Source organism: Centroberyx affinis, unplaced genomic scaffold (assembly GCF_046629955.1).
Source record: "Centroberyx affinis isolate AG114_WGS23_722 - 3 ecotype Tasmania unplaced genomic scaffold, CSIRO-AGI_Caff_v1 ptg000472l_1, whole genome shotgun sequence".
NCBI classification, from domain to species: Eukaryota; Metazoa; Chordata; class Actinopteri; order Beryciformes; family Berycidae; genus Centroberyx; species Centroberyx affinis.
In genome coordinates, this window is record NW_027279130.1 from 301,868 (window position 1) to 362,815 (window position 60,948).

At 41.6% G+C, this 60,948-nt stretch overlaps 1 protein-coding gene across 1 annotated transcript; it reads right to left on the reverse strand.

Moving 5' to 3' along the window:
* Positions 1-22,676: 22,676 nt before the first annotated feature.
* On the reverse strand, positions 22,677-60,662 carry LOC139642384 (phospholipid phosphatase-related protein type 4-like). The gene is made up of 9 exons (XM_071517199.1): positions 60,591-60,662; positions 46,960-47,145; positions 33,934-34,063; positions 32,525-32,720; positions 27,251-27,308; positions 26,113-26,286; positions 23,031-24,377; positions 22,904-22,973; positions 22,677-22,843 (listed from the first exon to the last, which is right to left on the reverse strand). Exons 1-9 carry the CDS (start codon positions 60,660-60,662, stop codon positions 22,677-22,679), a joined length of 2,400 nt encoding a protein of 799 aa, XP_071373300.1.
* Positions 60,663-60,948: the final 286 nt, after the last annotated feature.

The following is a 60,948-nucleotide window of genomic DNA, read 5'->3' on the forward strand; positions in this document are numbered from 1 at the left end:
AAGTGTGCAAAGCTGAATATTCAGTATGTTCTTCAATTCCCTCTAAGGCATGTTCCTCTGAAAAATGAGGATGTCACCAAAGCTGGAGCCACGTGTTTCCCATTGTGTGTGTGTGTGTGTGTAATCTCCTACTCACACCAGCCCATGCTCCATACTTACTGGCTGACCCAGTTTGGGATGACCTGAATGAATGCATGAATGAATAAATGAATGAATGAATGGATGTATTGGACAGGTGGATAGGTGGATGAGTGGACAGCTTTCATTAATAAAAATTCCTGGAAGCTTTTTCTGGATTTCTGCAGCTTAGCAGGCCGTGCCAGAGTCATTCATGTATCATACAGCTCAAGATGGATGGAGACACTGTGTTTATGCATTTACACTGGTTTGGCACAATCTACTTTTAATAAAAAAGGTCCTTGTGTATTGGTTGCACTGCTTGCCACTAGGTGGAGATGTAAGTTATATTTGTCATCCAATTGTAGTTTCAGGAAAACAAAACAAAACTGAGATTACAAATATTTTCTCTTCTCTTCAGTTTTTCATCTTTCATTTACAGGGTAATAGCGTAATAGTCAATGGAATTGTAATTTTAGTTATACAAACATTTGTCAGAGGCAGAGCTGCTCTGGAGGCAGAAATAATCTCATTGGTTGACTTTGGCGAAGTAAGTTAGACTGCAGCGCAGCAGTGAGGAGGAAGCTAATAGGAAGCCTATCACTCTTGCTGCTAACTGAAAAGTTGGTCAGCCATATTAAGTTATTTAGGTTAGCTAGTTAGTCAACCTAGCCATACTAGCCTGTAGCTATCTAGCTAGCCTGCTGACCTTCCAAGATCATGAATGCCATGGTCATGAACGTCATTGCTATTTATATTTTTTATTTATATTTTGAACAGAGATTTTTTTTGGCCAGATAGCTAATGTGACTCTGAAAAACTGTGATGGCTCTGCTCATTGAGGTTTAACCCAACCAATGAGATTATTTCTGCCTCCAGAGAAACTCTGACTCTGAGTTTGTCTGTCCAATCTGCTTCAATGCCCTGTGTAGCTCAATAGGCCCTTTTCACAAACATGGCTGCCGTACTTCCGCAGTATAGCTCGGTTCTCACCATTGCCAGCTATGTTAAAAAGCCAACTTTCTGTCGCCCATAACTCTGTCAGTGATCACTAATTTTGTGTTTCAACATAACTAACACAATACAGCTGTAGTCACTGACATATCTTTTTGTCTGTTGTCAAACGACTGAAAATCTATTAAAAAAAGTGATTTAATTGAGGGTCACAAAATGCTAATTGATATGGTTAGCAAGTTAGCATTTTGTGAACCTCGATCACAGTTGCGCAGTCATTTGACAACAGAAACAATATGTCAATGGCAACACCTGTATTGTGTAATACACTATGTTGAAACACAAAATAAGCGATAACAGACAGTTATGGGCGACAGAAAGTTGTTTTTTTTAACATTGCTGGCAATGGTGAAAACCGATCTATACCCTGCGTAAGTATGGCAGCCATGTTTGTGAAAAGGGCTTATGGGTAGAGCTAAGCACCAACACCACCAGGGTTAGAGATTCGATTTCCACTGGCACTGCACACACTCATGTGTTTTAGATAAAGTGTGGAGAGAGTTTTGAGTTCATTCAGGTCGGCCACCTATCTGTCATCAAAGGAAAAGATAGAAAGAAGAGAAAATAATTACAGTTTGTGCAGGTTAGATTAAATATAGGCCAAGGGATTATAAAGTGATCTCATAAAAACAAAATTTAGCAAGGAGGAAAATAGTGTAATAAAGACAAAATGCATAAATGACAAGTGGGAGAAATAAAATGAATTCAAACACACCTAATGCCTCCCCAGGTTATTCTTTGTCTCCTTCCTGCTGTAAGGGAAACTAGACTTATTATCTGTTTGCAAGCTCTCTCCTAGGACCCATTACACTAACTCTGAAGAAAAGCAGAACGCTCTGGCTGCCAAAGAAACAGCATAGTTTCCCCAAACCAATGCTCTGATTAGCAACGTTAGACTTTTAGAGGCACAAAGCAAAGCAGACACTGTGAGGCACTAAAGACCTTCCTCTGGTAATGAAAAGAGTTGTCATTTAACAGCAAGAGCAGCTTCTTCCTTCTGAATGTTCTCTCTGCTGTCTGGATGGAGCCACTTTTTTACCACAGTCGTTTATGTAATTGTGATTTGATTTTTAAAAGGCACTGAATGCCAAAGTAGCCCTCCTTTTCCCTGTTTTTAAACTTTTATCCAGCCAGGTATTCCCACTTGAGATTAAGAGAGCTGGCTAAGGAAGCGGCATCATATAGCCACAGAACTTGAATGGATAGAACGCTCATTCCCATTCAAATCAACATTCCAGGGCGGCCATTTTGATGTGAACTGTTGGCCTAGCTTCCGTATAAACCGATTTACGGCAAGCTGCTGAGTTTTACAGCAAGAACCAAAGGAGCTTCTCTGTCTCTGCCATGGATTGCTAACATGCTAATGTTGACTATAAGACCTAGCGAGAGAAGTACAGTCTTTGATAAAGCTATGTTAGCCTTGTTGCTAACGTTAGCTTTGAGTTGAGTTTTGACAGTTTGCTAAGCACTTAGGCAACAGACACATACAGTTCTCAAGCAAGTGTGACAGACTTTTACGGCCTTACAGACAGACTTGTCTGCAATTAACCCTTCAAATTCCATAATCGCCATTTTATGCTGTAGGCTACTAGCCAGATTTCCATGACAAACAGTGGAAGGCTGTTCTATCCATTCAAGTTCTGCAATTATGACAATCAAACAAAGAAGAGCGAGGAAGAGAGTAATGTCACGTAATTGCAATTTCAAATCAAACTGAACCCTCAACGCATTGCATATAATCTCTGGAAAGAGATTATAAAACAGCAGAATACGTCAACTCAGTCAAACACTTTCAAAGAAAATATACTTAACGCACTGAATGTGACCATGAGCTGCTACATATGAACCTATCAGAGATGTTTTGTAACAAGCAAGCCCTAACAGACAAAGAAATTAAAATTATATTAGGTGAAGAGAACCATAGAATCGATATTGCTGCATTTTATGTAGGCTATATACAGTAATCAAGATGAATATTGACCAGACAAATGGCTGCAAAAACTTCCTGTAATCTCTAAACGGTTTTGTTGTATTGTTTTTATGTGATTTTTTTAAATTCATTTTGCTCTGTTAATGTGTATCTGTAAATTTTGTATGCATGTATAAACTTGCTTTTACTTCGATACATTTTATATTAATTCTTATCAATAGCTGCGAGCACTTTGTCACGCTGATTAAGCCAATTTGATTCTGAGACAGAGACATAGAGAGAGGGAGAGAGAATAACCTGGCTTTGAATTCATATCCCTCAAGCAAACCTAATGTACCATAATGCTAACTTCCATCAGCTACAGTGGTTTATCAGCATCGCTGCACACCTGAAGGATCTAGGTGGGTGGACTGAGTGAAAGAGAGATAGGGAGAGAGGATAAGATTGCTATAAACTGCGTTTGTATCCAAGTTTGTTTTGGGGTTTTTTTTTTTTTTTTGCGGATCATGACGTATCAAATTAGAAAAGCTGAAAGAAAATCATAATAATTCCGTAAAATATCATAGCAAAAATATGTTTTTATGCTTTTACGCAAAATTCATTCATTCATTCATTCAAAAGTAATGTAATAAGTTGCAATGAAAATGCATTTGTTGAATAAATAATTGACTCATTGAACAACAGCTGAAAAGTTTTCCTTTAAAATATCTGTCCACCACGACCTCCTAGAAATAACATATGTGTTTCTAACATGTGTAAGTCTCTATTATGGCTGTGTGACCATGAGTATTAGAATGTGGCCAAGTGCATTTCTTTGTTTTTGTCTTCAGATGAAAGCATGAAATATGGCCAATATCAGCTTACACTAAAGAACAACTCAGCTGATGGAAATTCCCATTTCATTTTTTTGTGACTTTTCAAATGTTTGCTCAAATTTGCGTGACAGTTGCACGGAAACAGCTATAGATATTGTGATTGTCCGCAGCTATTGTATATGGCATACATTGTATTTGACATTATTTGCAACATTAATATGGTTTGTTGGTTTAGAAATGTTGCATTTTTTAATATCATTTGGCAATATTGCCTCTGTTTAACAGGCATGCCAGTAAAATTAAATGGGAAACCGAAAACTGACACAGAGAAGGAGAGGGGGTTGGAGAGAAATGAAGAGAGAGAGGGAGACAGTGTGAGAGAGAGAGAGAGAGAGAGACAGAGAGAGAGAAATGAGACGTCTCCTCTCTGACATGACAGTCGGTAATTAGCAAGATCTCTGGTGTTTTCAGTGGGCAGGCTTCCCTTTCTCGCTCAGAGTTTATTTGCCTTTGAACGTTGCAGTCATAGAAAGTAGGACAAGGCCAGCAGCTGTATTGTAAAGCCCATAGGAGAGGAGAGGAGAGGAGAGGAGAAGAGAGGAGGGAGGGGGGGGTAGAAAAGAAGATTCCATCTCCATTCATTCAACCACATTACAATTTACATGTTTCCTGAATGCAGAATGCCATTTTATAGAGGCACGGGTGCAATGGAGGGTAAAGCCACCAAAGATTTTGCAGACTAACTCACATAAATCTCTATGGATGCGGTTCGTGATTCAATATAATCACGATATGTGATTAAATAAAAGTTCAAAGTCTGACTGTGCAGAATTCTGTTTATTTCTGAGCCTCAAATCTTTCTGGCGATGGCAGTGGCTTGGTAGAATGTAAACAGCAATTTAAAAATGTCATTACAAAGTGACAATAATATAATTTGGATGGAGAGCTTGTGAAATTGTGATGGTCAAGCGTCTCATTTGTGATTACTACAGCAGAATAACATGGAGCTAATATCATGATTCATATTTCTACCCCACGATACATATTGTCACATTTTTGTATCGCGATATATTGGATTTCGATATATCGTCCCATTCCTAATTCATACATCATTGTATGTAAGTAGCATCAAACTGATATAAGTGACATGAGGATAGGGTGTTTTAAGGGGAATACGCAGAAATTAACGCATTTCTGAAAATATAACTGATTTTTGTTCCTATTGGTGGTTGTTTTCCTTATGATAATCACCAACTGGAGGTCACAGTTTACTATATTTCCCACTGCATCACCGGTTAGAGGGGTTGTAGAAGTCTGAGTTCCATAAAAGAACTCAATTTCACCCCCATGTAATTCCTTAATGGTGGGCATTGTGTCATTCCCACGACTGTTACCCCTGTTTGCTCGGCGGGAATGCGAGCATCATCATCATCACGTCTCTCTGTGCTCCGAGCTCCAGCCTCCGAGCCTTTTTTTTGGGTTTTTTGTTTTTTTTTTCATGTGGAGACAATCTACACAGAGACAGGCCCCCCTGTTGCTATGACAACGTTGAGAGAAAAAAAAGGACGGAGACAGACCCAGACAGAGAGAGAGAGAGAGAGAGAGAGGGAGGGAGAGAGAAGTAGGGCTGGTAATTAAAAAAAAAAAAGGGAATGAACGAGAGTGCATATTCGTTTGCAAGGCTCTCTTCACTTCTGACTGATTCGGAGATACTTAAGATGAAAGAATTCCGAGCTCTGCAAACCCAAAAAAAAAACAGGATCTCTAATTTGTTTGAGTGCTTTGGAGACAGCCCTTTTTTTCAAGGCAAGAGCTTAACAAGCCACAAGTCATCAAATAAGTCTGTGCAAATAACTTTTTTGGTGTTTTTTTTTTGGACGACTGAGGACGAGCAGGTCAGGCGTCTCCTGAATGTGAAGATGCTGCGTTCGGTCCCTCGCTCCCAAAGGCCACGTTCTGGGTTTGCTATGAGCCCAGATCGTAGTGGCAGCTATATAAATAGCAGGCAGTTTACCTGCCTCAGTCCTCTGTACCTCTCTCTCTCTCTCCCTCTCTCTCTCTCACACACACATATACAGCCTGCTCTCTCCATTCTCTGCTCTGTGTCAGTTTTAATCAGGCAGGTTTGTTGGACCCCCAGGCCCTCTGCGTGACAACAGTAAGTTGCATCTCAATCCCCTTCGCTTGAGTTCTTCCCCTCGTCTTCCTCCCACCCAGACTTTTCGTTCTAGTTCTCAGCCAATCACGTACAGCGATTGCAAAATCAACCCAATCAGATGTCGTGATTGTATTCACGATTGTATTGTCCAATCAAAGCTCAATTTGTCTGATAAAAGCGACGACTCTAAAGTGTGTGTTACACTATTTGAACACTAAAATTATATCCACTTAAACATGAGTTTCCCAGTGTAAAGACTGGCCTGATGTAACCACAACAAGGGGAGAGTGGGTAGGATGAATCAGTTTTTACTCAAAATGTTATCTTGACAAGGAAAAATGAAACAGAACTAAAACAAATGCTTCCAACCGTATTTCAGGATGTTGACTAGTCACATGACACATATTGTTTATTATTGTTAGGATACAGGGGGTGGTTCAACTTACCCCACTCTCCCCTACATGGTAGCCACCATGCTTTTTAATCAGTTGCTTATTTATTGGACATTAGATATGATAATAAAGTAACCTGGCAAACCAACCAAATGCTTGTCTCACAAAGCTTTGAAATAACATTTACTGCAAAAATTCCATTCATGAAATCCGCTATAAACAATAACATTGCATTGGGAGACAAGTAATAAAAAGAACTGTACAGGGGGAAACTACTGAATTAGCAGATAGTAAGAAGGACTGTTCGCAGCGGAGCGTTTTCAGGCCATTTGCCCACTCTGGCTGTAAAAGAGGGATTCTATCAAATAGCAGCAAGCTTACAATAGTTACACTATAGTTATCAACAGTGAATATGAAATGTATTGTTGCATATTAAGTGGTGAAATTCTCTCATAGGATTCCCAGAGTGATTGCACCCATATTCCATCACTCTAGCCCTGGAGAACATGAGGAGACTTTGTGTGTGTGTGTAGAAAATCTTTTCACAGCCTCAATGTGATGACACAATATTGTACCAATGAAAAGTATACTGTACATATTGTGCCTTAATAAGCCTGTTTACCTACACATTTACACTATCTGCAATTTTCCTCCAGCGATCCTCTCCAGCCTTGGCAGCAGCAGCCGTGCTACTTTTCGCTGTTTCAGTGTTTTTGTGTTGCTCATATTTATTCACTATAATAGTTTATTCTTACGAGAAGAACATAAATCCATTTCTTTCCCATACATGCCCCACTTACAATCTTCTCAATGTGTTAAAAATTGGCAGCAAACCTAAATTATTTATGCTTTACTTGATTGCTTCACTATTTTTTCTACTATTTTTATTGTTATTTTTTAATTGTGTGCTTATATTGGCTATGTGTTATAAACCATTGAGACAGGCCCCGGCTATCTAATTAATTGATTTAAAAACAGTGCTTTAACTGGTTGGACAGATTAGATAAAACTTTAATAATCCCCATGGGGAAATCAGGTCAACTGCTTGTCAGAAGTGGGATTTGAACCCACGCCTCCATTAGGAGACCAGAAACCCATTTTGCTGAAAGCTTCATTCTTGAGTCTGGCAATCCTGACAACTGAGGCATAGATCTAGACAACATAGATATAGATGTAGATCAGTGATTCTCAACCTTTTTCATATCATGGACGCCTAATTTAGTCCACATTAGGGCCACCGACCTCCATTTGATGAGATTTGTCTCTCAGACTCTTTTTTTTGTTGTTTGTTTTTATTGTTAGATATGATTTTGTCCAGAATTCCATGACTATCTGTATTGTAGGTAGAGAGATGAACAATGAAACTATGATCAAAACAGTCATTCTTCTACATTCTCGAATTGTGTTAACTTCTTGTAAATGACAATTCATCAATTTGCTGGGGGCCCCCGGAACCCCCTCAAGGACCCCTGGTGGTCCCCGGACCCCACGCTGAGAACCACTGCTGCACAGTACAATGTTGCAGTGGATATTCAGTTGACATGTCAACAGGGTCCAAATGAGTTAAAGAAGTGAAGAGGAGTATGCTGAAACCGATGCAAGTTTAATTTTAAGTGTAGTTTATTACATAATTGTAATCACAAGCATATTCATAGTTAATTTATCATTATGCTGCAGCTGCCTCTAAAGCTGATTTATAAAGTTTCTGCCTCACAGGCAGATTTATGCCATAGCCCTACTTATACCATACACAGTAGGAGGCTTGCTTCAGGCTAAGCAGAAGTAGTGCAAGCAAAGCTGATCAGAGTCCTTCTTCCTGTTTGGATGGGTGTGAAGTTATTGCGCGGCATCTGATTGGTCGAGTTATGTATATCATACACACGGCTGTGTGTATGCTAGTCTGCCTACAAGTCATCTTTCTGGGAAAACTTTGTTAGTCTGCTTTGCAAACCGCCCCCTATTAAAGCAAGATTCCGCTCTCAGCTACACTTACACTCTTATATCTACCATCAATTTGTGTTGTTCAAAACATTCCAAGAGTTATATTTGTGATAAAGAGTTGTAATGTTTTTTGCCGTACCCACTTTCCCTCAACATGTCTTGTGGCTGCATTACATTCTGGACTTTTGAGGCTACTGTCGGTGGAAAAATTGGTGTCTCTGGATTTCTCCCTGTATGACTGTTGAACATCTAGAAAGAAGATTCTGAGGGGCTGACACCAAAACCTGATGTTGATGTTTTAGATGGTAAACGCCATTGTAGCTGTGCTGGAAATATCTTGTCGTCTACATTTTATCTACCAGTGGTCCTTGAAGAGGATCCAGGGCATACTGAGCAAAATTAGGACTCGTTATTTCCATTATTATTTCTTCTATCGCTAGGAAAGAATGTATCAGGGTGACTGTTTTGATCCTGTTTCCAGTTCTATTCCTAACCAAGTCATATCTAACAACCAACATTTCCTCAGATGGATTTCCTTGGGATGCAGTCTTATCAAATGGGGGTCTGCAGACTGATGCAGGTCTATATGGGGGTCCTTGATATGGAAAGGTTTGGGGACCCCTATTATACAACAACCAGTTGGTTAACAGAGCAGTTGAAGTTCCTTTGAGCAAAGCATCAAACTGAACTAAACTGCTTCTGTGGAGCTGTCCATGGTACAAAACTGGCTGCAAGGTTGTTGTGGGTTCTGATTAAATAAGGAGACAAAAGGTACTGGGTGCAAGAATCCTATACCGCATACTGACTCTCTTTTACCTTCAGTACACATGAAATGATGGCAATGATAAGGCTGGCTACTTTCAACTAGCGCTTTAAAAAATTCAATTAGATTTGAAGGTGAAGTCGAAGGGAACCTTTGATCATTTCATTACATAAGGTTGTTGAAGTGAAGAGACGAACAAAAGATCCAAAGACGGCATATACATTTATATTCAGCTAAGGTCTAGCCATATTCATACTCAAAATGGAATAATGTGAATAGGTTGACCTTTATCTGTCTCCACGTTTCTCTCTCTAGGCCTAGAAGTCTAGGATTTGCATGTCCTTAACCTTGGGAAATCCATTTGAGATTCGGGATACAAGAACGACTTCATAACCGAGGGGAACACAATGCAAGAAATGTAGGACAAAGATGTAAGATGTAGAAAGACGTAGAGGAGTGACATGTTTCACAGAATGTTAATGAGACAAAACAAACACAAGAGATGAGATTACTTGTGGAGAATGGGGTCAATAGTGCTGTAAAAACATTTGGCTCTTAAGGTGACATGTACCAGAAAGATATAGGTTCTGACTTCACAAAACGATGTAGGTAGCAGCTACGGACGTCGTCTGAAATGTCATTTTGGCACTGTATTTACGCCGTCCTAGTAACATCTATTCAACGTCAGAATGTTTGCTGGGTTATAGTGAGATATGGAGCAAGCTGAAGCAAAGCATTTTAGTCCAATGCAGTATCAAGATACCATTTGTTGGGATTCCTCCATGTAAACGTAACAGAGGGTGCGCTCATTTCTCGAAACGTACGACCACATCTGGCAAGGAACTGTGTGAATGCTTCCCTAGTATCCGTTCTGGCTACGTTCATACCGCAGGCATTCAAGCTCACTACTGAATTGCTGCTCATATCTGATTTTGTTTGGATGACTGTTCCTATGTATTCCAGTATGTAACCCAGCTGGCGCAGTCAAGCTGCCGTAGTGCCAAAGTTAAGACAACTGCCTCAGGTGAATGACTCTCCCTCTGGTTCAGGAAATGGCTGACATGCCACAGTAAGCAGATGGGAGTGTGGGCTTGGCGGACCGCCAGCTCGCCACACCCCTGTCTCCAGTCTCCAGCTTTCGGAGGCGGGGTCCCTTCATAAGATTTACTTATTGTCATGACAAGTCACATGTGGGTCCCATGCTTCGGGATCCAATTTTGTACCTTATATCCACGTGGTCAAGATCAGATTGAAAAAAAACAAAGATTGCAACTCCATGCAGCTGTTTGCTGTCAGGCAAATTAGAATTGGGACACGTTCAGCTGCAGTGTGAACATAGCCTGAAAGAAAGTGACAGAGCCGAGTGCAGCTAATTGTCTTCCACGGCTTCTTGTGAGTCACCACCCTTGACCGAGTCTTCATTGGCGAGTCCATTGAGCACAGACACTTGGCATAAGTCAGAGGGAGCAAATTGAGACATAACCTTTGGCTGCTGACAGCTGGGATTGAGGGTGCTGTAAAGTGAAATGTAGCCTATTATCAAATGTATCCTCTTGCCTGAGTTAATGGGTGTATGACAACACTGAGCTGGCCGAGCAGTCTCAGTCATGCTGTCTGATCCGGCCATTTAATACAACTAGAAGGTCACTGAACAGCTTGTCGATGCCACTGTGACACGCTACTGTAACATAGCAAGCTTTTCTGTCAAATAAAAACTTTGCTCACTCAAAAAGTCAGATTCAATGACTATGTATTTTTTAAATGTGCTATGTGTAGCATTTTAGCCTCAATAAATCTTTACCACATTCACTTTGAGACATTAGAGTAATTACCATAAAGGAAATATCACCAAGGAGACTTTGCATTGTGAGCCACCAGGTCGGATTTGGAGGGAAATCTGCTGGATTGCTTTACGGCACAAAACAGGAAGAGGTCGCTGTTCTTCCAGAGCAAACAGAGCCAAAACTTTCCGAGTTTCTGGTGGAAGGAGTGAAAGGCCGATGGAAAGATCACTTCCAACATATTTATCCTCTTCAGGGAGGGGGGGCAGGAAGCAACAGGGTTTATGGGAAATGTAGTCTTAATTTAGAGAAACACTATTGCTAACAATGCCACTGGTGTGAGATAGAAGCTACAAATCATCTCCACCATGGTCTCATTTGTTAACAGTAATTATACCAAGGTATCACAATTAATTTGATAATGATATTTTGATGTTTAAAAATTCTGCACATAGCATTATTAATTAGACAAAGTGTTTTGAAAGGGTACATAAAGGACCAGGGATAATTTCAATTCAAGTAAAAACTTTTTGGGGATTTTCTTGTGACAGCAGCTATTACACATGCTAAGAGGAAAAAATACTGCTTCATCTGCTCTGTGGAAAAACCTCCTCTCAGTGACAGGGCTTGAGATATTAGCCAGTCTAAATGAGCAATGGCACTCCATTTAATAATTCATGTTTCTTTAATCACTGAGTATTACTGAGTACTCTCTGCCCATCTCAAGAGAACTAACTGCAGTCTGTCATGTCATCAGGATGTACAACCATGAGCTGTTCTATTGAATGAAGGCAAAACTGACTGAAAGCTGTGGTTTAAGATTTATCATATATTTATTTATTGATTGAGGTTTTACATGTAAATGAACCTTATTTGATTGCAGTGCGGTTGTCCATCTTGCATCTTCTGTTACTGGTTTGATGGCTGAGTGGTTGCTGGCTCTGTTGATATATTTCTGTCCCATGATGATTAGTCTTTGGTGAATGGTTTGGAGTCCAGAGATGTGGTGGCAGTAGTGTGAGCTGATGTGTAGTCTGTAATCCAGTCTTATTGGGGCTTTCAAGTGGTTTAGTCACTTGTTGCCCTCAGCTTCCAGATGTTTTATGTGTCCAATAACAGAGGTTGTTTTGGGATACTTGAATTAGGCGATTGTGGGTGGTGGGATAGATGTCTGAGATGTAGAGGATGAAGAGAAGTGGGCCGAATACTGCTCCCTGGGGGACACCTGGTTTTGGGGTGAAAGATACTGAGATGAATGTGGATACCTTACCTTTGATTTGGCGGTTGGTGAAGAAACTGGCAATGATGTTGTGGATGGAGTGAGGGAGCTGAAGGTTTGAGTCAGATAGTCTTTAGAAGAGAACTGCCAAGGTGGGTTGTCTTTTAGGAAAGTTACATTCAGATTCAGATAGACAGAGGATGATGTCAGTTGTGGAATGGTGCTTTCTGAATCTGGCTTGGAGAATTGCAAGAAGGCCCAGGTTTTCAGCGTGGCTGTAGAGACATGAGGTGAGGCTGCGTTCAAAAAGTTTCCCAATGTGGCTAAGGAGACTGATAGGTCTGTAGCTGATGATGTTTTGTGGGTCCTTGGGCCTTGTGGGTCTGGCTTATGGATCATTGTCTCACCAGTTAACACTGCGGCCTCATGGCCAGAAGGTTGCAAGTCCTGGTTCTTTCTGTGTGGAGTTTGCATGTTGTTCTCCAGGGTTTCCTCTTACAAATCAGGTGGATTGGAGACTCTAACTTGCCCATAGGTAAGAATGTCTGTCTATCTATGTTAGACTGGTAACCTATCTAGGGCGTCTCCCTGCATTCCATCCAATACATGCTGGGATAGGCTCCAGACACCCCATGACCCTGAATAGGAATAAGAAAATTAATGAATGGATCAATTTCTTGAATTCTCATTTCAGTTTGATAGAAAAGTGTACCAAATGAATGAACTCTGAACTTATTTTGTAGCACAGAAAATGCTCCATTCGAAATCAAACATGACGGTTACACTACCTAGGATGAGGTTTTGTGGATATGAGCACTGGGGTCTTAGTTCCAATCCTTTGGTCCTGCAATCAAATAAAGCTCATTTAGGTGCAACACCTCCACAAATACTACAATTCAATTTTGCCATTTAAGGTGTTATTGAGGATGTTGCACGCCTTTGGTAACACAAATTATTACAAGCATTCTCACCCACTGAATTTTTTATGTTGTGCTACTTTTATGAATGCGCTACAAAACATGAAGCACATTCATAAAAGCACAGACCACAGTAATGAAGCTAGGGAGAGAGAAAACATGTAAGACCCCTGTCCAATGTCACATCACCCTGTAGACTTTCCCATGCAAATTCAGATTTGTTTTCACTGTTTGTTACTCCTGTGCTGTGTCTGAGTTCCCTGTTACAACAAGTGTCTTGGGGAATCCTGGTAATTGCTTCAGTGGCCTTTTTTTTTTTTAAGACAGTGAGGCGGAGCTGTGCTCTGGCCCTCAGGTGGGCCTCAAGTCAGTGTTATAACAGCTTACTTTGTTGAACGGAAGCTTAGCATTTAGCTCAGGAGGCACTTTGGCCTCTAAGCTGCTTTCTCCATCCAGAGCTCAGCTGAAAGGAAGTCAGGCATGAACCAAAACATCCTTTTACCATTGCTGAAAATTGTGATTCATTCCAAATGAGAGATACAGTATCTACTGTTTGAAAAATCTACTATCACAAATTGCTTACATGGATGGAAAACTCACTATGGAATTGTATTGCAAGTTATTAGCCAACTAAAGACATTTACATACAAAGTTATAATACAGTTGTCATCATTTAAAAAAAATATGAAGTAACATGCTCACGTAAAAATATTTGGCTGTTCATAATTAAAAGCAAAATCGTCAATGTTAATTTAACTCTGATTTTATACATCAATACTATGCCAGTGTTTATATCAGTCCACACCTATCACAGTTAATTTAACACTTTTGATCATTTGACCAGCCGTCAACTCTCAAATCAACACACTACAATCCACACTTATCAACACTGGAAAATTTGCTGTGTGCAGTTACATTATAAAGAATTCACATAAGAACGGATTTAGTCATGGAACCAAAACCAAAATGACCTCTAACCATACGTACAAGATATTATAGGGCAGCCACTGGAAGGCATACAGTGCATCTGTCTTTTTTCCTTCAATTGCAACACAAACAAATCTCTACAGACCTAATGTAGGGCACGGCGCAATGCACTTTTAAATAATTTGTCAAGCTCTTCACCCTTATGAATGAGATAGTTTTAGCATTTAGAATGTGTATTTTTGAATTATGGATTATAGCATTTTCAATAATTCACTGTTCATTTGACATCAAGAAATGGTTTTGAGAGCAGGCTGCCCCATCAAAGATAGCTATTTTGCGTTTCAGTGTTGATGTCTTGACTTAAGCTTCCCAGAGTTATTAGGATAAAGTATGGACTTACTTGATGTAAACCTGGTCATCATATTGTGCCATCTCTTAACAGTAGGGGAGAACAGGGGAAAATGAGCCATTTTTACATTTTGTAACTACATCAACTAAAACTACATCAAAATAAATGTATATTAATACTTAAGGTTGTTCAGCATCTATTGAAATTAAAACATTTTCTATGGCTAATACAGTTATGGACGTATGGCCAATTAAAAAAAGTTGGTCTTGTGGCACAACTTGCCCCAGGGTAGGGGTACGTTGAGCATAAGAACGGGGCAAATTGTGCCCTATGGAGGTAAAATGTGCTACTCCCCCATCACAGATTCAGGGAAGTTAATAATTCTTCCTAAATCTGTGGTCACATGACTCATTATATATATGGCTGCCCAAGTATAAGGGGTAGCCCCTCTTACCCATAGGCTCAACTTACCCCTTTCTCCCCTATAAATGCCTGCTGGCATCAAAACACTTGAAAACACTTAAAGCCATGCCATGTGCACTTTGAATAAATGCATCAAACCTGCAAAGCCACTATCAGTTTGTTAGTTCAGTCATGCATGTAAAAAAGCACGGTAAGGCGTTATGGCTGGAAAGCTAAATATACTTTAAAAAATCCAAAAACGTTATTTTCGTCAGATTTCGCTATACTAGCTCATCACTGAGGATATGAGTATGAGAATATAAAAAGTAAACAAGCCACAATGACACTTACTGTTGTAGCGAGCAAAGCCAAGTTCTGCTTTATCTTTGCTTTCCAGGCCCATGGGTTGCCTTTCACAGCTAATGTTTCACCACAACCCGACACCCAGGTATCCCGTTTCCACTCTCTGCGAGTGAGCCGAGGGTGATGCACCGAGGCTGGCTGAGGACGCTGGATGGTTCCATTTTTAGATAAAGCCACGAGGGACCTGATCCTGGCTGCCTAGGGACAGGGGTCGTTCATAAATATGGGCTGAGACGACCTCAGCAGGGCATTTTCTTATTCATAAATGTGAATTACCCGGTCAGTTTTATCGTCATCGCTGCCTACTTCTTGATCATTTGCATATTCTGTACCCACGTTACACTGACTGGCCCAAGGGGAAAGCTACAGTTACAGGTCAAATCAAGGTGACATGTTTGTTACTGCATCATTTGTAGGGGATGGCTTACTGTTGCCTTGTTGTCTCCGGAAAGCACATACAAATGTTACATAATTTGATATACACACTGAATTTGCACTGAATTTTGGCTTTCTGTCATATCTGATGTGCAGTCCATTGAACTTGCACACATGCTTGGCTCGTCAGGGTGGCTGTTAATTATGTAACACTTAATCAACATGTTGATTTCCAATGGCCATCACCTTATTCTCTCGGTAATGCGGCTCCATCACGGTAATCACAGCAAGTTAATGAATAGGTTTGAGTTACTGAGCTGATAATGCTGATAAAGTTGAGTGTGTGAAATAAGGGCCATTATCTCCACTGCCACTGGGTGTCAGGAGTACTTTCATGACATCTTCTGATCTGTATTCACTGACAGATGATGGATGAAAGCGTATGTGAAAGTGTGGATGTGGTGGGTGTGTGTGTGTGTGTGTCCATTTGAGCATATGTGCATGCCTGACAGAGCATTTCTGTGTGTTTTCCTGTGTGCCTACGATGGAATGTGTGTTTACATGTGTGTGTGTGTGTGTGCGGTGAAATTTCATGTGTTCAGCACTCCCACAGATGGTCATAGCTCTGCTGGTCGTGCCTCACAGGTTCCCCTAGACTCTCGTGTTAAGATGAGCTTCCTCTTCGAAAGCTAACTCTTTCATTTAGGTCATTTCAATGCCCTAGTTTAGACCCCATGATGATAATTACACATGGCAATGCTAACAAGCTCTGTTACACTTACACAAAGTAACAGAGAGGGGTGGTGACTAAAAGAGGAGAAAGTCGAGATTTTCTGAAAGGAGAGAAAAAAGCGGCTAAATAAGTGTGAAATTAATGCTGCGTTATTGAGCTTTCATCTAAAAGGACACATCTGGGGCAAAAGAGAAGTAGACAGCTTTGGAGTTTTGCCCAGTAAGGCGGAGTGTATCTGCTATGTGAACCGATTAATCTTCACACAGCACCCAGCACAAAGCTGTTCTTTGGCGAGGTAGAAGGAAATAATAAGTGAATAAATAAATACTAATAATTATAGCTTTATAAACGTTATTTATATAGAACTTTTGAAAGGTAAAGTCACTAGGAAATTAAAAAGTCAATACAATGAAAACAATGCATAAAATTAAAACCAGCCATGGAGGGCAACAGATATGAGCAACAATCATCAGAAAAATAAATGATAAAATAAAAAACAAAAAAAAACAAACAAAATGAAAACTAAAATAACTACAGCACAACACTTCAGACACGAGGACATAAAATCAAGCCGATAAAGGTGTGTTTTAAGATGTGATGAAAAATGTAGAAGCAAAAAGTAAAGAAATGCAGGGTGGCAGATTTTTAAGAGTTGCAAAAGGTTGCTAGCTTGATCTCTGAACAGTTTCAGGAGTGTCAGTGAAACGGCTATGAAACCTGCCTCATCCTGCCTTAAGGAGCTGCTCACCCATCTAAAAGAATGTCATTAGTCTGGCTTTTAATGGAGAGTTTTAGTGTCCCATGATGGTCTAAATGCTGTTCCAGAGGCTTTTCTCCCTGACAAGAACACAATTCTAGAGGAAACCCGGACAGTATAATACTATCTACTATCCTTATACTATTCTAAACCTCCTACCTGCTATCCTTTATCTTTTAGTCTCTTTCAGACTCCTATAGTCTCCTTTATATCAAGCCTAACCTTCCTGACAACGAAAGCTGTCCATCTTTTGTCATGATGGCATCAGCTGAAAAATGCTAATTTCCCCCCTCCTGTCCCTGAAAAAAATCTTGTAACGGCAGAATCGATGAAGCGAGCGAGTAAACTTGATAAACTAGTAAACTTGCTACCTGCCTCTTCACTTGTCATTGTGGGACACGTAATCTTCAGCGGGAGACAAATCTGGCAAAGCGAGACTGGTAACCGGTGACATTTCTCTGTAGGTACAGTTAGCTTATGCACAGTTTGTCCTTAGTGGCCTACGTAGCCCAGCAGTTTTGCTGTGCTTTAGTTACAAATGTGTTGTGGTTTCTGTCATCCTCTAGTGATCGGAAAATTGCTTATTGCAGCTTTAATAGCTTTTTCTTTTCTCCTTCATATACTGTGATGATGTTGAGTCAGTGCTCATAATGTGCCGTCTCTTCCAGGCTCCTGTGGTCCCTTAACATAAGGCCAAGTTAGTGTCATTCCTGCTTTCATCAGGCTGAACCAGTAATCTGCGTGCTTCATCTCAGTGACAACGAGAATACTCATTGAAAGATGAAGCGTGCATGATACTGGTTTGGCTTGATGTTAAGGGACCATGTCTAACCATGTCTATTAGTATGTAGTATTATTATATAAGCAAGTATTATTAATGTGTTATTGTATCGGTTTGGGAATACTGTATTTCGCTGTTGTCCGGGGAAAACCTCGTAACTCAGATTTTGGTGATTTTTGTGTTTTAACTTCACTTCACCTCCTCTATTGTCTGAGAAAATCCTTTGACACTTGGGCTTTTGAAACGCTTTCAAAATCCTTAGGATAAACTGGAAAATGCATGGTGCTCAAGCTGAAAACAGGCCGTTTTTCATAGATCCTGTAAAGTTGACATTTTGGAGATACAAGGTTTTCACCCCACAGTGACGATTTGTTCCAGGCTTCCACATATTTATATAGGAAAATCTGTAGTTTTTGTAATTCCAAAACCCCATAGTGTACGCACTGTTACAATAATAGCTTTGATGTTATAATTTTCAAATTTGCCCATTCATTTTGTCTATTGAATTGTTGTACGTGTAGCAATGCAATCAGCTCTAATTAGAATATGTATATTCTGACTTGTATACCTGTGGGAAACAGACTGTGAATCTGAATTGACAACAGCAACATGGATGAGAAGACATACCTTGGTTGGTTTCAATAGCAAACATTTATTCCAATCATTTAGACAATGCACAGTTTGTCATCTACCCTGATCAACGTGCTCTGAACTGAATAGTCAGTCTTGATTGCTAAGTTAAAACGACTGTAAAGCAATCAATACTTTGCTATATTTTACTGTTACACAAAACTGTAACTATTGATCCATGGGTGTATTTTTTTTCATCTATTTGAACTCAGCTGATTCACTTGATGGTAAATCCATTTTTTTTTAACAGTGTTTTTTGGGCTGCATAGGATTCATACAGCTCGTCACAGTATCAGAAAACATATTTATTATTCATCCAGGGACAACACAAGAGGCTACAACATGCAGAGAGCATCCATTCACAGTTCTACCCATTTTGATCTACATTTCTACCCAAGTGTCACGTTACACTCTTTGATTTCACAGGCCTTTGGGACAGACTCTAAATGAGACACAAATCATTCAAAACAACGTAATGTAAATATTCGTGTCATATTTTTGTTCCTTTATCTCCAATCTATATAGACAATATGTTATTTGGGGGATTTGTGTGTTATCTTTTGTGTGTATCTTTCTAAAGGGATTATGGACAATGTTAAGGCTTTGAAATACAGTAAGTAACTTTGTGTTTTGGCCTCTTACGTCAAGCAAGCACAAGTTGGTAAAGATGGCCGTGATCAGGTGATGTCATACAGGCTGGCTTCACAAATACTATGTACCCATAGAATAGGAACGAGGAATAGACACTGTCTGAATTTATATGATATTGTTGAAGAAATGAATGGTGTTTCATGTGTGGACAGCACATCAGGCTCAGTGAGTTAGAAATGTAACACAACTGCAAGTTTCAGCAAAATGATTTCGTCACCATGGTTCATGGATGTAAGTAATTAATTTACTGTCATTACTGTAGCTTTGAGTAGCTTTTTTGTGTGTACCTGTGCTTTTTAAAATGTTTTTTGAAGGCAGTAAATTCATGCTTACTTTAGTATGTTTTGACTGAGGTATTGTTGCTACATGTTCAACTGCATCCAGATAGATTTTTGTCCAACATTTTGTAGGCATTTTGTCATCAGAAACTGCCTTAAATGTGATTAACATCTGCATCAAACCTGCACAGGCATGTGGAGGAGACATTAAGTTAGCTAACTTCAACACTAAAATCTCAAACGTATCCATGAAAGTACGTAAGTTCACGTTAGCCAAAAAGGTATATGCTACAGTATTTTTGGTTTATGTTAGCCTGGTTGTTGGCTAGGTAGTTCGCTAGCCATGCTAGCTAGCTGGATAGCAAATGACAAAAGAAGCATCAATGTAGTAATGTTATTAAATAACAGGGGAAGTTCAATATAGTCTATATTACATGTGCAATATCACTATTGAATTTTCTAGTAACTGTGTAGTAACTGAGTAACTTTTACTCTTAGTACATGTTAAATGGGCTACTTTTTACTTTATGTGTTGAAGTGATTTTTAAAATGTTAGCAAAGTAGCATCAGTTTGAGAAGGATGTGTTGATACTCTTTCTACCACTGGCCATGGTAACACATCAGCTTTCTGAGGCTTATATCAATAGATTAAATTGTAAATTCTAATATATAATACATTCTATGGCCATGTAGCTACCAGCTAATTGACCTTTGGAGAATGTTAATTTGAATAGGAATGCCCTCTCTATTAAATGTACCACAGTGAGGAAGATACCCACCGGCCAAGTTGGCGAAACGTTCAGCCAAGAATCTAACAAATGACAGAATCCTAGTTACATCGTGTTAAAGTCAAGCCTACATTTGATGTTATTTTGGATAGATTTTCACCAAAACCACTGACTTTGTTGTCTCATGTTCTCATGAGATCAGTCAAAAGCTACATAAATTATTATGATGGTGGATTGGGTGCATGTACTATAAACAATTCATGGGCTTAACTTAAAACCAAATCCAGCTAGTGTCCCAAAGCTTGAAGTTTCAAAAGTAATGAAACTGGACTTAAAATATTCAGTGCAGCTGGACTTCTTGTGATTTTAAAAACAAATATTTCTCTTTTCCTTTCCATCTTTTGGAGAGCTTGAATCAACTGTATGACATCAACTCACAACCCCAGCTATCTTTACTCATTTTTGTCATGGTTGTAATACATTTTATATAGTGACCTATGATATGGGCAGGGCGCCATCGTCATTTCATTAATGAAAGAAATCCAGCCTGGGATAATGACCTGAAAGGGGCAACAGTACTTAGATTAAAGGATTGTCAATTAATTCTCTTACTATGAAACACAGCAAAAGGAACGTAAAACACTTCGGTAAATGCCAGGTAAAAGCATGTTTACAATAAAATTGTGTGATATGCACTACATAAAAGTGGCCATGCAAATGTTACGGGGGTATAGAATAAATCATGTACAATATAATGCAAGCTTGCTATACAAATACTGAAAATTACATCTGAGGATTTATATTCCTATTTTCTATGAAAACTCCTTGCTTTGGCAAATATTTCATATACTCAAAAGTGACACTGGCAAAACAGTCTTATAGTTTCATAGGACTATTGGTGCTGATATTGTGTGTTAGTATCAAATGTATTTTGTATCCAATAGGTGTTTAATTTAACCACTGATTGAATCTAAGATACTAATCAATGATATGTACCATAATGTAAATCAATGTAAACAAAGATTTTTGTAATTGTTCAACTCTATCAAAATTCCCTCTGTCTCAGCTTTCCCCCAACTGAGCCACCAGGATGCACCCTATGTGTGGCATTTTAAAATCAATAAATCATTACCACATTAATTTGATACATTAGCATAATTACCATAAACAAACTTTCTATTGGCCTCTACACTACATTTTATATTGTGTGCCACTGAGTAGGATTGCTTTACAGCACAAAGGGAGAATGCTTTATGGCACAAAACAGGAAGAGGGCACTGTTCTTCCAGCTCAAACAGAGCTAAAGCTTTCTGAGTTTATGGCAATGGAAGATGGTGGAAGGAGTGAAAGGCTGATGGAAAAATCACTTCCAACATGTTTATCCTCTTCAGGGAGGGGGAGGGGGAACAGAAAGCAACAGGGCTTATGGGAAATGTCTTAATTTTGAGAAACACTAGCACTAACAATACCACTGGCACCATGGTCTTATTTGTTTATGGTAATTATACCAAGGTATCGCAATTACTTTGACAGTGATATATTCCTGTTTAAAAATGCTGCAGGTAGCACCTTTAAATGTACAACAAAACAACTGAGAATCAACTGTAGCTCTTTGCTACCATGTAACACATACTACGTGAGCACAGTGTTTTACAGGGCATTCTGGTTCAAAAGGAAGCCTAAAACAATTTGAAATGCTTCAAAGAAAAAGATACTAAAAAGATACAAGGACATCTTATTAGCAGTTTGGCACCTGTCAAATTCAGGTGGCAGGTTTTGAGGTTTTTTAAAGAAGCAAAATTATTACACTGAATTACTGTTTTTTGTGCTGTAAATATGGGGAGGGGGATTGACGTGGACAATCACATGTAAGTGTACAGAATATAAAGATAAGGTCAGAGTTTACGGTATACAAGGTACAGTAAACGCATATTTCAGTGCAAGTCACAGCATATTTGACTTCATCGCTACAGAAGGAATGCTAAGCACACTTATGGTTCAAAACAGTTTTCTGTTGAGTATGTGGTATCTGTACAGAAAAGAGACAAAATACAAAACATATCTCTGTCACATATTAATGTCATAGTCATTTACTCTTTGTAAAATAATTCATTCTTTATCTATTCAAATTGTACAGTATGTTGTATATTAAATAGTATTTTCTGGTGTAGCACCCTTTTCAAACATACACAGTATTTACAGTGCAGGGAAGTAAACATTGGTTTCACAGCTATGATACAATAAATTTGCAATAGTTTGCTACAGTTTGAATCTTTCAGTGCTACTCACGTTTAAATTTTTTTGTGATGAATTATATCCAAAACGTACAGAACTGTCTAAAAAAAGTTATCTCTGTCCCCAAACCACTGGCACAGCATCAACGCTACAATAGGTATCCTCAGGAGTGACCACAAAAGTACACAGTGATTATTTCTACAACACTTAAAAGGTTGTGCTTTAGTGTCAACACGTACAAAAATCTCATGCTGAATAAAACCTTTTCTTTTGGGTTTATAATGATATGTACAGTGACCGCTAACACTGGCTCTTATCACAGATATAGGGTTGCTGTTTGGACAAAAAGTTTCTCTGAAAATCCGACCTGTCCTGCTTCATTTGTTCTGTTTTCTCAAAAATCTCCAGTCTTTTCTTATGTTATTCCTTGAAAGCAGGAGTTAGCGACGTCCCCTTGTAGAAAATATTCCGGGTATTATCTGGGCTGTTGGCTCTCTCTGGGATCAGGATTATGTTATTCCCTTTTCTCCGCAGCGTGGAGTCACGGCTGGAGGCTATTGAGGGGGTCTCTGAAGTAGCCTCCCCACCTCCACCGCCTCCTCCTCCTCCTCCACCTCCACCGCCTCCTCCAGATCCAGAGCCGCTGCCATCCCCTGGAGTGACCCGTATGGTGGAGAGGCCCTGCGGATGCAGCCTCTGCTCTGATTGGCCGGTGTTCTGGGTGTGGACGGTAACCACGGGTGGGGTGCTGACAGTGGCAGTGGTGGTGACGACGTGATTTGCGCGCTTCCTGTCAATGGAGCCTTCGCGTATAGAATCTGAGCTTTCCGAGTCTCTGTTTAGATCATTGAGCTCAAATGACTGCCTCAAACCTCCACCTCCTCCTCCTCCTCCTCCTCCTCCACCACCTCCACCAGCTCCAGTGCCGTGATCCAAGGACCGCCACCTCCATGCCCCATCTGTGGATGGGGCTTGGATCACAGGCCTGTTCTCAGGGTGGGCCTCGACTCGGACGATTGCCCCGGTACTCCCTGAAATGCTGCCTGTGGTGCTGCCGAGCGAGCTGGGCCCTGTGGTGCAGTTGGGATCCTGGTCGGTCAGTGTCCTGTAGCGAGCAGAGCCCTGGCAGCTCCCGGCCGTGCTGCAGCCCATGCTGCCCTCGTCTAAGCTCTTGGAGTGAGTCTGCAGTAGGCCCTGCTGCTTGGACATAGCAATCACCTGCATGATTCGCGGCTGGCTGTTTGGCCCGCTGTCGTTAGTCCTACAGGCTGCGGTCTTCTCTGCCGCCCTTTGCCAATTAGCCTGCGCTGCGCTATTAACTGTCGTCATCCCCTCACCTCCTACCATCGTCCTCGGGGAGGTGTTGTTGTAGTTCTCGTGAGCTTCCTCCGGAATGTGGACCAGCTGCGAAGACCCCGGTCTAGACTGCATGGATATCCTGGTCCCTCCGGTGATCCCGCTGCAGTTACTGGGCAGGGTGGTGCTAGCGCCCGTGGCCAGTTTGGCCATGTATGCATGAGCGCTGCCGTCAAAGCCTCCGTTCAGACCCATAGCCGACGGCTCAGAACTGGACCGGAGCTCCATGCTGCCGTGGTGGTGCGGGTGCTGGGAGGACTGGCCGGAGGAGGAGTCCATGGAGGAGGAGAAGGAGTCGGGGACCTGCAGGGAGCATTTGCGGCTGTCGTTCTTGCTTTTCCATTGAGAGAGCAACTGCTTGGAGCGGCTGGAGTCCATGGAGGCATGGTGGAGGGTGGCAGCATGGCGTCTGGCGGCCTCCTCGTACGCGGCCATGGCCTGGGGGGTGTGGACCCGGGGGAGGGTGTGGCTGAAGGTCACCATGGACTCCTTGCCCAGGGGGCTGCGGGGGGAGATCACCTCCACGTCGGCACTGGAGCGCTTCAGGCTGTCGCCAGGTCTCTGCTGCTGGAGGGCACGGTGGAGGAGGCCCTCGGAGTGGGAGGTGGGGATGCCTGGCTCCCCGGCCATGGCCTTCATCTGCAGGTGGTGGAGGACGGCCTCCTGGCTGATGTGGGGTAAGGAGCAGGGGGGCCGGTGGAGCTGGGGAGGGGGACTGCTGCTGGCCTCCTCGCTAGGCTGGAAGTTCCCGACCGCATACAGCCCCTAGAGACAACAGAGGAAACACACAAACAATATAGGACATAAGGCTACAGCGCAAGTAGAAGAAGTGCTTGACGCTATTTAAAAACAAAACCTAGAGGGCGTTCCTGTTTGTAATGACTCAAAGATCCCTCTGATTTGTTAAATTAAAAGGTTACTCAAGGACAATGAACACAAATTACACTGTTAAATAGTAATCCTTTTTGGGACTTTCAAATTCAGAAACACATTTTCATCATTCTAAACAGGGCCAGAGGTGGGCTTATCTCCATTTTTCATTCAGCAGTGATGCCACCACTACTAGAGAAACTGTGAAATTGAAATTATCCCCCGAAACACAAGCAAGTAAAAGGCCAGTAATTAGAATTTGTGTTTTCATCCTGATAAAGTAACCAAACAAGAACAGCTTTAGAACAAGGCAACAGTAAGCATGTAAGCATGTTGTCCCCCACGAATCACGCAGAACCCCTCCAGAACAATCAGTAACACATATGTACTTTGTTTTGACCTGACACTGCAGCACCCCCTTGGGCCAATTAGTGTCATTCTTTAAAAAGACGGAAAACACTTTCAAAATGGGAGGCCTTTCGACAAAATGTGATCAGTGATCACATACGAAGATCAGATATCATGGACAAATGGACTAATGAATCGCCTTCATTGGGTTGATCAGTTGAAAACCCCAAGTTTCGGCAAAATCTGAATAGTGGTGTCTGTGATATTGCGCATGATGGACGAACGAACACGCAAACAAAGTAATGACCGAACAGATGAAGATCATAAACCCCTCCCCTATTTCATCTTGGAGGTCAATTGCAACAAAAAAAGTGCACTAGTGCTTTCTAGATGCTCAGGTGGAGAACTGGGGATAGACATGATTGTAGTGAGTGAAACTATGTGACTTTAAAAACTCTGGAGCTGCTGGAACTGTCCATGCACCAGCAAGGTTGAAGCTTGTTTGACTTCTACCGTACTGCCTGGTGTATGAGTACACACTCGATTTCCCACACACAGTATTCCTCAGGGCCCTTGTGGGTTTGTGCAGCCTAAATAGTGCCTACCATAATTTTGCTAAGCACTGTGCATGGCAGAAAGTCTTCCCAGCTCTTATAGAGGTGCTCCTCCCAAGCACCTAATAAAGAGCCATGTATTCAGAGCAGCTTGCCTTATGTTCGCTTATTCACATAGAATTCCAGGCGTAAATGCACCCAAAACGCATTGGGGACGGATTAAAATCTGATTGTTTGAGACGCATTATGGCTGCAAGTTGGCCAAGTGTAAATGGAAATGTTTCTGCAAGTCACATCTATAAACTCCTGCCAAAAAGTTACGGCTCATTTGAGTTAGCTGATAGTGGTTAAAAACTAGGCCTACATTCAGTAAGTAATTGAATTTCTATCTGGCTGCTGAAGACGCATTTTTGATAACAAATGTAAATGTAATGGGGATAAATCGCATCCGGATACAATCTGGATACAAGTTGCATGAAATGCCAGGTGCAAAATCCCACCCAAAACAAGCATTACTCTTAGCAGATCTGTTTTTATTCCAAGTTAAAGCTGCACTATGTAGGACTATGTCAGCAAAAATCACAAAGAATTGAATTTTCATCATGGGGACAGCTACCACTGGCACCAAAACAGCAACAGAGATAAAAGCAAAGCCAAATGATCCCCAACTAGCCCTTCTGTACTAGGAAGCCATTGTAAGGCAGGCAGTAGATGGGACCGGCCCCTACCAGGTAGATGGCGATGGCCCCTCCCAGCAGGAAGCCCAGGTAGACGTCGATGGCGTGGTTCTTATACTGAATGATTCTGGTCAGACCGCAGATGATGGCACAGATGATGAAGGAGAAGACCAGCAGGGGCTTGAGCAGCTTGGACGAGTCCGTCAGTGTGCTGTTGAAGTACATCTGTGGACACACACACACACACACACACATTTACAGAATTATTTTGTGTTGTGCCCATGATTACTTAGCATTATGCATAATCTGATGGCGATGTGCCACAGTACCACCCCTCCCAATCAGAAGTATTTGGCATTTAGATGGACACAAAACACAATTCAACTTGAGAGAGTTCTTATCTCTTCTGAAGAGGTTGCTCTCTCTACATCATCTGATTATTGGTTGTGTTCCAGAGAGGGTGAGTCAGCATCTTCCATCACAGCGACATTTTATTAGCATAGATTGATATGCCAACCAATCTTTGCTGTGGACTGCAATGCTGGACTGCATTGTGGGCAATGCGGTTGGTGCCAATCCATTCAACAGGCACCTCAGGATCACTCTTTAGTCCCTGTCAGCATTTTGCCTGGGCCTGGCAGATTCTATGATTGATTATTGCATGTTTATATTGCACGTTTGAATATTGTGAATATTCAAATACAATAACTGTTTTGTGACATATTCGTGAATTGGGAGCAATCTCAAAAAGGCTTCATTTATTGACCAGTGCTGTTAGGCAGCTTTTCACTCCCTGGACAGTTAGTGAAGAGCATGGCTTTCTGATTTGGTGCTTTTGGTGAGATGGCGTATACTCTTCCCTGCGCAACCCTGTAGTGAATCTGAGCCTTAGTCTGTTGTGTCAGGGAAAGAATACTGGTCAAGCTGTCAAATGGCAGGTAAACATTGTACAATAGCAGGCAAGGATGAATACCACTTACTTGAGGCAAAACTGGTTCAAATACAGTCATCTCCTCTCTCTCTTGCAACTTTCATGTCACATTCCCCTATTATACACGCTCTAATAAACCAAAAATACCATAAAGACGATATGTACCATATGTTGACTCGGCTATTTGTATCACATGAAGCACTTTCTGAGGAGGTGAACAGGGGCTGAGTGTTTGTGCAGGCTCAAACCGTTACTCACCGAAACGTAGACCGCGGCGAAGGACGCTAGGGTGGCGTGCTGCGACGGGAACGATTTTCTGGAAGAGACAGAAGAACAGGAATAGATTGAGCCGGAGTCGCAGCCAACGTTCACGTTGTATGAGTCATGTATGAGAGAGGGAGGGGGGGCGAGAGATTATACCACATCCAACAAAACACATCCGTAATGAGGTATCTCGAACGTCGCCTCGCACACACACGGGGCAAACGTGCGCGCAAATGTTTCTTTTTGAGTTGTATTTGGGGAACGTAACAAATCGGAGGCCTCGTTTGGTGTTCACGTGCCTCTTGTTCACGTGTCCGCACCCAAATAAACCTCAAAAACATCATTTCGTAGCCAGCTCCCTTAAAAAAAGGGCAGTCAGACAGCGGTGTAGAGGCTCTTTAGATGGTACATATGTCTTTACCTGCTGCTATTGGCTATACACACATACGTACACAGCTGTGGAGTCAATACCTGAGTACAATGTCTTTACCTGCTGCTATTGGCTGTATACACATATGTCCACAGCTGTGGAGTCAATCCCTGAGAACAATGTGTTCCAATGTGATCTAATATACTGCAGAGTTTAGCAGCAGCAGCAGCCTTACTGAGCGCTACATAATGGAAGTGAACCTGTGGCCCAGTTTCTCACTGAGCTCCATCCAAATGACCTACTTATGACAACTACTGATACACTCACTCCTCTATCTATGATCTTTAGTCTTGAGTATGCATGTGTGAATGTGTGTGCGTGTGCATGAATGCATTTGTGTGTATCTGTGTGTGTGCGTGGGCGTTGATCCCTCCCGCTGTGTACCGACTGCGAGCTCTCCTCTCCGAAGCAGCGGTTACAACATCTGGAGAGTCATAAAACTTTCATTCACACATGAAACTCCGGTAGCAATGCTTCTGAATGAAGTGGCCCATTTCTAGAACTGAAATAACCAACTGGTATTATAAAGACAAACGGCTGACAAATGCTGGGCTGAAAGAATGTGGCTTTCAGTTTCAAAAAGGCTGTAAGTACATTGTACAAAGATGTACAATGACAATCTTTCCCTGAATATCTCTAATATTGCAAATAAATGAATAAAGGATCTAGTCTGTTAAAGTAATATTTTATCAATCAAGAGCTGAAGTTAGCTATTCTTTAAAAAGGTACTATAATTTTTTAAACAATTGTTGTAGTACAAATCATGGATGAAGAATATCAGAAATGGTGAAGAACTGGTGTATATTTTGAATTGAACTGAACCATTTATATGTCCCTGACCCCAAAATTATCACAAAAAGGCCTAATCAGCTTCACAAGCTTTGACAAAGGAATACTACAGCAGACTTACAATGGGTCACATTCTCGTTAAAGCTGCACCAGGCAAAATTTTTCTATAAAAATCCACCCGTCTCATCAGTCTAAATCACAAAGAGGGGTTGCAACAGGGAAGAGCGTCTCATCCCTACAAACGCAGACCGTGTGGTTTTTGCCCTATTTTCCCAAATTAATTTCTGGTGTCGGGTGGGAAATCTTCTAAGCGTACATGAAGTGACGAATCCAAAAGTGTCTCCTAAGCAGCAGAGAGTGAGTGCTCCGTCCACTAAGTCCTTCAATCTTTCAAAAATTCAAACAGGTTTCTCTGACTGCATTTTGGCAAAGTTACCGAGTGCAGCTTTAAGAGACACATAAACAGAGTTCACCGTCCCATTTGTATCTGTGAAACTGAACTGGATTACCACCAACCTTGGAAACGCTAGCAGTCCATTAAGACCAGGACTACCTTCCATCTCAACATCTTTTCCCCAAGAGCCAAGAACTATTCAACCAGCCTAGCACTCTAATCTTGACCACAAACACAATCTCTGGTCTCCCACCACTCCTTATTGTTCTGACTCTCATCATACTACTGTTACTGCTCAGTCCATCCTAAGTATTTCATGCATTTGACCCTCCTCACTGTAACTATTTCATGGTATACTGTTCTAGTGCGCTGCTTGACACTCACCATACTTCCTCTATAGCTACAACCATACATACGTCATGCTGCCTGGATGCACACAGTGATAGAATGATCACTGGATTTTGTATTTCTAAGAATCAAGACCATATTTCCCATGAACCCTGTTGCATCCTGTCACAAAGAGGATGCTACTTGTGCCCTTTTCTCCTCCCTGGTTCCTTTTTTAGAGGAACAAGAAGAAGGATAAGGCAGTTGATAACAGCCAATACGCATTCTGACCAGGTAAGCTAATGTCAAGTTGAACTGTTGCAGTTAGAACAGTGGAGCTGGAATAAAAGCAAGGTAAAACAGTTCCTGTTTTGTGCCATAAAGCAATCCAGCAGATTTCCCGCCAAATCCGACCTGGTGGCTCACAATGTGAAATGCAGAGAGGCTGCTAGAGGCTGAAAGTCTTCTCAGCAATCGTCTTGCTTGTTTATGGTAATTCTACTAATGTCTCAAAATGAATGTGGTAATGATTTATTGATGTTAAAATGCTACACATGGCACCTTTAATGTCACCAAAACTGTATGTTTAGTGCACTGGATGCACTGATTCTGATGCTAGAGTTAGCGTCGATGCTTCCTATACTGAAACCAGAGTGCTGTGCCTTTGCTGAGGAGAGTCAGGTAGTTCACTCTGCTGCTTATGCTGTTAAAACAGGTTAATAATACCCCTGGTCCGCAACCATCGCAGCAAAATAGCGTTTCATGCCGCACTGCAAACGAGAGCGCAGACTAAAGCTGCCATACAAGAGAGCGGAAGACAGTGTTTATGCCGGGAGCGTTCGGTTATATTTAGCCCCGCTACTCCGCGGCCAAAAACGACGTGTGTCCCAAATGCACGGGTCAAACCTTGCCTCATCGCCCGATCCCGCTGATGTCTCCCGCCACACACACACACACACACACACACAATCACACACAAAGTCGAAACATGACTCCATTAAAACTAACAAAAGCTCCCATCTCTATTAAGGGCGCTAATTTAATCAGAGAAAGCCAGGCTTGGTGCAGGGAGAGGGAGTCACTGCCTTAAGCTAGCGCGGGTCAGGAGGGTTTTTTTTTTTAACTGGCCCGGGCTGCATATAGCGGTCTGTTATGTCTGTCAGAGTCCAGCCTTGGCTTTCTCAGAAGATACTGATAAACAGCTAAATCACCACAGGGAGGAGAATTATGTCACTTTCCTCTCAGAGAAAAGGAATGAGGATTTTTTTTTTTTTTGAGGGGGGGGGGGGGGGGGGGGAATGGTGTTTTGAAATTCCGCAGACATAATTCAACACACTCGATATTGTTTGGGCTCACTAGATGGAACTACGGCGATTTTCACATCTATCTGCAGATCGATCTGCAGTCTGCTAAGCGCGTCTGGGGGAAAATGGGTTTCTTGGAAAATGGAGAAATATGTGCGCACTGAATTCGAGCTCCCGGCGAATTTATGACAGAACAATGTCTTGGGCCTGACGAAGACCCTGTCAGTCAAAACGTTTTTTAATAGAGTGTATTTCTCCATTTTCCATGAATTTTGCCTTTATCCAGCACCTGAGCTGTTGGATATGCATACTTTGTCTTTCATGTTCGGAAAGGGGTTTCTTCTCATCCTCTTAATCTGGTATTTATCATTAATCGAGTCATCTTTAAGGCTACTCGATTGGAGGTCACTGTTTACATTTATATTTCAGGCGGCTGCGATATTTCCCGCGTTCTTAACAAGCTATTTCGGAGATGAATGCATATAATCATCTATTTTCCCTCCAAAATCCACACATAGGCTCTGCAAAAAACTGTTTGCTGATATTCAACGTCTTCGTAACTGACCTCATTAACATGAACATCAAAAGGCTATGGCTTGCTCTCTCTCTCTCTCTCTCTCTCTCTCTCTCTCTCCCTCTCCCTCTCCTTCATTGTGACCAAAATAGATCTGTCTTGGCTCGTATTCATGTGTGAAAATAGATACCAGCAACAGAAACTGGCAATCAGCAAAATCCTCCCACAGACACCCAGGGAGAATGTTAATTAGGTAACACTTTACTTGAAGTGGTGCTCATAAGGCATTATAAGGCGTCATAAGCACATTATAAGCGCATTGTAAATGCATGATTATTATAATTAGAGCATGAGTAGTAAACTACAAAAAAAATAGGGCACTTTATGTGGCAACTGTATAGTTAAATACATGATATTAAGTAACTAGTAATCCTCTAGATGCTCATGCTAACCCAGTTCTTCTTCTATTTATGCGGTGTGTATACCTATATCATAATCCCCCACTTTCCTCTTACATTACTTTAAATTGAGTGCAATTTTCTGATGTTTAGCTGATGATTATATTACAATGGTCTTATAATCTGATTGTGATACACCATAATGCATTTTAGGGCTGAAAGATATTGACAAAAAAATCTAATTGCAAATATTTGACAAAATATTGCAATTGCGATTTAAGTTTTTCTTGTTATACATTTTTTAGAATTTTTTAATTGTTTCCAGAAAAGTGATTTGGTAACACTTTACCATAAGGGAATCGCTAAGGGTTAGGGGTTAAGGGTTAGTTAATGCTTAATAAGGGTTAGTTAATGTTTACTAAGCATTAACTAACCCTTAATTAACAGTTTACTAATGTGTCATTTACTCATGGTGTTCATGTTAACTAAGGTATTAATTTATACATTATTTAATAGTTTATAAAGATGACTATTAAATAATGTATAAATGAATACCTTAGTTAACATGAACACCATTAGTAAATGATTACCAGACACATTAGTTAACTGTTAATTAAGGGTTAGTTAATGCTTATTAAGCATTAACTAACTTACTTAATTAACTAACTAAACTTAGTGACCCATACTGTAAAGTGTTACCAGTGAGGTTGTTAAAAAAAAAAAGATTTACTGAGTTTGAGTATGATGAAAGGTTTTCACCAGTATTGTACTTGCTTCATGGACCAAAGATTACCTGCAGCTCTAAAACACCTTGTTTAGAAATCCAGTTTGGACGCCTCTCTCTCTTAAGCAATTCTTTTTCTTTCATTTCATTTCTTTTCTTTACTTTTCTTTTGTTTTTTTCTGTTCAGCTCTCAATGCCTCTCAAGCAAAGTGTTGCAACATATTCCCCAGAGCCGCGGCCCCCAGCCGGAACGGCAAGAAACATGGAGTCATTTAGTAGCGTGCGTAGACCTTGAGCAGGAGTCACTCTGTTATTTTTTAAACGCCGGCTTTCTCATTTTGGAACAAAGAGTCTTCAACCTGTCAAATATGCCATTCAACTTCCCCACCTGCCCTGGTTGATGGCGGCGGGGTCGGCGCCCGAGCAGATGTCCTCCATGACGTAGGGGTTCTGCTCGCAGCTGACGTTGAGCGTGGTGTAGTTGGGTTTGCACACGGTGAGGAAGTAGGGCGTCGGGTAGCCCGTCATCAGCTGCAGGACGTCCGTGATGAGGGCCGTGGCGCACAGGCCGAACGCGTGGACTCCTGAGGACAGAGGAGGACACGTTGGACATGCTGAGACAGACAGAGGCTTCGGCACTAGACTGATGTATTGGTGGGCAGATATACGAAGCCGATATTGGTCTTTTATTAAAAATCTGATCTGGTCCAGTCAGTGTAGTCTACCTCTGATATGATGATATGATGCAGTTTGATTTCTGACTGATTTATTGAATAATTGATCAGCACTACACTAGTTGTCTATGGCAGTGATTCTCAATCTTTTTCATATCAAGGACCCCTAATTTAGTCCACATTAGGGCCACAGACCCCCATTTGATTCGACTTTTTCTCTCTGCCCAAAATCTGAGAATATTTTTATTGTTGAATATGATTTTGTCCAGAATTCCATGACTATCTGTATTGTAGTTAGAGAGATAACAGAGAAACTAGGATCAAAATAGTCATTTTTCTACATTCTATAATTGTGTTAACTTCTTGTAAATGATTCATCAATTTCCTGGGGACCCCCTGGAACCCCCTGAAGGACCCCTGGTGGTCCCCGGACCCCACGTTGAGAACCACTGGTCTTTGGGAAGTCTGAGTTGATTCTAATGCACAGTTTTGATTGGATTCCACACAAGTGCGCATGAATATGTTTTTTTTGTTTTGGCGTGAAAATGGTACAATTTTAAGATACTGAATATTATAATAATATATAAAATAGTAACCGTATCTGTCTTCAAACCCCCATATAGGTTGAACTCTAATAGAAACATACACACACTCATACAAAGCCATGCACATACATATGAGCAGAGCCATTCACGCATTTACAGTGCACTCACATACAAATTTGTTGTATGTGCAAACTTCCTTGGCCAATAAAACTGTTTCGGATTCTCTTTCTTGCACACACGCACATACACACACACACACACACTGTTTTCATTTCAAGGTCTTATACCTTGCAATTTTGGAAAATGGAAAATTAGAGAACAATTCACAGAGGTTTAATATTAAAAACTCATTTGTTTGGCTGCAGTAGCCTCCGTCAACACTGACAAAATGTTTTCCTTCATATGGTTCTTTTTGATTCATGCACCTTGCAGGAGCCACACGGTTGTGACAGATTTTTTTTTGTCCGATGTTGGAAAATGGCACATCACTTTCAATAATTCAGTCATTCATACATGTGTAAATAATTCATTGAAAGTCATATGTTCCGGTCAGCGTATGGAAAGGAAAAGCGGCGTACCGATGAAGCGGACGGCTCGGCGTATGAAGGAGTTGAAGTTGCAGCCGGCGGCGTTGATGTTGGCCTCGGCCCCGGCGCCGCTCTTCCTCCGGGACAGACAGCAGAACAGGATGGCCTCTCCGATCATGATCTGTTAGCACAACACACAACACCAGACCTGTTAGAGAGGGGCGAGACAGATAGCACTGTGTGTGTGTGTGTGTGTGTGTGTGTGTGTTTTCATTGGTGGCTCGGGTGCCAGCGATGTCTATGTACATGCACTCAGGATATGTTTGAACATGTGTACATATGCATCTGTGTAATTGTGTTTGTGTGTGTGTGTGTGTGTGTTCTTGTACTGTATGTACATAGTGCATGCTCACTTTGGGTGTAAATGTGAACACAGGAAAGATAGAAACTTGGGTTAGACTATGTTTTTTTTTTTTTTTTTACAGCAGATACCGATAAATGTAACACTTTACAATAAGGGTAAATTAATTAAGGGTTAGTTAATGCTTATTAAGCATTAACTAACCTTTATTAAGCATTATCTAACCCTTATTAAGCATTACCTAACCTTTATTAAGCATTAACTAACCCTTATTAAGCATTAACTAACCCTTATTAAGCATTACCTAACCTTTATTAAGCATTAATTAACCCTTATTAAGCATTAAATAACCCTTATTAAGCATTACCTAACCTTTATTAAGCATTAACTAACCCTTATTAAGCATTAACTAACCTTTATTAAGCATTAACTAACCCTTATTAAGCATTAACTAACCCTTAACTTACTGTACCCTTAATGTTAAGTGTTACCCAGATAAAGATATTGTTTGGACCGATAGCCAGTATTCAATCATATCAGATCAAAATGTCACATTAGAATTAATTCAAATTAACCGCTTCCAATTGACAACCAGTGTAGTATTGATCAATTCTGAAATAAATATGTCAACTGCATCATATCCATCATATCAGAGATGAACGACACCGATTTGTAATAAATGGCCAATATCAGTCTAACCCCGATAAAAACAGGCTCCTCCACAAATATACTTGTGTTCTTGTCTCAGCTCTGTGAGTCTTAGCCCGGGGCGAACCTCAGTGCTTTGCTTCAGAGCCAGCTGAGAGGTGAGACAGAGGCCAGAGGACGCATTAGCAATGCTGTGAGAATCCTGCCTGTCTGACAGCTGCAGCCTTTTTTAACTTCTATTCAACCAACAATGGGTTTTGCTGAGCATGTATGCGTCTGTCAACACTGCCCTGCTTATCATTTGTACACTTCCATACATCCACTGGGACCTGCCCAGTACATCCACAGTGTTCTACCACTGAGCCACAGGAAATGGCCTTATGTTGACATCTGACAGCCAGCAGTTCCTCATTGTAAAGAGAAAGAAATGTATTATATCAGGATAAACCCCTTGAGATGTATCATCTCGTTTTCAAGGGGGTCCCAAACAAATACTCACAAAACAAATGGAAAACAGATGACAAAACAAACAACAAACTAAATAACAAAAGAAAGAAAAAAAGAAAGAAAGAAAGAGAAGAGAGTTACAACCTTAGACTAGACAAAATCAATACAAAAGAAAAGGATCAATCTATAAATAAAGGAAATAAAGGAACAGTGATGGCATTACTGAAAACATAGGCAATCTGTTTTAAGATGAGAAAACAAAACATTTTTAAATAAGCAAAATGATGACAGAGAACGGATATTTACAGGTAACTTATTCCAGTCAGAAGGAGCCCGAAACAAAAAAAGCTTTTTTACCAACTTCCTTAGATACAAAGGAGACTATAAAGAGGATCTGAAAAATAACAAAAAATAGTTTTAGACAATAAGGACAGTTAAAGTTCATGCATTTAAAAACAAATTGGTACCCGCGAAATTGACGTCTTATATCAAGAGGGAGCCACCTGAGTGTGTCTAACATTGTGCAATGGTGTGTAAAACAAAATGCAGTCTAGACTGATGCTCCTATACAGCTATTTCTTCATGTGTTCCTGCCTGGTATGAACACTAGAGAAGGGAAATTATGGCAAAGAGTGCAGACAAGTCCATCATGCTGAGCTACAGTTACAGGGACCTGAATCAGATTGGAACTGAATCTAAATTTGAAAAAAGTCAGTGTCTGGTTGGACTGCGCTCCATACAGTTCTAAGCGAGCCGACACGCTTGGAAACACAACTCACATTCAGGATGAAGCCAATTGTTATTTTCCCCAGCTTGGCAATGACTTCAACGCTGGCTGGCTACTCTCCAAAAATGGGCTTAATCAACCACAGCTGCTGGATCTCTCCAGTTGTGATACATGCTTCCAGTAATCACACCTGTAGCACACTTTCATAGCATCATAGTTAGTCGTGTATAGTCGACCTTCAAGAGTGCTGCCAGTTGCCATAAGAGGTGATCGAGATTTGAGGGAGGCTTCGCGGGATAGGATGAAGGCAATGTAGCAATGTTGCATTTTAACATCAATAAATCGTTACCACTTTAATTTTGAGAAATTACCATAATTACCATAAGCAAAGACCATCAAGAAAATTGGCAGCCTCTACCGGTCCTACACTGGATTTTACACTGTGTGCCACTGGGTTGGATTTGGTGGGAAATCTGCTGCTTTACGGCACAAAACAAGAATGCCAGGAAGCAATGGGGTTTATGGGGAAGTGTGGTATTAATGTTTAGAAACGCTAGCATTAACAATACCAATGGCGTGAGATTAAGGCTACCAATCGTCTCGACCATGGTCTCATTTCTGCCAAAGAGGTTATGTTTTTGGTGCCGTTTGTTTGTTTGTCTGTTTGTTTGTCTGTTAGCAGGATTACGGAAAAACTACTGGCCTGATTTTCATGAAACTTCATGGAAGGGTGTAGCATGGGCCAAGGAAGAACCCATTAAATTTTGGAGTGGATCCGGATCCGACTCATGAACAAGCAATGATAGCACAAACCTTGGCGGAGGTCTGCGCTCCGAGTGCCCTTCTAGTTTACAGTAATTCTACCAAGGTATCACAATGAATTTGACAATGATATATTGATGTTTATAAATGGGGCACATAGCACCTTTAACACAGCCATAAAATAAAAAAATAAAAAAGACATGACCTAGATTTTTAAAAATCCAATATGCTCATTTAAAAATTCTCAACAATGGATGCAGAAACAATACGTGTTGTTGGAAGTGTTGTATGTATCTAGCTTGTAATTAAGGACAGACGCTTTCGCTTTCTCTCTCGCTTTCTGTTAATCTTTCTCTTTGTTGATCTCTCGCTCTCTGTCTCTCTCAGTCTCTCTCTTTGTCTCTCTGTCTCTCTCTTTCTCTGTCTCTCCTCCCACTAAGCGACTTTCCACAGCGCCGGACATATTGACAACACCGCAGGCCGCCGGGCTGCCTGCAGATACTCCCCCTGTACTCCTGACCTTCACACATAGAATATCCTTCCTTTGGCTGAGGGTACCTGAAACAACAGAAACATACATTCCCACCAAGAATACAAATCAATAGATAAAATCTGGTCCCAAAGACAGGACAAGAACAGGCAATGCTGGCTGTCCCTGAACTGGGTTGGGTTGGATTCAATTGAAAATAAGGCAACAGTAAACATGATCCAATCCCCTCTGAGCCAATCAGTAACAGATATGTCACCTTGTTTTGACGGGTAATTGTAGCATCCCCCTTGTCAGTTATTTTGAAAATATCGGAACCACCAAGTTTAATCAATGTCTGATTAGCGGAGTCTGAGATATCGCATGTGATGGATGGCCAGAGGAACAAACAAATGGACGGAGAGCAATCCATAGACATTTTGTTTACTGATGTCAGGTTATTTCTGGGTAATGAAGTCCTTCAAACTTTAAAAAATTCAAACAGTTATTTCTTGTGGCCACTTGGGGCCGCCAAAGTGCGATGTTGCAGACCATGTGTTCACATTGCGAACAGCATGATCAAGAACTCACCGGAAGTCCATTCAGTTCCTATAGAGCTGAAAGACCAGGGATGTGTGGATGGTCACCAAGCTTGTTGACCCATCGCTGAACTTTTCGCGGTCAATCGACAACCAATCAGATTTCCACACTTCCTGTTAGAACAGCGAAACGTTCCGAAGGGCAATACCAAAGAGGCAAAAACGCATGATTTACCTGCCCAAAACTTTATAGCTGCGGACCAATATATAGATGCGGTCGACCCCGCCCGCAATCGCTCAGAATAGCCCAACCCATCAACCGAGGCCCTCGCTGTGTGAATCGGTCACGCTTCAACACATATGTCAACAGTAATTTCCCAGCCGCGGGACCTTCCAACCCGATAGGATTGGCTGTTTGATGTCAGCAGTGCACCACAGCTTGGCCTATCTGTGGCAGGAATACTCTGAGCGTCGGTTTAAGCGGCTCTCGCCACATGGTCGCTGTGTGTTTACGGGCCAAGGCAGCTTTTCCTCCACATAACACACACACACACACACACACATGCACACTTCTCCAGAAGTGACAAGTGGTGTTGCGGTGGGATACCTGGCTACGTGCGCGGTGCTCCCTCCCGGGATCGTAAATCTCTACCGAAAGAGGAGGAAGGGAAGGGAGGGAGGGAGTACGGCTGGATAGAGGAGAGAGAGGGAAGGACAGAGCGGCATGGAAAAAGACGGATGGAGAGGAATGAAAAGAACGGCGCAACAGTGATGGACAGAGAGAGGGGGATTAGGAGTACTTAGAGGAGGGCCTCAAGGGATCTGCATAATACCGTTACTGACATACTGTAGTTATGATTTTCTCACTGAGCCGTGGTTTATCTGGGAAATTAATACAATATTTTTCTCCTCGAAATGGAGAAACCAACATCCAGCAAAAGGGCATATGCGGCTTCAAATAGAGTTAGACGATTCCAATACCAATATTGGACAGCCAGTACTTTTTGTGCTATCTTTATATTTGACTATTTCCATGCTAAAAAAAACACAAATCCAAAAAATTACAAGGATAATTTAATGTCTTGGCAGGGTGGAAAAGCCTCTGAGACAGCATTTAGACCATCATGGGACACTGTATGAATCTTACACTCTATTGAATTATAAATACAGTCTAATCAAGTCGGCCATTTTCAGGCAGCTATTCAACAAGTGTCTGTTTAGGAAAGGAATAAGCAACCAGACAGCGTAGTGAATGGAATTACCATACCTCGTTAGTATGTTCACCATTCACTCACCTGTTCCCAGCAGTGCCGCCTTCATTTTGCCATCATCTGTTTTATTTATCAATTAATCCCAATAAAGGTTCATTAGTTTAGACATATATAGGTTTTTGAAGGCTGATACTGATATTTTTGGATTAAAGCTGATGTTTTGTGCTGATATTCAATCTGTTAAAAGCTGGAATCCAGGAGTTTTTCTAGTAATAAATAGTTATTTTATCCATCTGGACTGTGGAGTCAGGTTACACAACACCAATTGGCAGTATTACCATGGTTGGAGACGCTCTCCATAGACCGCTATTGAAATTTTTGACCGGGTAGGATGAAAGTCTGCTAACGTTAGCCAACACAGGTTACCTGCACTTGGTAGCCGAGTGCCGCTAGCTAGTAAGCATACTAGCCTACCCAAAGAGCTTACACTAAAAATAGTTTTTGGTGGACCTGACTGATAGGCTACCGGCGGGCGCACACTGCAGGCTGCTGTTACTGTCAAGTCGCAATATTTACCATCATAAACCATGTTATTGCCTAATTTCATTACAAAAGTTACAATCATTGAAAGTCAAATTACCTGGTCTGGGGAAGCCATTTTTACGAGGATGGGAACTGTTCACTGGTGAGCTGACCGCACACGAGCGACACTGGCTGCTACACCTTCTTTGATAACATAATACTACTGTGTTGATAATACTAATGTGTTGTTTGGTAGTCTCTGACTACAAACATCATTTCAAATACTTTTTGCTGCCGGAAGGGGAGACAAAGGGGAGAAATCTGTGAAATCAATTCATTAAACTTAATTGAAATAACAGATTTCAGCTTTAACCATTTTCATGTCAAAAAATTCCCCTTGAATTAAAATTTGTTGTTGCCGTGGAAAAGCCCCTAGCATTTAGACGATGGGACACTAAAATGCTCCACTGAAACACAGGATAGCAATAACAAAAAAAAAAAATCACGCATATTTGTGCGGAATCCAATGTCACATTAGAATCAAATCAAGTTAAGAGCTTCCAGTAGATAACCACTGTAGCATTGATCAATTATACAATGTAATCAAATAAAATGCATCATATCCATCACATTGGAGATGGAAGACACTGACTGGCTGACATCCAGTTTTTAAAAAAAGGCCAATATCGGCCTGATATATTGGCAAATATCAGTCTAACCCTAATTATACATTCTCTAATTCTTGATGATAGTAAATGATTCAACCCCTCCGCCCCCTACCCCCTCGCTTCTGCATGTTTGAGATTTTCTCAAACATGCCGTGACAACGCAGTCATCTCAGTCATTTACCAAACACTGTGAACACGCCTGCAGAACCCAGGGAGGGAAACCATGCATAAAGCGATCGTGGCCTTTTCTCGCTTCAGCAGCCTGAGAAGACACTGCGGCAGCACCGCCAGCCGCACCCTCTGATCTTCTCACCATCCCCAAAACTGCTGACAACACCCCGAACACAGTCCCCGGGACCACGCCCTGCAGCATTTTCGCTCCGGCTCTTCACCTAGGGGGACGTGCTGCTTCACCAGAGGAACATGAGTCGGAACATAAGTCAGAACAACGCGACGAAACTCTTGGCGGAAGAACTCATTTTCCCATAAGCCCTGAGGGCGGGCGGGTGGGCGGCGGCCCTAACGTAGAGTGACAGTCAAAGCGCCCGAGCGATCGGCAGCCGCAAGAGGCATCCTGACGCGAGGACAGGAAAGCCTCAGGTCTTCTTCTTCTTCTTCTGCTCTGCGAGTCGCTAGGAGATGGATCTCCGAGGAAGAATGCATCATCCGGCTGATACGAGGAGTATGAATCCGATTGATGTCGGAGGGTAAAAAAAAGAACGTGTCTGGCAGATATCGGAGGCGGGTGTTTGAGATGTATGCGGCTTTGATCGATGCTGGAGAGAGTTGCGTGTTCCCACATCACGCTGGCGAGACGGTGCTGATATGTGTCTCTATCTCTGCTTCTAATATGTTTAAACACTTCAGTTTTGGCATATAGTGAATGGAGAGGTTATACAACCAAAAGGGTCCTAAAGGAAAATTCCACCCTCAGATACTTTTACATTGTTCTATATCATCAATCTGTGATGTTCAATACATTCCAGGAGTTATTTTGTGATAAAGTGTATTTCCTACATTTCCCAGAATGCCTTTCAATAACCCCCAGAGAATGTGCCTGAACTTGTTGCATTCAGTATGTGTAGGGGGACATAGCATAGTAACAGCAAGAGAGTGAGTTTTTCCAGTCAAGAAAAAGTGAGTCACACCATCACTCAACAAACAACATGCCTTGTGTCTGCATTGCATTCTGGTCTATTAAGGCTACTGTCGGTTCAAAATGGCGACTCTAGAAAGAAGCCCTTGCTCTTTGATTCTGAGGGACTGACACCAAAACCTGACATTTACCATTGATAGCTTTTTTCAAATTGCCAATGCCTTTTTTATATTAAAATCAATCAATCATTCACAAATGAACCATTCCTGGAGTTGAGAAAAGTTCAACCGTTCAGACTGCCAGCCCAAATCGCATTTTTGGCATATCCGAAAACAACAGCCAATTCGACCTGCTCACTTGCAAATAACAGTGTGGACAGTCAGTCCTAAAGATCGGATTTGAGAAACAAATCAGATTTGCCTGCAGTCTGAACAAAGCCTTAGAGGAGCACGTTGCTTTTTTGTGAGCTAACCAATCACAGCTATGAAGAGGCAGGGCTTCATGGTACATTGGCAGCTGACAGTTTACAACAATAACAACAAACAGAATTAAAATGAAGAAAGTAGCAGCACTACATTTGGTAGTAGTTGTTACTCTGATCATAATGAGTCAGTATGAAGGCACATTGGCAGCGTAGTGTTAGAATAAGGACGCCCATCATTACGCAGTATAAAATCATCATGAAAGAAATTGCTGCCTTTTTACATGTTGGCCATCAGAGATATAAAGAAGAGAAACTGTTTGGATTCCTCATCTCCATTAGTCAAGAGGTTAAGAGTGTTGTTGACACAGCTTCAGAGCTGACAGATTAGTCATATGGGGATGAAAAGAACATAAGCACTTCTGATATTATGGGATTGGGCATGTCAGCAAGTCGCAGGATTTTAGTAAGAAAGGCAGGGGAAAAAAATACAGCTGAGCTAATGACTGCATTGTGACTCGTCATTATGCTGTTTCTTGTCTGCTATCTCTCTCTTCATCCAAAAACTACTGAGTCCATGGTCTAGTGAGTGTATAACTCCAGTTTGGTAAAAGCAGTCCAGTACCACATTGAACAAGGCATTCGTAGAACTCCAACGTCCTACGTACCTGCCAACACCTCACCACTGCTAACGTTGTCTTAATGACCACAGACTTCACCGAGCATCTGGGTATTTGTTTCATGACTATCTTGAAAAGTTACAAATATCTGGTTCAAACATAATCTGGTAAAATAATAAGGTAAGGCACATTATAAGTGTTCTAAATTGACTATTTTCAAAGACTTTCCTGTGATTGTATGAGCATTCCGGCACATATGGCCCTAAACCCCACCCATGTGGATATTCCAATAGGTTAAAACAAACACTAACAACTATTTGTAGACCATGACACGGAACAAGTCATACACATTGCATCAAACAATCCGATATATGCTGGATGGAAAAGCCCCCTGATGTTTGTGCTGGAAATATCACCAAGAAAAAAACATTTTTTGCAACTGAGCATTTAAAATGTGCGTGCGCGTGTGTGCGCACTCTTTCAGAAGCCTCCAAGGAAGCGGATGACATGTCCGCCCAGCTATAATAAATGCACACAGACAAGCTAGCCTGTCTGGCCCGAGGTGGGCAGGATCATGGCTGATATTATAGATCAACAGTCAGCAAGCTCGGCAGGCCTGGAGGGGCCTGTCCTGCTGACCCACAGCTGAACTTGGGTCTCCTATCTCTAGGATATGCGGGTGTGTGTGTATCTGAGCATGTTCGAAGGAGTCCATGCCAAAGGCAAAAGTTGTTTTTTTTTACTTTGTGTGTGGGTGTGTGACCACCAGTGTGTTTATACCAGTCACCAAAGCCTGAGCCAATGGGAATACCCTTGTTCCAGGTGAGTCTTCAAGTCTACGAACGTGTCAATGATAGTTTGTCCTCTCCTTAAGATAAGATGAGATGAACTTTATTGATCCCCAAGGGGAAAATGGGTCACTGCAGCTGCAGAGAATAGGATACAGATAAAAATACAATAAAGAAATCATACTGAACATTTGAGATGCAGCGTCTTCATCATGCTAAGACAGAGCTCCTATTGGCTTGAAAGAATGCTCGCTATGTTGAGTATTGAACGCTTTACAGATTTGCAGATGTTTGCAGTAACAGATTAACAATTTGACAGTCTAGGGTCAAGAACATACAGTGTACGCAAAGTGTACAAATATGCATTGTTGGCTATTCACACCAATTTGCAAATTTGCATCAGATTTACAGATGTAAGGAACATAAGATGTGTCCAGAAATATGTACCTTCTCATGTCCAGGGGCCAGTTGCATAAAGATAGACCCAGTCTTAGACTTAAATATGACCTTAAGTCAAACTTGCTATAGACACTTATATTTACCTGCTCCTACTACTTCTTGATTGTTGTAGATCTCTAATGGTTTGTTTCTGTCTCTAAAGACTCACTCTTCTTCAGGTTCTTTCCAAAAACCAAAGATTTGCCATCCTTTATGAAATAGCTACAATATTTAAACTTTCCGCTCTAACACTTAGGCCGACTCGTTGCCATAACAACAAAATTCTTAACTCAAGATTAGCCAGGGGGAAGGTGGCTAACTTTCCTATCTCAAAATAAGTCAGTCATAATATTTACAGTCTTAATTAGCCTAGTCCAACCTGAGATTGTAAGACCAGTCTAAGGCTTAGACTAGTCTTAAACTAGCTTTATGAGCAGAAATATGAACAGGCAAAGTGCATAAAGAGAGTTCAGAGAGTAGAAGTAGGGCAGTGCCTGGTAGTCTGGAGCACAGCATAGAGACAATTAGAGAACTTCAGCGCCCTCCTGGTTCAGTGATGCTGGGGATGTTGTTGCGGGAAGCATTGTGTAGCCAGATGGCAGTCGGCATGAATGAGCACTTGAAGCCTCCTTGGTGCACCTTGGGGCAGATGGGCTAGAGCCTAAAGATGCTCCACAGCTGCGTCGGCTCATTGTAAAGACAGTGGGAGGCATTGTCCAAGATGGAGATCAGTTGAAATCTCATCCTCATCTCTGCCACTGTCTCTAGCCTCTATCACTGCTAGCCTTCTTTACCAGTTTGTTGAGAACCTGTAGAATTGAACCATCTACATTTCATCTCTCCCAGTTCCTCTCCACCACTGATCCTCCCCCAAACCGTTTTTGTGGGAGTTGTGGTGTAACCCCAGAAATTGAGGTAATCTATCATGCTGTGTAACCCATAATCCAACTCAAGCACTATTCTGTACAAGAAAGTACAAGATTTTTAGAGCCTATTTATTACTAACCAAGCACCTTCTTACATTTAAACAGATTTATTGCTGATGTCTTGGTTTCTGACAAATGGTCGACAAGCCACCTTCTAGCATTTGTCAGCAATATTAATGTAGGTCAACGGGGAATGAAACCAAGTCCTTCCAAGTAGTTCAGGTACTACATATTCTTACTATGACTTAAGAGGATGAAGTAAATGTTATGCTTGCATATGATGTTGAGAAAACTAGCTCATGTAATAATTTATTTAAAAAGATGGATTTTTGACTTTGAGCCAGCTGTATTCAGAGCAAGCATAAATGGACCACTGATAGCTTAATCCACAGACATCATTGTATTGACGATAGAAAGCCTCATAGCGCTGAAATAAAATATGATATTGAACTTCTCCTATTTACCGACTTAAGTATCTTACATTTAATATCAAATACTCCACTATTTTAACCTAAATATGATTTTGAAAAAAGGACATTTCTTTTTACCAAAGTACTTTTTCAGCAAGGTTATGGTCAACTATAGAGGCTTTACAGAATTGGCTGTGTGCAAAAAATGACTAAATATATAACAACCAGGCTAGAAAGAGTAAGGTACTTGAACATTGTTGTGGGTGAAGGTCAATTCAGTGGTGTTAGAAGTAAAAGTGAATGGCCAGATAAGGTGGATTTGTTTCCAAATTTAGGTTGCTGTGACACAGGAAACACTCACAAGAAAAACTAATCTCTACGAGTCAGCTCAGTTAAGCTGAACAAACTGAGAAAGAAGCTGAGTCTTATAGGATTAATATCTGCAGGTGCTCTTTGGAAAAGTCAAGTAAGATCAACCTCAACTGAAGAAAATAGAGTGGTTCTACCTTGGAAAGGGTTATTATCCTCTGTGAAAATGGAGTCACTCAAAACAAAGTCCAAGGCACAAAATCTAAAAGCCCTAGGACATGGCAACATTAAAACTAATGTGTTGTATAATGGCAGAGTCCCTTGTCTCTTTCCACAGATGAGAACATTAACCTTTCACAAGGTAGAGCCACTCCTGTTGCTTCAATTTAAGATGGTTTTTGGTTTTGTTAGCTAACAATCAGCCAACATGCTAATTTAGCAAAGTAACCAATGTTAATGTTAAAGGACAGTTCCAGCGTGATTGGAGTTGCTAATTTCCTGCAACCCCTTATGTTTTTACATCACTGTAGATTGCTTTCCTGTGCTTTTATCACATCATGAGATATTTGCTAATTTTCCTTCGTCTACATTTTGAAACAAACACTGCCTAAATATTACTCCCAGTTAAGTTACTCCCAGTAAAGAAGAGGGCAGCAATTTTTAAGCCGTAATTGTGTAAAAGCTAGCTTTAATTTCTGTGTAATTTTGTGACTATAGCTGGCTACGTGTTAGCTTGACTGGGTTATGATTGACTTAAGAGGGGTGCTAATGAAACCGCTGAGAACGTTAGCTGTTAAATATTTAATTTGGAGCAAAGTGGAAATCGAACACATAATGACCTGGAAGTGATATATTTGTTTACAAGCAGAAAGCGGAAGTATGACGACCCCCCCTGTCTCTGCTTGACTGTTCCAGAACGCGTGCATTATTATGAAAATGTAAAAGTTTATAGTCTGATATTAGCGTTGTACAACCATATGCAAAATGTGATTTTCAGTGATGGATTACCTTGATCAACCAAATTAGAAGTCTAGGGAATTGTTTTCTATGATATTTGGAATTGAATGGGAATGAATGAGCCTGATATTTTGACTTGTGGTGCATGCATGTAAAAAAGACGGAAGACATAAAAAATGAGCAAAAACATCCAATCACGCTGGAATTAACATGTGACTACTAGCCACTATAAACGCTAGTTTCAATTACAATTACAATTTCACATTTGGCAGACCCTTTTATCCAAAGCGACTTACACATGAGATTTGCATACAACACAAGCAAGTTTCTAGATAGGAGAGAACAACGAGTTTATTCAGTAGTTTCTACTGAATAAGTTAGCTAGTGTGCAAATCAGATGTGTTAACAAGACAGCTACCATTCCGGTGGCCAAATCCGGACACAAAAACGTTCTGGTAAAATATCTAACCAGATACTTTGGTTAGCTAGCTAACAAGCTGTGATTATCTACACAAAAAAAGATGTATCAGTGCTGAAATGATCAGTTCGCAGTCAAAAACAGCCACAAAAATTAACCATGTCTATTTAGTTCTGTTGTGAACTGAGTTGCACCTTTAGAAACGCAACTATGCTGCTCACAGCTATTGCTGCCTAAGAGCTGAGGATCTCCAATATGGCCACTAGAGGGTGTGTTACGTCACCCGAAAGCTCTCTATTACTGAAGTAAGGCACTGGCACTGGCCTGGTTCTTTCTTCCCTACCGTGATAGCGGGTCCGGCGAAGGCCAGGCTGAGCAGCATCAACAGGGGGATGACCTCGTGGTTGGGGTCGATGTAGGGCAGACTCAGGCTGCGGTCGTGGCAGCTGAAGCCGGACTTCACCGGCTTGAACACGTCCGTCCACTCAAGGAAGTACAGGCTGACCACGGACGACACCAGGATCGGCAGCTATTGATTGCAGAAGCGGAAGAGCCAAGCAGAGAGAGAGAGGAATAACAGAGATGAAGCAGCGCAAAAGTCACAAACAGCTGGGGGGAGAGGAGGTTTAACAGATTGTCAATGAATAAATAAATAGATAAACAGGCAGGGAAGGCTGCAAATATCCCCATAACCCTATGGTTCAATGACCATGCTAATTTGATTTGATAACGAAGGACGGAGGCTTGGAAAATAGTTTTCATGACCTGAGGGGGCTGGCAATGGTGTTGGGGGTGATGGAGGATGGCATATGGAATTAATTGCACTTATGAACATCAAGTGCTCATACTAATCAGGGATCTGAACTCAAATCTATGTATGAATCCTCCTCATGCCATCAAACAAAATGAGAAACGGCTAACTCACGCTGCTAACAGCCCGCGCGAGGCCTCAAGATCGTAAAAAGACCGATCGTAACGCAGCAGTTAAATCACAACCATGAAATAAAGTTAATAAAACTTGTGTTGATTTCCTCTGTCGAACGAATGAAAGCGTCTGTCTCAGATACCCGGGGATAAGCTCACTGCAGCGCTTAAACATTTAAAGGCTCTGGGTGGCTTTAGGAAGGTTTCCGCTGTGGATATGCTGGGATGAATCGCTGCAGTGATTTCACCACTGACTTGTCACAGTCTCGCACATTCAGACACAGAATTGTGAAGTGCTGGGGGTTCGGGGGCATTTCGCTAGGGGGACGAGATCCATCCTTGACAGGGTATAAGCTCTGGCCTGTTTGAATATCTTGGAGAGGCGGTTGCTTTATAGCCCCCTATAGAAGATTACGGAATCTGAAGAGGAAAGACAAGGATTTAACTGGCATGACCAAGTAAAATAAATGAAATGACAGGTTGGGAATAAGAACAACACAGACTTTCGGGGGAAATGCGAGTACCTACAAAATTGCTTTGACATACTTAACACCAAGACTTAAAAAGAACGAGATAAGAACTCCAATATTGACAGAGTTCGAGAACTCCTTTACACACGGCAACACCCTGTGGTTTTGCTGTTGTCAAAATCCCTTTGCAGTCATTTTCTTACAACCCCCAAGCCACTGTAGTATACCATTAAGAGCAAAAGTGTACTGCTGAGAAATTAGGTGCATGTGTAGGCAAAAACCAGATATGTAATTGAACTTAGCAAAGTGTCCACCGAGGACTGCAGTGAAATGCGTCACTGGGGGTTGAATCTCACCCCGGGGCGTAATAGGCATCATCATGCAGCTTAATATCCTGATTCACTTGTACACAGCGACTGGCGCGTTGGCTCGCTTAGCTAATGTTAAGTGGAGCAGTGTGATGGAGGAGGGCCCCGCTGGGAGCCGAACAGAGGGGCCTCTCTTCAAGCCAGCGCCGCTCAACACACTCCTGCTGCGAGCTGAGCCACAACTCTAAAGGCACACACACACATTGACACACTCTTAACACACACATAAGCGCACACAGCCACACAGAGGGCCTCTGTTTGCATACCCCCTTCCCTCCTCTATCTCACTTTTCTGCCAGTGGTTACTTGTTTAAATTGCGTAGTCATTTCACAGTTATACTTTTACCAGCCTATCCTTCCTTCCTTTTCTCCTTCCTTCCTAACAAGATTAAGTTGATCAAAAAGAGCAGTATGTGATCTTGTTTCACACCAATCAGTTTGTGCAACATTAGTGGTGTCTTGAGGAAATGAGTAAGATGTAGGGAAATTGAGGGAGATTGGAAAGATGGAAGGAAGGAAGGAAGGGAGGAAGGGAGGAAGGAAGGAAGGAAGATTTTGTCTCTACTGCCAAAGAGGAGAGTATGGGTAAAGGGTTTTTACCAGTTTTATATTAGTGGTGTCTCAAGGAAATGAGGATGGTGTAGGGAAATGGAGGGAGAGTGGAAGGAAGGAAGAAAGTGAGGAAGGAAGGAAGAAATTAACAAAGGAAGAAAGGGAGGGAGGAAGGAATGAAGGAAGGAAGATTTTGTCTGTACATTTGAAGATGGGTAATCAGTGTACATCCTCTATTGCAAGTGTATTGCTGTAGAGAACCCACATTGCCGCTGCAGCACTATACCTCCATGTAAAACAGTGACGACAGCAATTTCACTCGTCCCAGCCATCTTCAAATATTCATGCGAGTTAAATCGCTGAGTTGCTTAAGCCATTATAAGGTACTGAAGAAGGAGTCGCTTTACACTGAGCAACAGAGGCAAAAGATCTAATGTTCTCCACACAACTGTAAATGTCTTCCTTTGAGGTAACTTGATACCTTGTAGCTTTTCTTTTAAAGACGCTCATAAAACATGCATTTCCCAGGTTTGATCCATCACCTCCTGTGTGTCGAGACGATGTTCCTGACCACACGGGCTCGTATGGGTAAAACTGGATCGGATACGTCGCAGCTGCTCCAGTGGCCGCACACGCGCCGCGTTGACGGATCTGAGACTGAGCCGGACCAGAGACGGAACTTTGGAGATACACATGGCTTCTGTTTTTGTCAGACTACACATGTCCGTTGCAAGCCATCAGTGTGTACAAGTGACAAGATTTTGTTCCTGACCACACGGGCTCGTATGGGTAAAACTGGATCGGATACGTCGCAGCTGCTCCAGTGGCCGCACACGCGCCGCGTTGACGGATCTGAGACTGAGCCGGACCAGAGACGGAACTTTGGAGATACACATGGCTTCTGTTTTTGTCAGACTACACATGTCCGTTGCAAGCCATCAGTGTGTACAAGTGACAAGATTTTGCTTATTATAGTCATTTATCACCGTGTCAGTAAACAAAATAGGGGATGGAGATGAGGTTACTATAGAGCCGCTGAGATTTGGTTACAGTATGCCCAATCTCGGAACCCATCGTCTATCGGTCTGACGACGATTAGACTCTGGGGGCGACGGCCAATATTTCGGGGTTTCCTGTGTAGCCAGCAGACATCCCAGCCAAGACTTCCTATTCCGTGCGCCGGTCATTGTTTACAGTCCGATTAGCAACTTGAGACGCGAGAATGGACAACGTCTAGTCAAAGTTTTTTAGGTCCAGACGACATTTCGGCTAATCTCTATAAACAGATATCTGCATATGAGACGTCGTCTCTCAACTCCAACTCCATTCTCGCGTCTCAAGTTGCTAATCGGACTGTAAACAATGACGGGCGCACAGAAGAGGAAGTCTTGGCCCGGATGTCTGCTGGCTACACCGGAAACCCCAAAATATTGGCCGTCGCCCCCAGAGTCTAATCGTCATCAGACCGATAGACGATGGGTTCCGAGATTGCGGTATGCCTACACTATGTATCTAAGTATATGGTACATTAATGTTCTTCACGGTACAACTTGAGTTGTTTGTGGAAAAATAAGCAAAACTAGATAATTGTGTTCACTTACCCATAGGTAAAATGTGGATGGGCAAAACACAACCGGCAGACCGCAGGTGGAACAAGAACGGACATGGTGTAGCAGCAAAGTGCTGCAACTGGGCCGCAACAAGTTCGGATACGCAAATGTTATGCATGCTGTGTAGTTCAGGCATTAAATTTTCATGAAAACGGTACACAGTGCAGCTATAATGGAATGTTCACTGGTGGATGGACGTATGGATGAAAGGATGAGTGGATGGTCGATTAGACGGACGGAGCAACATGCATATGTAAGATAAGAGGATGCATCTTGCTTCTAGCTTGCATATGCTTCATGTTGAAGCTAGGTCACGACTCTTTTCTGCGCAACCCCCCCCCTCTGACTTTCTCTCTTTCTCCCTCTCTCTGTCAGCCCATTTCTCCATCTCCCTTCTCTCTCAGGTCTCCTTTCTTAGCTCAGCATTAAGCGCTCGTCCAGCATCTCGGCTTGTGGAAAGAGGAAATATAGGTCAGTGGTGTCAGCGCTCGTACCGCTGCACCACCTTGCCGACTGCGCTCTCTGAAGAATACTGTACATTCTATACTTCAGATCATATGGGAAATTGCAGCCTCATTTGCGAGGGTCGCTAGGCAACCAATGACGTTTGATATGCTTCAGTTTTAGTGTGCCTAGAACATCTATATTGAACATTTGCTTGTGCGTAAAAAGGGAATTCAGCCAATGTAAATGAGTCTTTGACCATCTCAACAAGCTTTTCATGTGAGAGCAGTTTGAGCGCAAGCTGCATCATGACATTTTGAATCCATGCTATGAAGCTCAATTCACACCATAGTAAACAACACAAAACTGTCACTACTCGTGTCCTACAGCTAATTAAAATGCACAGCAAACTGGGGTAGATTGTCAGGCTTCATGTGGCTCAGTTCAGCATGTTGCAGAACTGATTAGACAAGTTTTCCATTTCATCGTGTGTGGGGGGGGATACGGATTGGTCTCGGTTTGTTTGTTCGTTTGTCCATCACGGACAAAATGTCAGACATGATGCATCTCACCATTCCGTTTTGGCATGTTCAGAATTACACATATTTGTTACTGATCAGCCCAGGGGGGAGCTGCATCATTTGCGGGGAACAACATGTTTACCATTGCCTTGCTTTATCTGCTTCTATCAAAGGTGTCAACACACCACGCATCATTGAGCACAGGTCTCCAAGATGCAGAGAATCACAGCTGCTTGAGAATTTTAAATGGCAGCAGCTGTAGTGACAACTCTCCTTTATGGCTGCCCAGATTAAATTTGGATAACTGCAAAGGCCTGGTGCCATACAACACTCCCATCCCTGAGATCCCACTCATTGACGGCCAGAACTCAGTGATAACAGAGACGAGAGAACAGCGAAGAGACAGTGAAGTTTGAATAATGGATGTGTGGAAATGGAAAGCAGGCTTTGGCTGTCGGTTATTTTTGGTGGGCTTTGATGGGCTAGCGGCACAGATAGCGATGGAGCACTCTCAATACGTTGAGGTGTCCGATGGGTAAGTCTGCCATTATGAAGTGACCGTTGATGCCACCAATAGACAGAGATCCTTATGAAAAAGGGAGAAAATGTAAAAAAAAAAGTCGACTGGTGGGGTTAACAGTCACTATTGAGGGAGCCTCTACTGCTGCCAAAAAAGTAATTTTAAAAAGTTGGTTTCATCTTATTATCTTTGTGATTTAGGCTGATAACAGAGGTGTATTTTTACATAACAATCTTGCCAAATGCAGCTTTAAGGCTTGGACTGTATCCTACGACATTCTACAACTAGAAAGATTAACTGCCAAATTAAATGGTACACAGAGAACAATGCTATTGGTCCCGTGATATTATATTTTCTCACTGGCTCCTATGAATCCTTTTTTAATCTCTTCATAACAATGTAAGTGTTGGGGCACACTACTGTTGTCAACCCTTAATAGATTTACCTATATGGGTATGATTTTAATTGTACTGATCACTTTGTCTTGTTTCCTGTATTCATATAATTTATTGCATAATTATTTATGATTTATGATTTATTATTATTCATTTATTTATTTATTTTATGTTCCTCTAATGTTTTCTACCTTCCTCTTTCTTTTTGTCTTGTTTTCTATGCCTTATGTCTGTCTTCAATTTCTTTAGTCAAGAAATAATTGTTGCCACAAATAGAAAGGCAACGAGGTGAGAGACTGGTTTTGTGACTAACTGGTTTACCGAGTGACTGATGCACTGCTTTACTGACTGACTGGCTGATTGGTTGACTGACTGACTGGTTTATTGACTGACTGGTTGAATAACTAGTTTACTGACTCTGATTTACTGGCTGGTTTACTGACTGGTTTACTCACTGACTGATTCATGACTAGTTGACTGACTGACTGCCTGTCTGAGTGGTTTAGTGACTGACTGACTGACTGACTGACTGATTGAATGACTGGTTTACTGACTCTGGCTGACTGGCTGACTGACTGACTGACTGACTGATTGAATGACTGGTTTACTGACTCTGGCTGACTGGCTGACTGACTGGTTTACTCGCTGACTCATTTTTGACTGGTTGGCTGATTAACTGACTGGCTGACTAGGTGCCTGACTGACTGCCTGTCCGAGTGGTTTACTGACTGACTGACTGACTGGTTTAGTTACTAACAGACAGCCAATCAGTCAGTAAACCAGTCAGTCAGAGTGGATTACTGACTGATTGGCTGACTGGTTTACTGACTGTTTGACTGACTGCCCCACCAACTGACTGACTGTTTGACTGACCTGTGTGACTAAACTCCCAGACCTAGTGAGTAGCAGGTCAAGGCTGACTGATACAAGAAACACTGGCAGCTGAACACCAGGGGCAATAGCCACAAACATTCTGAGAGTCCTCTCAGAGAGTCTTATCTTAGCCTAAAATTCCTTAGCAAGGAATCCTAGCTTAGGAGTGATTTAGGAAAGTTCTCAGAGCGACTCTGAGCAAGGAATGGACAATAACTTTTATCTTAGTGAGGAGGTGTGGTTGACTCCGTTGCTAGGTATGATGATGCTCTCTTTGGACGCTGTCATTGGTTGATCAAGAAAAATCAACACGCCTCTTTTTGTCATCCAGAATGCACACAAGGAATCACACAAGATAAAACACAATTTACTCAATATTAACGTGTGGTTTGCTTATACTATCAAAAAAAAAAAAAAAATAGAGCTCAAAATCTTTGAAAACCATACAAACGGTACTTTTTAATACTTGCATTGTCCTCACAGGTTGACGCATTATGCCTTTATTTGGGCGAATGCAGTAATGTTATTATACTTCACTAATTTGATGTTAAGATTTGGTGAAAATGGCTCAAGTGGTATTAGTATAATTTATAGACTATATTGGCATGCCTATATGAATAGGATTTTTGAACAACAGTATATTGCCGATGATGCGGACGTGTGTCCCATCAGTGACCAGACAATACAGAGAAAACTCACTGTATCCATAGCTGCTGTTCTGTTGCTGCTCGGTGCGACCGGCCAGTGGGAATTAAACAGGTTGTGTCACAACATGAGTCTGTGAAGGAACTGTGATTTGTGTGATTGTTCTACTATGTGGTTGCATAAACCTAAATCATCACTGCTGCACTGTTTGCCTGTTGCTAAATATCTTAACTTTGTGATAACTTTCACAGTAATAATAGCATTAATGCGTCTTTTCTGCGTCTTTCAGCCATTTCCTCCTCTCCCTAGGAAACTCCTAAGCTCCTAAAAGTCCTCCTCTCTACTCTTAACAGTTTTCCACCTTAAGAGCTCTCTTAAGGGCTAAGATGCTTTGTGAACAGCTTTTATCTTTACTAGGATTTAGTCTTACTCTTAAGGGGAAATTCTTAGAAAACGTCATCACTCTAAGAGTTTCTTAGAATTTCACCACTAGGACCAACTCTTAGTACTAGGAAGCTTTGTGGATACGGCCCCAGAAGAGGCTGCAGTCAGAGTGCAGGAATAGCTGAGTGTTAATCATGGACTGTTATGTCTTAGTATTCCTTACGCTCTCTTTCTCTGAAAAGCTTCTGCTCCTCTGGGAGAATTCAGCTCACCACAGCCGAGCAGCGATGCTCCATTGCCCTACATCCGCTACAACTGCCAGACTCCTCTTCCTCTGTAAATCTCTCTGTGTCTCCTTCTCTTTCTCTTTGTCTCTCACACAAAGACTGTCTATCTGTCTCACATACTGAACTATTCTAATATCTTCGCTATCATTTTATCCCTTTCTTTACTTTCTTGTTGGCTCTCTGTCCTGAATTCTAGGGTTCAACTAATATGGATTTTTGAAGGCCGACGTGATGCTGATAATTTTGGATTGGAGCAGCCAAAACTGATATTTGGTGCTGATATTCTAAATGTCTAAATAGTATCTAAATGTCCTTAAATTTGACAATTTTTGTGTCAAAAAATTCCTAAGAATTCCAAGTGTTCAGTATTTCCCCCAGAATTGTATTCTTGTCAGGGTGGAAAAGCCTCTGAAAGAGCATTTAGACCATGGGACACTAAAACTCAGGATACTACTACTAATAACATACTCATGCACACTTGTTGAATCCAATCAAAATGTCACATTAGAATCAATTCAGTCTAAGGGCTTCGCATAGACGACCTGTGTAGAATATTGATCAATTCTACATAAAACATGTAATCAATCAAGCTGCATCATATCCATCATATCAGAGGTGAACAGCACTGACTGGACCAGATCTGATTTTTAATTAAAGGGCAATATCAGCCAGATATATCGGAACCCACCAAGCCAAGGTTAGGTTTCCACTAGCTAATACCTGTTAGATAACGTAGCATGCAAGTAAGTATGTACATGGCCAACTATAATTAGTATATATATAATTTCCATGTAATTTGGTGTGAATTATCCATGTGAATTTCCATGTAAATAAACCTTTCAAAGTGTAGGTTTTCATAATTCATAGCAAAAATAAAGGATTATTTTTTTTTTTGCTGGAAATGTCTCTATTTTTACATTTAAAATCAGTTAAATGGATAGGTTTTCAGTGGAGTAAGCGTATCATTATAGTAATACCGCAGCAATATAATAATATACCTCATTTAAAGAGGCATTAAGTAATCTATAAAGCCAGAAATCTCAGCGCCTTGTGAAGTAATCGTTGACTAATCACTGAGTCATCAACCCCTGCAGATACAGTATATTATGGTCATTTTGTGTTATGGGGCAGGAAAAATCGTACTTATCGCTCCTTTAAGGTAGAGTAAATGACCATATTTTTGCAGTTAATCTTTGCTGTTTTTTCTAACAATATCTTTCCATTATTTTTGGCATTACAATTTTTTAGTTCATTTGCTGCCCGTTTTTAATTTTTTTTTTTTTAACTCTTCTGCATGGTAAAATAAAAGTTCACCTCCCAAGCTCTAGTAGGGCTTCAGATCTTATTATCTCTTAAAGAGCCAGGAATATTAAAACCTTAAAACCTACTAACTAAAACCTTACTGACTCAGCGACTGACCAACTTCTTCATCCAATGAGTGGATGTGAACCATCTTTTTTCTATTGAAAATATTCTACTGGTTTTTACACACGGAACAAAGCAAGGGTGAGCGCTGATCCCTGGCATTATTCTCACCTGGGCAAATGAACCAAACTAAAGGAACGCTCCAGAGTTCAATTAAAACTCTCCGAACCTGGTGTAAACACACCCCGAAAACACAAAAATGCTGCAAAAATAAGGCTAGGTACTGAGGAAAAGGATTCTGAAAATGTGGGTTCCTGAGAAAAAGTTATAATACCATCACTCCAGGAGGTGAATGACCAATAAGTCCTCATCAAGAAAAGGAGTCTTTCTGCGGGTGTTTCCTTTGTTTTCACCATACCCTTTATGCATGCTATCCTTTATCTAGGCTAATGGCCATACAGATTCTTACAATTATGCATATGATTTAATCTTTTGTTTTCACCCAGTTTTAGATAACAGTTGTTCAGCCCTCCTCATGCTTCCATTTGTTCCACTTTGGAGGGAAAGCAGCCCCAGGCTTCACAGTGGAGCCTTGCTGCACTTCACCACCAAATCCAAACTAGAGCAGCCAGCCTGATACAAGGAACACAATGACACGGTATCTGCATCTGTTTCTGCATGTCACATATGGGAGTCCAATCCAACTTCCTTCCACGCAAGATTTGGTTATAATTGATTACCAGTAATGGGATTACAGTAATCAGATTACAAAAATGCTTATCTCTAACATTTGCTATCTCTACTTAGATTAGAGATACTTTTGAAAATAACCAGGAAAGCCAATAAAATGATTGGATTATTCAAAAACACATTTAAAGGGAAAACAAGAAAAACCAGCTCAACTTGATGTAGGTTGTAGATGATGAATACCATTCAATGATTTATTTGCAAATTCTGTGGATTTTGGAGGCAAAGTAATCCATATGTAACTAAAATAAGCAGCAGTAATCTGTAATGTCTCACATCTTGAATGCAACCTTCCCAACTCTGCCAGCCTGCCCAACCATGCAGCATTGGACCAGGATAGGATTGTCTAGTGATTAGTGAGGTTGTCCCCCAACCAGTGGGCTGGGGTGTGATCCCCTGTATGGCCGTACCTGCCTACGTTCCCTTAAGCAAACTGACTGAACCCCAACCTGAAAAAGAGAAGTGGCAGTGAGGGATAACTGAATTTTCGAAAGTTTGAAGGACTTCATTACCCAGAAATCATGTAACGTAACGTCAGTAAACGTCCGTTGGACCTAAATTTCTCCCCTTTAGTGGCTGGTGGTAGCATTGCAAGCCAGACTAGTCTCGCAAGTTGATGACACTGCGATGACACTGGCCTTCCTCCCCAATAGGAGGAGGAAGGAATAGGTCTGGCCACAAAATGGGGGGCGACTGGACCATGATTGGACATCGCATCAGCACTGCACAGTGTAACTACACTGAAGGCACCTTTTTATCAGAGGAGAAGATGTTGTTGCTCTTTATCCTATCGAATTTGGCTAGCTCCGTTGGTCGTGATGGAAAAAATAGCATGTTGGTTGCACTCACGGAGGACCAGATACGCTGAATGTGCAAAACTGGGTATCAGTTCCATGTCAAATATCGTCCATGAATGTTGCCAGATTTTATTCAGTAGCCCGGAATCTTGGCTGCTGAATGATAAATGACCGAACATGCGTCCATCTTTAGGAAAATCTGATAGGGATCGCTGTGGATGAAGTCAAGTTAAACTAAATATTGCTCCCATATGCTAAACTCATGGAAGAATTATAGGCTTTGTTTACCAGCTAAGCTAGTGGCACACTGTGTCTACATCATATGTTGCTTTAGCAAAAGTGCATGTGGTTTGGGTTCAAGCATAGGAACAAAGTCTGTGTGTTTATTATGATTTGTTTATGTGGATGTATTTTAGATAAGGTACATTTCTTCATTCCTTTTTGCCTAAATATAATCCATAGTCATATGTCACTATAATCTTGAAGCTATCCTTTACTCTAGCAAGCTAGCTAGCTAAATGGCTACAGCTATTTAGATGGGGTAGGTAGGCTAGCTACTGTAGCTATATGTTGTAAACAAAAAAATAATGTTGAATGCAATATCTTCGTGCACAAATTATTATTTTTTGAGGAACAATGGAGAGTATAAAAACCAACATCCAGAAACAAAACTTTGATGATGGTTGAATTTGAGAACTAGATTTTTGCCCAAATGTGATTGGTTCTCGCACCACGACCATCTTGCTCATATGAATAATATAAAACTTTTTAACTTAGGCTTGCCACATAACGGACTGGATTACTCTTCTCACAGACAATGAAGGGAGGGAAACTGTTCAACTTGTGAAATTATGTCTGGTGTGCATCTGCTGTTAGGCTAAGACGGGTCAAGTCAAGTCAATGTTTATTTATCCCGCAAGTGAAATTTGGTATGCAGCAAGGCTTAAAAACATTCAGGACATTTTAAAATACAACAATAACAACAGACCCAAAAAAAATTGTTGTTTTGTGGTACATAGATCGCCTCTAAGAGAGCGTTGTCTTGTACATCTTTAAGTTTGGCCAAATGTCCCATGCATACTCCTGCCATGCTAAAACGACACTGATCTGAGGTCCATCTGAGCTTCCCTCCTGTTCTGAAACTATGGTATAAAGATTTCATAGGGCCGGTGATGAGCCATGAGCGCCGATAGCAGAGATACATTTCTCAGGGGAGGAGGGATACATCGTGATTGGCAAGCTTTGATCTCCTCTCCAAATCTAATGTGGGACATGGCAGTCATGCCTGACAGGAGAGCAGGATGGGATTCGGCTGAGCGGGCCGCCGCCTCGGTTCTCTGGAAGCCACGGACTGACAAAGACACTCAGGTCAGAGGAGGAGAGGAGAGGAGAGGAGAGGAGAGAAGAGAAGAGAAGAGAAGAGAAGAGTTCCCTGTCCTTCGGTTCAAGAGTGCGCCTAATGAAACGCAGAAACACTGTGGTTCATTTAACAGAATTAACTTTCAGCATTGACCTAGTTTAAATACATCCTGCTGTTTGTAAAAATAGAGGGAGAAAAAAAATCCTCTGTTTAACAGCAGGTGTTGTGATTTCAAAACCCTGAGGCAGCAATTTCTTAAGGTGCATTCTCTGTGGTACATAGATCGCCTCTATCTTTCCAAATGACGCACCTCTACATGAAACGATGGGAATCCCCCCGTCCAAGTCCTCACTGAGAAAGGAATTCTTTGGATACAGTATGACTCCCAGAGTATGCATCATATTTGAGTCAAATCTATCGTGTATGATGCCAATTCGAATCCGTATTCGTATCCCCTATAGGCCACTCGTGAATTAGAGCATGCGTAAACCGCCCGGCGGGGGAACGAGCAACAGTCATCCCAACTTGCGTGCGATTTCGATTGACATCTGAAGTCACAGTGCGCATGCAGGCTCATGTTACCGTAACACCCAATGGATTTCACCCGTACACCTTTACGACGGCAGACGTTATCGGCCCACGGATGACATTATCATGAGGAGAGTGTCTCCTGGTGGCCCTCACTATCGCCCCCCTGTCCAGATCCACCCATCCATCACGTCTGCACTACCTTGTCACCACAGATCCATATTATCCAATATTTTAAGCTATTTGTTGTTTTTTTACAGTATATGTCTCTGTTTTTGTATCATTTTCTTTCCCACGTTTGCATCATTCTTCTGAGTGCTGCACAATTGACTCACACTCACATCTGTATGAATTCAGTTGTTGATAGTGCAACCATTTATATGGTTTATAGCAGTGGATTGTGTATATTATGCAAAATCTGTTATCTCTCTTACTGTAGACATTGTGTCTATTACTTTGCTATATTCATGTTATTTAGACCAAGAGAGGTGAATTGTACTTTCACCATACCTTATTTTCTCTATTATAATAATATTAGGTATTGTGGTTATGTTTTCAACACACTACACTAAGTACTGGAATATAAGGCAGCAATACATTTCAATATACAATAGTAAATCCAGTCATTCTTCTACATATGACAACAGTACCTACTACAGAAAATACTACAATACACACTATATTAACTATTGCAGTAGCTAAATTGTGCAGAAACACCACAGTACATGCTATAGCAAAAGTACTACACTAGAATGATGTGGTATACTATAATCAGAGATGTAGTGGAAGGTCAAATCTAAGTCAGTTTACCCATCTTTTATTTGCAGAATAGGGTTTAGCACCTTTGTAAGGCTGACATAAATCTTTATGATTCAAATTCATAGTATAAATTATAGTAAGTATCAAACTGATGTAAGTTATATGAAGATGGAAAAGGGGGGGGGGGGAGCATAAATTAATCCTCTGGTGAAAGTAGCCGACAGTTGATTTTTTTGTTAATACTGGTGGTTGTTTGCCTTCTGATGCTCTCCAACCGGAGGTCACAGTTTACCCACCTTCTCTATTCACCACCACAACACTGACTGCAATATCTCCACTATACTGTAGTATGGTTTCCTATGGGGATATTCACAGACTCTTGGGGGGGGGGGGGGGAGAGGGATCAAGCAGCGGCATCAACGCACCTCCACGAAATAGAAGCAGGGCAGCAGGCTGACACTGTCTTTGGTCAGGATCCCCTTCTCTCTCGCAGACATGGTCGGGCCTCTTCCACGGAATATCCACAACAGATCCGAGAGATTCGACGAGGGAGGGAAGGCTTGTCCTCTTCCAGGCGTCCCGCCGGGATCAGGAGCGCTCCATGCCGCCTTGAGCACCGGGATGGCGCGGGACAACACCCAGTATCCAGACTCCCGATTCCTCCCCCCCGACTCGACCTGGGCCTTTTATCCCCCCTCCCGCCGCTACTGAGAAGCCCCGGACTCGGTGCCGTGCATGTCTTCGGAGGAGCTGTCAGATAGAAAATAACGGTACCGCTCCGGT

What these genes read in the sequence shown, in the direction of transcription:
- LOC139642384 (XM_071517199.1), bottom strand. Translation starts at nt 60,662, where the DNA reads ATGTCTGCGAGAGAGAAGGGGATCCTGACCAAAGACAGTGTCAGCCTG. An exon ending in CCTGCTTCTATTTCGTGGAG is followed by an intron (nt 47,146 to 60,590) that starts GTGCGTTGATGC and finishes TGCAATCAATAG; the next exon opens with CTGCCGATCCTGGTGTCGTC. An exon ending in ACAGGAAGCGCGCAAATCAC is followed by an intron (nt 22,974 to 23,030) that starts GTCGTCACCACC and finishes GTCCACACCCAG; the next exon opens with AACACCGGCCAATCAGAGCA.